This window comes from Gossypium hirsutum, chromosome D09, assembly GCF_007990345.1.
Source record: "Gossypium hirsutum isolate 1008001.06 chromosome D09, Gossypium_hirsutum_v2.1, whole genome shotgun sequence".
NCBI classification, from domain to species: Eukaryota; Viridiplantae; Streptophyta; class Magnoliopsida; order Malvales; family Malvaceae; genus Gossypium; species Gossypium hirsutum.
Window position 1 is genome coordinate 37,299,245 of NC_053445.1, and position 72,089 is coordinate 37,371,333.

Consider the following 72,089-nt stretch of genomic DNA (forward strand, 5'->3'; position numbering starts at 1 on the left):
TGAAACTCCTTGGTCAGAGAATAAGATTTAATGCATTATTTAATAGGACTTGTGTGTCGTGGAAGCCATCTCAACCATTTTAGCTGATGGATATGGAGAATGAATGTTACATGGTCAATATCTCATAATGCAACCATGGATACCATCATTCAATATTGTTGCACCATATTTGCGTATTGTGAATGAATGGACATTATTACTTGGTTGCCCTAGAACGCTATATAAGAAGAGCTCGCTAAGGGTGATTCGAGATACCATTGAGAATGTGGTATGTATAGACTATCAAACAGATAACGGTAATAAGGGGGAATTTACTCGTATGGCAGTCACCAATGATCTAAGAATGCCTCTAATCTCTATGATTAGATTGAATTTCAAAACCAATGAATGGAGTATGAAGCCATATTGGACATCAGTTTTTAGTGTAAACAATACAATCATGTTAGAGAGGCTTGTTTTGAGATTGGTACAAATATTATGTAAGAGAAATGAATGTTATAATTATAGCATGGGAATGTGAAAAGTGCGATGGAGCAAGCATAAATAGGAACCATGGTATGTGGATGGTGGTGAATGTAAGATTTTAACCTACATTATATACCCAATTAAGTCTAAAATCAAGTGATCCAATTTAAAGTGACTAAGTTATTTACTTTATAGAAGTTAAACCATATTTATTAATGTAGTTAATTGATGGATGTATCGGATAAAATGTTAATCATCATAAATTGATCATTCTTGTAACACCCTTCACCCGTCCTAGCATACAGTAAAAATGGGAGATGCTACTGGAGTATGTACAAAACAAAAACTTCAAAGATCTTTGGATATTTCAAACCTTAAACCATTTCTCATAAAATCATAAAAAATAGATTGAAACCATTTGAGGACTTTAGAAACATCTTAAAACCATTTAGAATCACGTTGTAGGAGTTTGGAAGTGCCTGAGGTAAAATACGAGCTCTAACGGGCTCAAAACTCACAAAACAAAGCAAGAGTGTTGCCTAGGGACCTAAGTATTGATACATAACCCTAGGTTTTGACACCTTGAGCTATGTATTGGTACCTAGCCCAATTACCATAACATATTAGCTTTTAACTTGCTCTGGCCCAATATGTATAATAAGGGTACTGGAATATGAGCCCTTGAAGCTCAAAAGTAGTCCAAAACACTTTAAAACATGTCCAAACACATACATGCCATTTCCATAAGTTACAAGACATTATAAAACAAATTTAAGTCCCTTTTCAATCTCAAAATGCATATCACAACATATTTAAAACAAATAACAAATCAAAGTTCGATTTATAACACAAAAAGGTAGGGGTGAGTGTTCGATCAAATCAAGTGAAAATATTTTGAGTTAATCGAGTTGACGAGTCATATTTTATCGTCCTAACTCGATTTGAAAATTTTTACGAATCGAGTCGAGTGAAATGATATTCAAGTTGAATCGAGTGAAATTGTTTGAGTTAAATTAAAAAATTAAACATATCAAATTAAAATCTTGTTATAGTATAACTAATTCCATGTTACAACACATAAATTTGAAACCATATATATTTGAAAACTTTTTCAAAGCAAAATAATAAACAATTATTTTGGAATTTTTATATATATTTTAAACTTTAAAATTTATTTTGAATTTTTGTTTGTATTTTTTTGTTGAGAGAAGGACCAATTTGCTCATCTTCAAAATTGACAGAGACCAAAGGGGTATTTACACCGATCTATTATTCGAATTATAAAATTTAACTCGACTCAAACTCGAAACTCAAATTGCTTGTTTGAGTTTATTTGAATAACTCAATTCGGTTAACTCGAAATTTGATTTTTTCAAATTAAATTGAGTTTTGCTCACCCGTACATAAAGGAATTCAAAATACAAATAAATTTAAAATTTTCAAATACATATTCAAATCTTAATGTACATGCCATAATTCTAGTACCAAAGTCAATCAAATAACTGAATTACAACTTTAAAACGTCAAACAGTGATGCGATGCTCTCAAGTCAAAGTCCAAGCTACTTAGCAAGTCTTTAACCTAGCGTTTTAAACCACTAACTGTTGAAAAAATTTTGATTTAAAAATGGCTTTCTTGCATACCAGAAAATAAAAATTTTTGAAAATCGACTCGGTTTGTAATATTTATAGCAATAAAACTAAGCCAAAATCATATTTGTGTTTTCGGATAGACGGATCCTTGTCGTTCCTGGTTTCAACCAAACAATCTTCTCTACTATTCTTATACCACGAATTGCCTCAAGTGTAGGCTTGATCAAATTGAATCAAACACAAAAACTAGAAAGAATTTCTTTTTGGGTGAAAAAGAAAATTCTCTTATCAAATGGAAACCGACAGAATCGTTATTTTGGAAAATATATTTAATTCTCAGAGAATAAAAGTCTCTCTATTTTTTGGCAGAATAATGATATCTGAAAGTTGTGTAAATAGCCTTACCGGTGCCATCTATTTATAGAGAGAAAAGGTAGAACCCTTGTTGAACAAGAGAAGTTTATTTCAAATAGAAAAACACTTCCTACTTAGAGTAGGATTAGGGTGGGCGGCACACCCTTAGTATTCCTACTAAGGTTGTCGCCCCTTCATATTCCATGAGGGGATTTTGGGTCTTTCTCACATCGGGTCTAATTATGAATACTTCCCGAACTTTTCAATCCAATACTTTGTAATTTGATCTAAACTAATTTTGTTTTTCTATTTCCCAAGATAAACTTCAATATTTATATTAAATAATTTTCTCATCCCAAATTTACCCTTAATAAAATTATGACGATTTTACTCTTGATAAAATTTCTATATACTTAATATTTTACCAGTCAACTTGTTCACTATGACCGCATGGTTTATTTTCATTTTCGAGCTTTAAAATGGCTCAAAAACATAAACTCAATCTTTCGATCATTTTTTAGAAATCTTTGTTCATTTGTAAATGAATTCATTTCTCGTTTTCATTTCCATTTCCATTTTCATTTTCATTTCCATTTCCATTTTCATTTTCATTTTCATTTTCATTTCTATTTTCGTTTTCATTCAACACGTAATTCATTCTAGTTTCAAGGAGTTAGCGAAGGGACCGATTGGACACATACAACTGAGGGTCAAATGATTTATAATTAAATTCCAACTTTTCGCCTATTAATTATAAAGTCATTTAGTCACGAAGCCATTCCACTATAGTATCGTGACTGAGCTCTCCCCAACGACATACCATTACGAAAGCAACTCGATTAGTACTTGTCAATGATCTTGCCACAGTGTGTTGCCCTCATAGGATATCCTTAATCTATTTGGGATAATATCCATTCTCCCAATATGATCCTATTTTATCTCATGGTAACCATTACATATTCCTTTATGAAAAGTCAATTACTATTAAATAGTAATTAAGTCATTCATCACAAATATGAATGACCCATGTCCATGTTTACTTTTCATCAACCATGTAACGCCAATGAAAGGATATAATTTACCTATGCCTCAGGATATGAATTTTACTGTTGTTAATGATACTACATATTGTAGAAGTTGTACACCTAATGCACCAATTTTTGGTTCCTTATTTATTCGAACTCAGGCTTTTACTTACATCAAAGTGTACGAGTCACACATATATAGTCCATCATCCACTCAGGATTTAGGTATGCCACACTATGAATGTCACAAGTGAGTAAATCCATAAGCGGATTCATGATCTATTCTTCTTGGGTCTTGTCCGATGTATTGTCAGTCCAATTAGTCACATCTATGTCTTTATCTTTTGGGAATCATCGGTTTCGATGCCCAAGACAAAGCATCTCCATAATTGGACTTGATAGGCGACGTATTAGCCTTTCAATTGGTTTGCTCGTTTCTGATTAAACTAAGAGTATGTTTAGGTTCATCCACTAATATAAGTTGCCTTTTCGTATTACGATTCAACCACGTAATACCTCTTAGTATTAGTTTAAATGTTAGACAACCAATGAGCAATATTTGCTTCCATTTTTCTTTGCGTGCAAAAACCATATGAGGACAATCATACAAAGTATATTAATGTAATCCATGAATTGGTTTTATTATTCAATCTGTTCGAAAAAAAAATACAAGTTTACAAACGAATATACTACACTCAGGGCACCAGATCTAACACTAATACATAATCTCAATAAGTACACAATGATAATCGTACTAGTCCTATCCAGTTATTAATGTTGATCCTCCATAAGTGTTTTTTATTCTTGAACTAACTTTGCCATATCAAGTGTTTCTATTAAGTCCATTTCTCTTATTTAAATTATGAGATTGAACTTACCATTAATAGTTATTAATCAGTCGAATTATGGAGTTCATAATTGGACTCTTATCGAGTACTCAAGTACTTAATTGACCATATATCCCTTTAGCCATAATTATGTTGTAGATTCACTTATAAGTTCCATTTATGGTCATTTGGTTCATAAATGTCAAACATTCCATTTTCATTTCCTTTATTAGGGCATAAGATTATAAATGATCTTGTTATACCAAATAACATCCAATTATAAACCAAATAGTCAAAAAAACATAGTATTATAACATATTATTTATTCACTTATTCATTTATTCAAGTTTCCTTTCAATTTATCTTGCTTATAACTTTTAATACATACTACTTTAGTACACACATACCATTTTTACTCGAAAACAATCCCCATTATACATTTTAATTCATTCCACCCTTAGTAAAATCTAGTAACATGACTCGGATACCCAAGACTTCATCCAAAATACACCAAGAAACACCTAAGTGCTTAACCATGAAGCACCATACCACATCCCTCCAAACACACCCAAAAAGCACAGAAGTGCTAAGTCCAAAGGCATTAGAGTATGCATGTGACTGCATAGCTCAAAAGCAACAAAGAGTGCATGTAATATATGCAAAGGCGAAGGTAACTGAACTCCATATATAATCCTTATTAACATGTCAATGTATCCTAACTCTTTTACTAAGTTTATTAGGGCATATAATAATCGTGGTTATCATACTTCAATTAAAACTAGAGACATATTTCTGAGTTTCAGAGTATATTAGACAACCATTTGTCTAATTTTACATAAAGGCAATATAAGTGCTTCTACGTATTGAATAAAATTCATATTTGAAAGCTTTATAACATGTTCATTTATTTATTTAACATCACACTCTTAGTAAATGCAATAGTGGTCATTAAGACCTCAAATGCATACATAAAGCCAAATCTTCATTTATGACCACGTGAACATGCTACCATACACCAATTTTTCTTATTAGACAAAATATCCTATTAATCAAAAATTTACCATGGTGATATATTAACATATTACCACATTACATACACATTTCGCACATGCTCATAAATACCAAACCATGCTTATTAATCATCTCATGGCAAGCAAATTTCCAAACACCATATTAGTCTATAAAGCACTTTATAACAAGGTTTACAAAGCCCCAACCTTTCAAGCCACTTAATTTACTTAATCACAACACTTTAAATAATGGAAACTTATAAGCATTTGCTTGTATTTTTTTTTCATATTTAATTACACATATTCTTAAACTCTCTAAACATGTTATCGCAAGAAAAGTATGAATATCCAATTATTGGATGCATAAATACTTAAAATCAAGCTTCCAAGTAATTGGATCTATCCTCTCCCTAACTTGAGAATCCAAAATCCCACCATTCCTCATGTTCTCACAAACAAAGATACAAGGACCTAAGCTTTCCAAGCTTTTACTTAACAACCAATATTAAATAATAAGTTATGAGAGATGGAAATCACCATATCTTACCTCATTGAAGCTTTCTCTTAGTAGCTTCAACTTTCTCTCTAAGACTCAACCATACCCTTGGTGAAAATAGAGAGATTGAAGGTGGAAATGAGTTTTGGAGATGAGTTTCCAAGTGATTTTGACAAAAATTCAAGGTTTGGGTGTTAGGTTTTGGAGAAATCTTAAGAAAAAGCATGAAAAATGTAAAAAGAATGAGAGAACCTCCATAAGAGAAGGTTGGTTGGTTGGAGCAAGAAGAAGAGCTAATGAGGGGTTTTCTCTTCCTTTTTCCAATTTAAAATTTACCCAAGTGGGCCAAAATCCCATAGCCCAAGTTCATAGTTTTTAAGATAGTGATCCACTTTTAACATACATGATCCAAGAGTCCCAGAACTTATTTCCAAATAATATTTTCATTATGAAATTCTTTGGAAATGACCAAAATGCCTTTTCATGGCAAAAAATATCATTTTACCTTTTTATTGAGTTTTTGTATTATTTTTTCACTACAATAAGCACTTATTAAATTCAAATCTCATAATTTACATTTATCTCACAATATAGATTCACAAATAGAAAAAAATATATCTTCTCCCTTTTTCAATAAAAATGGAAAATTTACAAATTATTCCATGTACTTTCTAATCTTTCTAATTTGATCCCAAAGTGATTTTTGTCATACCATTACATATTCCAACTTGTTTTTATGCCAATTAATCAATACTAACTCACTTTTCACATTTTGGTCAAATCTGCACTTTATTCCTCAATTTTTAAAAAAAATTTAATTTAGTATTGTTTGCCACCTTATCATCTCTAAACTTCTTTGCATTGATTTTCATCTCCAAAAAAACTTTTCTATCATAAGAGTTATTTATCAGACTCATTTTCAAATTTTCTTACAAATTCACCGTATTTGATCTCGGAGTAGTGCATATGTCTCATCATAAATTTTGGGGTGTTACACTCCTTCTATTTCTTAGGGTAACACGCACAAAAAAAATATAACCTCTATCACTAGGGGCTGTGCAACAAAATGGAACAAGGTTAAGGGGGAGAAATCAATTAATCTTGGTGTTTTTCTTTGTCAAATTCCGACTTCAATTTCACATTAAGTAATTTTATATACTAGTAAAAACTATATCATTCCGGAGATTCTAGAATTATTGTTTATGAAACGTTAGATTTTGATTCGCATAGTCGCATGATCTTGAATGTTTTATATATGGTATCATGGATATGATTAGAAGATATATGATTTTCTAGATGAGTGAATATATAAGTGTTTCTAAGATTGAAACTAAACTTATGATTTTTACTAGATCTATGAAAGTTCACTTAAAGCATGATCTATTGTTCGTTCAAAATTAGCGTACTATCTTTTGATTTTATGATCAATGAATTTGATAATAATGAAAAAGTCTTATGACTTTTGGAGGATTTGATTTTAGGCTTTTAGCACATATTTATTTTGCTTTTGTGGTTATTTTTTTAGATTTGGTGGATTCTTTTTAAGTCATCACTATATTATACAAATTATTAACTTTATGTATTATATTTATTTTTGTTTAAAAAACTAGGTATATATTATATTATGTATCTTTTAAATATTTCACATAAATGGACATTAAAAGTTGTTGTTATGTAAAAACATTTAATTTGATGTCTATGTAATATATAATTTATCCGTCATTAAAGTGATGAAATTATAAAATTTTCATAAATATAAATTAAACCATGCATGCATGTATAAAATAGTGATCCATATAATTTATGAAATGTTTATAATGAATTTTTTTTGGATAAATTAAATTTACTACTCATTAGAACTTCAAATTTCATAATTTGTTTGAAGGTGAATTATTTATTCTTTAAGTAGTAAAATATTGGGAAAAACCAATATTTTTGTTGGATGTATATTTGGATGTTTAAAGATAATGCATATATTTGATGGAAATTATTTCTTTGTCCATCAATGTTATTAGAATTTATTTTTATGATGGTATATCGTGGCATCTACCCAAAGGAGAACCATGATATACTTGGATTGTTTGCTTATCTTAATTCACAAAGTAAATAAATGTTTTGAGCATTTATGTATTGTTTTCATTTATGTTATATCTTGTAGCTGCATCGCTTTATTTGCGTGTCTCATCTATTGCCTTGTCTAATGTGTTAAATTTCTTTAAATAGAGTAAACAAGTTAAGTTCCATTTAGGTATTTTAGATCTTGATTCAACATTATTAGAAGATAAACTTACTTATACTACTAACTTTAGTAGCGAGGAAGAGAACTTATATTATAAGCAACAAGAACAATCAAACTTGAGCATTAAGTTTTTGTGAATGACCATTGACAACAACAATAAGACCACAATTTCACAAACTAAAAGTGTAACAGAATATTTTACATTTGTGGAAGAACATTTTCATTCTATGAACAAGTCACTCGTTGGTACTTTAATGACACAACTCACGATCATGAAATTTCATAGGTCAAGGGGAATGTAATAGCATTCTTTGAGATGATTAGTATTGCAACAATGCTAAAGACCTTGGGGATGATGATAGATGACTCTTTCTTAGTGCGGTTTATTTTGAACTTACTACCTCTAATTTATGAGTAATTTTAAAGTAACTATAACACTATTAAAGATAAGCGGGATATTGTTGAACTGGCTAATAAGCTCATTTACGAGAAAACAATATTATAGAGTCAAGGATGTCATCTCATCAACTTTGTAGGTCAAAGAGTTAACAAAAGAACATAAGGTGAAAACCAAAGAAGAAAAAAAATACATTAATCAATGTCTCTAACGAAGAGAAAAAGGAACGAACGGTGGATAAGTGTCAATTTAAAATTATAACTTATATTAGTAAATTAGTTAGCGACGTGAGTTACTTAATTAGTTGCCGTCATCCGCACACGTTCCTGTGGGTTCAAGCATTGAAATACTTCTTAACATATTTATTTCATCGTAATTATTACTTAATATCAGCACTATGTAGTTGCATTTATCAGGTGAGTAGTGGACAACTTTTTGAGATTAAATTGAATATTTGTTTTTGTACTAATTTTTATATACTATTTACTACCAATCACCTTGTAGGTCAAGGAGCTGACAAAGGATTTAAAGTGGAAACCAAACATATTTAAGAAGAATAAGATTACACCTATTAACGTTTTTAATGGCAAGAGAAGGGAACGAATGGTAGGTAAGTGTCACTTATGTAATAAAGTAAGAAACTATCGGAAAAATTGTAAAAACTGCAAAGCTTAGTTAAAAAAGAAATGTAATTTTTAGGCTTATGTTTGGAATCAATTTAACTGAAGTTTTTAATATTGGTGATTTGATTATGGTGTTAAACTCATGTATCCAGCATCACGATTCATGGTTTCCTTTTGATCTAAACCACAAATCCAATTTAGGATTTCCTATATGATGAGAGGAAGCGGATGAAGGCTCCAATTGAAGGCATAAAGATTTATCATTTAGTCTTTGATACTAACTATCACTTAAACTTATTCCAGGCCTTTTATGAATATTATTTCTATTTAAAAAATTGATGTTTTTGGGTTTAATGTTAAGTTTAGACATTACTGTTTCAATTTATTTAAGAACAAAACTATTATAGGACCTAAAAACCTCATTGATAGTATATATAAATTGAAACTAGAAAATATTTTTAAGAAATCATTACTTGTTGGTTATAATAATGTTAAAATTAAAGGTGGTATAATAAATGAAAATTCTACTTACTTGTGACATAAATATTTGGATTATGTATCCAAAGAAAGACTAAAAGATTAGTGAAGAATGAGATTCTATCATATCTAGATTTGACTAATCTTAGTGTACGTGTGAATTGTGTCAAGGAAAAGTAAGACAAACATAGAAAGAAAAGTACCAAAAAAAAATCACTCAACTTCTTAAAATGACACATATTGATATACGTGGACCCTTTGTTGTTAAAACTTTTAAAGAAGATAGTAAAATCATATAGAGATGGTAAATATTATGTACGACAATAAATTTATTAATTAGTGACAAATATTCTATATTATGCTTAAAATATTTATATTATACATTAATGCATCATTATCTTGTTTAAAATTAATATTATACAACTTGTTTTTGTAATTTGTTACAATCTAGTCCAACAATTTCAAGCTTAATTAGCATGTTTCAAATTAACAATCCAAAACAATTGAAAACAAATTAAATATTTCAGGTGTTTAATTTAACCAAAATATAAAATTTATATATGCAATTAAATCATATCCAAATCTTATACCATATTTATATTATATCAAAATACCTTCATAATTTCGAAATTGGTTTAATGACAAATTTGATCACTAACGGTTACATATTTTATCAAAATGGTCCTAATTGTATTTTTTTAGCCTTTTTCAGCCATCAACTTTTTTGCTTTTTTTTCAAACTATTTTTTCTAACAGATTTGATGAAAGTACCATTAAAAAAATTAAAGTGGATGATGTGGAATATTTTTAATGAGATGTAATTTATTACTTAGGTAATCCAATAAAATAATTACATGTGAAAAATAATGAAATAAATAAATCATACATAAAATTAAAAAAATAACTCTTAATTTAAAGAAAATATACGTAATTATCTAAAAAAATGTTTCAAAATTAAGAATGCATACATTTTTTTACTAAGAGGTTTTAAAAAGATAATTAATAAATCAAACCAAAAATACTGAATGTGTTATTATCTAAAAAAAATAACTATTAAATTAAAGAAAATAAAGATGAAATGAAGAATACATACATTTGTTTACTAAGAGGTTTCAAAGAATGCATACATTTTCTTTAAATTAAGAGCTTTTTTAAAAAAAAAATTCATGAAATATTTATTTTATTACTTTCAATATGTAATTATTTATTGGGTTATCGAAGTAATAAATTGCATCTCATTAAAAATATTCCACGTATGAAATTCAACATCATTCCATTAAAAAATCATCAAACCTGTTAAAAAAAATTGAAAAAAAAAACAAGAATTGATGGCCAAAAAAGGCTCAAAAATATAATTAGAACTATTTTGACAAAACATATAAACGTTAGTCACCAAATTTGTCATTAAACCTTTTGAAATCTATCCTTTTCTACTATCAGAATGATTTTTCCATTTTCAATTTTTTCCCAATGATGGTGTTTGGGCCTAAGCCCAACTACAACCCGAAGACATAATTTCGACGCCAACACGCAAGATTGACGGAGAAGAAAGATGAGTGCCGAAAAAGAATCCTCTATCTCTCAACATCGCTTGTCATGTACTAAATGCTTTGATGCTCTTTGGTTTTGCTATTGTATACCTCCCTCTCTCTAATTTCCCTTTTCTTTTTACCAATTTCAATTTTTTTATATGAATTGTTTCAGTAATTCGTTGGGCAGCTCCGGTTTTGATACGAACTAGAAATCTAAGAGAAGAGAAGAAGATAACCGGAAAAGAAAGGAAGGAGAAAATAGAGAGAAAAGAGAGTGCTGAATTTGCTTCCTTTTCATTCGATAACCGCTACCTCATGCATTACATGCAATTTAAGGGAAACTAACAAGAAAATGACATGGTAAAATTCTATTGTCACTAAAACGCATCGTGTAACTAATCTCTCCAAGACTCCCCATTTCAATTAAATTTATAATTCCCCCAAAAACTCCCTGTTTTCTTAAAACTCAATGAATTTCTTTCCTGCTAGTTTTTCAGCTTACAACAATACTCCCTGTCAGAAAAACATCCTTAGCCTCAAGGATGAAAATAAGGAAATTTGGATTGAACCGCAGCAAGGGATTCCCATGTCGCATCTTCAGGGAAAGAATCAATCCATTCAATTAATACTTCAGTCAAAGTTTGATTCCCTTTCTTGACTATTCTCCTATCCAGAATGCGAATTGGTTCTTTTGGTAAAACACCCTGAGCATCCACCAAGGGTAAATGAGCTTGAGTAGGAGCAGATCCAGCGTGCTTCTTCAATTGGGAAACATGAAATGTGGGATGAATCCGGGAATGTTGTGGTAGTTGAAGTGTGTAAGCCACTAGACCTACTTTCTGGATCATCGGAAAAGGCCCATAGTACTTTGGAGACAATTTCTTATTGGAAATTTTCTGAATCGATTGCTGTCTGTAAGCTTCTCTCTGAATGGTGCTTGTCTTCCATCTGCTTCATACGACTCTGTGCTTTCTTAAGGCAGAATTGTAATAACTTCCTGGAAGCCTCTCTAGCTTGTAAGCTCCGATCCACCACTGCTACAGAAGAAGCACCAGCTAAATAGGGCATATGAGTGGGTGGGGGCTCCCGTACAAGGCCTCGTATGGAGTGAGCTGAATGGAGGAATGAAATGAAGAATTATACCACCATTCAGCAAGTGATAACCATTTAAACCAGTGTACAAGTGTCTCCCCTGTCATACACCGCAAATAACTTTTAAGACATTGATTCAGGACCTCAGTTTGGCCATCCGTTTGAGGGTGGTAGGCTGTGGATAAAAGAAGCCTAGTACCTGATTTTCGGAATAACTCCTACCAAAAACCACTAACAAAGATTTTATCGCGGTCTGATATAATGGAGTCAGACATACCATGAAGTTTGTAAGCATGAGTCAAGTACTCCTGAGCCACATCTTTAGCTGTGTATGGATGAGACAGGGCTAAAAAGTGACCATATTTAGTGAGATGGTCTACCACCACTAAAATCAAATTCTTCTTGTCTGAAACCGGCAGCCCTTCTATGAAGTCCATGCTGATTACGGACCACGTTCGATCAGGTATCGGCAAGGGCTGTAGCAGACCAGGAGAAGCAACATTCTCTCCCTTGTGTTTCTGGTAAACTATATATCTCTGACCCATGTCTTCACATCAGTTGTAAGTCCCTTCCAATACAATAGACTCGAAAGTTGTTTCCTGGTGGCATGTATTCCTAAATGACCACCAGTTGCATTAGCATGAAAATGGAGGAACAATTCGTGACGCAGCTGTGAAATCTTCCCCACTACGATCTTCCCTTTTCGAAACAAAAATCGACCATCCCGTGAATACTTTTGATCATGAGTTCGAGACTACAAAATATCTTGAATAACCTTCTGTAATTGATCATCCAAAGTATAGGATTTTTACACTCGTTTCAAGAGACCTGAGATAATTGAGCTAGCTGACAGCTGATAGTACTGACACTGTTCTAACTGTGGTTGGCGAGAAAGAGCATCAGCAACCTTGTTATTAATCCCTCTCTTGTAAGATACTTCAAAATCATAGCCTAACATTTTAGCTACCCAACGCTGCTGAAATGGAGTAATAGCCACTTGATCCGATAAAAACAACAAACTCTGATGATCTATATGAATTTTGAAATGTCGACCAACCAAGTAGGTGTGCCACTTTCGAACCGTCAGTAAAACCGCTAGCATCTCCTTCTCATAGATCAATAAGGCTTGATGGCACACTCTAAGAGCTTTGCTAAAGAAGGCCATTGGTCTACCTTGTTGCTGCAAAACTGCCCCAATGCCAAACCCGCTGGCATCTATGTCCACCCTAAATTCCAGCTGAAAATTAGGAAGCACCAATACAGGAGCTGTACTCACGGCTTGTTTCAGTGCCTGAAAAGCCTCAGTAGCCTGGTCAGACCATTCCTACCTATTCTTTTTCAGCAAATTAGTCAAAGGTCGAGCAATCACACCATAATTCTGTATAAACCTCCTGTAGTAGCCCGTGAGGCCAAGGAAGCTGCGCAACTCCTTCACTGATTGAGGAAGCGACCAAGATAATACACAATCAATCTTAGTTGTGTCCATAAAAACTGTCCCTTCATGCAGTACATGTCCCAAATATTGAATTTGAGATGAACCAAAACAACATTTTGACTTTTTCGCAAATAACTGTTGTTCTCTTAAGATAAGAAAAACGGACCTCCAATGGTGCATATGCTCCTCCCACGAGGTTGAATACACAAGTATGTCGTCGAAGAAAACTAACACAAATTTACGCAGCAGTGGCTTGAAAATTGAGTTCATGAGAGCCTGAAAACTGGATGGAGCATTAGTGAGGCCAAAGGGCATCACGAGAAACTCATAATGCCTCTCGTGAGTCCAAAATGCAGTTTTGTATACGTCCAGTTCCCACATACGAATTTGGTGATATACAGACCTTAGATCTAATTTAGAAAATACTCTAGCTTCCCCAAGCTCATTCAATAACTCCTCAATTACTAGTATAGGAAATTTATCCTTAACTATAAGCTGGTTTAACTGCCTGTAGTCCACACATAATCTCCAACTCCCATCCTTCTTCTTAACCATGATAATAAGGGAAGCAAACAAATTTGTACTGTCACGTATGATTCCAGCCTGAAGCATTTCCTGAATGAGCTTTTCTATTTCATTCTTTTGAAACGCCGGATATTGGTAGGGCTGAATTTTGATCACTGCCCCTTCATCCCTTAGGGGAATTCTGTGATCATGCATCCTACGAGATGGTAATCCTTTTGGAACCTGGAAAATGTCCTCAAATTCCACCAACAATTCTTGGAGTTGGTCCCCAAGGTCCTTGTCTTTCTTGGTTGACAGCGTCACTGGCTCCATTGAGCTCAAAACTGCTGTAAAAGGTCTCATCGACTGCCCCATTGCTGCAAAACATTTCGGATTTAGCTCTCCACTTTCAGCTGCTAATGAACCAGGAGTAATACCTTGAATAACACATGACTTCCCTGCTAAGTTGAACTGCATGGTCAGCGAACTAAAATTCCAAATGATGTCCCCCAGTGCTAATAACCACTGTACTCCCAACACCATATCACAGCCCTTCAACGACAAGACCATGAAATCAGTCTCAAATTTACGATCCTATACCTCTTAGGTAACCCCTTTGCATAGTCCCCTAGTAAACAAACAACTGCCATTTGCTACTGAGACTCGTAGTTGCTCCTGATGCCACACTGGTAAAGACAACCGATTGACCAGCCTTGATTAAAATTACGTGTACTCTCTAAGTCGACTAGGATAATAGCCCACAATGCCCCCACTTGAGCAGCCACTCTCATAGTGTTATGCCCCTATAAGCCAGTAAGAGCATGTAACAAAATTATCGGTGACTTAAGGCCCCATTCATCAGTACCCGCTTCTTCTAATTTTTCCAAACACTCTTGAAATTCCTCAGTCTCACTATCAGAAAGAGGTTCGAGTAAAAATTGATATAACTGGGACTTCATGCACTTCTGCCCCGCATGGTATTTAGCCCCACACCAGAAACAGAGGCCTTTTTGTTTCCTTTCAGCCATCAATGTTGGGGATATGGTTCTAGACTCTGATTTGTTCAAAGATGCATTGTTAACAGATTGAGAACTCATTACAGTCTTTGTAGGAGAAGATGAATACCTTGAAATGACCGATGTGTTGGTTAAAGGTCGAGGTGAGCTAACCCCCTAAGTCGTACGCCCCTTCCCTGAATAAAAAATAAGTACTTCGATCTTTCTAGCTAACTAGAAAGCTTCCACCAGTGTCGATGGTTCAAACAGGTCCAAGTAGTGACCTATTTTAGCCTTCAAGTTACTGAGAAAAATACTGAGAACATAAGACTCCGGTAAATGCAATTGATTCAGTAACCCCACAAACAAATCCTGATACTGTTCAACAGTACCTTGTTGTTTCAAGTTGACCAATTCCCTCATCGGATTTCCAAACTGCCCACAATCGAAACGATCTTGAAGACTTTTAATGTACTCTGGCCAGGACAGCATTTGCAAGCCTCCACTCCTTTGAGAATAAAAATGGTGCCATCCCAGCGCTCGGCCCTCTAGGTTCAACATTACAAGGCGGACCTTACTAGCCTCTAGTGTACCTTCTGCTTCAAAATATTGCTCCAGTTTGGTCCACCACCCCCTAAAATCGGTACCATCAAACTTGGGACAGTCCAACCTGCTAAGTTTAACAGAAGCTCCCGTCACATAGGAGTGATCCCTCAAATGTGCACTACCCTTATCCGTAACAAATGGTTCCGTCTGAACATGCGGTAAGTCGGTATCCTTAGATAAGAAACCGGGAGGAGCTCCCAAAACCCCTTTGCCTTTATCTGCCGTAACATTTGCAGATGAACCGTTGGTGGTGGTCCAAAATACTGACCCAACAATGCTTGTAAATCTCCCCGAAACTCAGTCTTAAACTCCTGCAATCGAGTCTCCATTTTAGTCTCTAAACGGGTTATTTCTTCTTAGAATTTGGAAATGTCATGTTGCAAACTCCCGACCTCCTTTTGCAAACGTGTCGACACACCATCTCCAGCTATGTAGGGATCGTTGTAAGCTCTGATACCTTTAATACGAACCAAAAATTTGAGAAAAGAGAAGAAAGGAATGAGAAAAGAGAGTGCTGAATTTGCTTCCTTTTCATTCGATAACCGCTACCTCATGCATTACATGCAATTTAAGGGAAACTAACAAGAAAATGACGTGGTAAAATTCTGTTGTGACTAAAACGCACCGTGCAACTAATCTCTCCAAAACTCCCCGTTTCAATTAAACTTATAATTCCCTCACCCCCCAAAACTCCCTATTTTCTTAAAACTCAATGAATTTCTTTCCTACTAGTTTTCCCCTCACAACAGGTTCATCAATTGCAACAGTATTACAGAGAAGGAGTTTTGGATAATTGCTATGGAAAATGGAGTGCTCCTTGGGATTGTTTGTATTTGAAAACCAAGCCATCTTCTCAACTCCAGGTTCATTTTCCTCTTTCTTTTAATTTCTTTTCCGATTTAAAAATATTGCAAAAAGATTTAAGGAAAAACTATTATTTCAATTTATATTTAATTTTTTAGCTTTTAATTTGTTAATAAGCTACTTAGTTGTTGCCTTATGCTTAAATTGTGGTTCATAAGCTAAAAGTTGATTGGAGGAATTTATCGAAGATGAACTATCAACAAACAAATGTAATGTCTCTTTCAATTTGAGCAGCCATTGATCACAAATCTCAATTTTAGTTGCGAGTGCCATCCAAATAAGATATCAAGTTCTACTGAGAATCCTAATTGCTTGGGATTAGCTTGTTTTCAATTGTAATGTTAAACTAGGTCTTTCTGTAGTATCCTAAATCTTTCATATTTTTGGGAATTGTAAATGGTGCCCTAAATCTCTGAACCATAATGAAAAAAAGATAGCACTTTCACTTTTAGGGTTTACATATCAATAACCGACTAGTCGTAATTTTATTGTTATGTTTCGCATGCTGTGAATTCATCTCTTCAATAATGAATTAATGAGAAGTTCCAAAATGTTTAGCTAAGTTCAAACCTGTGTTATACGGATATGTGTCCTATATGAGTATACTTATTCTTTTTAGAGTTATTTCTTATATTTGGAAGAGCATACCCTTTACTCATGGTTGAATATGTGTTGAACAAGGCTTTAGGGAAATGAAGGGGCTGAGTAATATAGATTCAAAAGATTTTAACCTTTATCTCAAAGTATATTACTATGATAACTAAGACTAGGTACAGTGGAAGACAAAAAGATGACTACCAGTTGGGATATAACCAAAAATGGTTAAGTGGGTAAGCTGGATATATTGCAAAGGAACTTATGGGGGGAAAAGACTCACCATTTCATCTTAGCTAAAGAGTGATTACCTTTTTCATATGTGCTTAAATGGTTTGAATAATTTAGGTACACAGAATAAAGGAGTGTGGAAAAGCTCATGCATGTTTGTTTGTGAGGAACTTGAAAAGACAATAATTGCTAGAAATATAAATAAGTAAAAAGCTCATGCATGTTTGTTTGTGAGGAACTTGAAAAGACAATAATTGCTAGAAATATAAATAAGTAAATACAGTTATTTCTTAGGTGAAGAGGTAAGACACTGACATCCGCACTGTTTAGTTAAAAAAAAGGAAGTCTTTGATGCATTTTGATGGTGACAATTGAAGAGAGAGTTATTGATATGGCAAAAGTTGAAGAAGTGCCTTAAGGCCGAAGCTTGGGTGTTATAAATTTGTTTATGGGGGTTGGGTTAAGAAAACATAGCATGTCATTTTATGAATGCTAATGATGATAACATTCATGTAAACGGAACGATGACTAGGAACTGTAGAGAGGTTTATTGAACTATTTGGTCTTTCCATGTAGAAAATACTTAAATTGCAGTTGCATTTTACCTGTGCTATCTGTTCCCCATAATGAACTGGTCCTGCTGAAAACAGGAGATTCTAGAGGCTCGTGAGAAAGCCGAGTCTCATATTTGGACATTTCGGACACCCGAAGAAGCACAAGCTTATTGGAAGCAAGAATTTGGACATTTAAATGGTCGAGAATCGAAATAGACTTTAATTAAGCTGCTTGTTGCAGACTTACAGCTGAGTTTTCTTGTTTTTTTCCCCTTTAAGTTCCGGTTGTTACCTTTTAGCTATTACAATAAATCAATTTAAATCAAATATTTGATTCTTTCTGCAATTTCACTGAATTCATTCAACATGTGATGGCATAACAGGCTCTCCGTCCTTTACTTTTAACGAGGTATCGACTACATATAAGGCCAGCCATTGATAAACTTGGTTGGATTATATCATACATTAGCAAATAATCTATAAGTTTTGGCATCAAGAACTATTTGTCTGACTGCTGCAATGGCTGCTATAATTGCCAGTGCAGAGAAAACCACTGCAATGGAAACATTCAACCAAAAAACAAGACTCCGCTTCGACGGCTTAAATGTCAAGTTGAAGAAAATGACAGGTAAGATGAAGTCAAGGGGCATGAAACCGAAAGCTCCAATGACGGCATTGATGTCTCCGAAAAATGGAAGCATAGCTGCAACTGTCGTGGCTATAACAACAGATAGTGATCTCGAGACTACCCTCGGGATAACATTACGGGCAGACAACTCTTTGCTCTTTGGATCTGCAAATGTTCTTTCCAGCACTTCATTTGTTGGCTGCAAGTAGACCTGTGACAAAAACCAGATTTTTATTATTGAATACATGAACCTATGTTGACCCGACACACATGCACCTGAAGAAAAATGAAGAGTCGGAAAGAAGAGGGGGGAGGGAAAGATATGCGCTCACCACGCCAACTGCTGATAGTTGGAGAATAGTAAAGAGGTTGGTCATCAAGATGAACCATTTTGGCACCAAAGGATTCCCATCATCCAAGAAATTACTGAGTAAAAGGCCTTCAGAATGGTTGCCAAATGCCCAATAACCGGTGATGGCAACAGTGAAGAAAGTAATGATAAGTACTGTGTAACAAACACATAACCCTTTGAACATCTTCCCCTTCACCGGTGGTGCAATTGTTGCCTGAATTTCTGGAATGATACCATTGCCATAAGTTGTGGCAATAATGGCGATAGCATTGAATATTCCGAAAATTCGGCTTTCGGTGTCACCTTTCAGGCCATAATCCTTTTTTGGTCCCTTTGAAGAATTCCCTGGAATAACAAACAAACAAACAAACAAGAAAGCCATGTTTAATTAATCATTGAATCAAACAGATGATGGAAACAAGTTCTTATTGTATCTCCAGAATTACCTATATGTATGGAAGCAGCAGCGGCACAGGCACTATAGGCAAGGCATAGAAACAAGGATATCAAATTAATATGCCTTAGTGAGTGAAAAGATGGGATTTGATCTAAAACCAGCATCAAGAACCCAAATATAATAACGAATTCGTAAAGCTTCATACTCCCATTTGGTTGTGAGAGCACGTAAATTGCCTGCAAAAATTGGAAACCATTTTCAATCATCTTAAGCATAACTAATTAATAAATAGGAATTTTTTGAAACTAGAGAAAACAAAGGAGTTACCTTCATACATTGTCCTCCCAGAAGAGTCAAAGCAATTACAGAACCATAGCAGACCATGAATTGAGTTGGCCCAACATAGTACCAACCCCATCTTGGCCCTGCACAATACAATGTGTTACAAGAGCTGAATTTATGCTAGCAAAATTTTTATTTTTTATTTTTTTATATTTTTCAAGTTCCAAAAATATGGTGCTCAGAAATACATGAAAATTTATTTGATTCAGAGTTAAACAACTTCACAGATAGGAATAAATAATTGCATATGACTTTAGTTTAGATCATAATAAAAACAAACACACATCGTTCATTTAACTCTATTTGTAGAGTTCACACACAATGAACAAAATACTAACTTTATATATAAAAAATAAATAGATAAAATATTAATTTTTGTAGTTTAAATCTAGTTTGGTAACCCCAAAAAAGGAAGAAAAAAACTTTATTATTCTCACTTAGATTTTTTTACCACAATACTAAATTAACTCTAGATACATAGATATATTTATTTTTTAAATAAATTTAAAAATAAAAAGTATCCTTAATTAATATTTCATGATGCTATGAAAATCAAGGCTTTAAATAATTAGTAATAAAGTTTTACGAGCTACATTAAAAATAAAATAAAAATAAAAATAAGATGTATACATCATTAATATATAAAAGAATAATTCTAAATAAAAAATAAACAAATATTATATTCATATTGTAGGTCATCAATCTCACCAACCAGATAAAATTATTAGAAAAGAACAGTCCATCCGCAATAAAATATGCCTATATTAAAATAAAGGACATCAATTGGTTTTACACCATGCCATTGTCCTTGAAATTGTTGGATACCAAACTTTCCACTTTTTCCTCTTTCAATCAAAATCTTTTTCCTTCCCCTATATAATAGCTATAAAGAAATATTTGAACAAAGATTTCAGCCAAAAAAAAAATTATATAAATGTTTAGTTAATAATGATCGGAGGACGTAAGTTCGGGTGCGTTAAAATATATTATCCTCTTATTTAAGAGTTGAGAGGGATTATAAGTAATTTTAAATCTTGTATAAAAAAAGAACATATATAATAACTTATAATAAAACTAATGTTAAAAAATAATTATTTTAAAAGTAATTATACGAATAGTAAATAATCTGGAGCCATTCAGCAATTCACAAGTGTAAAGCTGACATTTACTGGATTGGCATACGAAGTATGGGCAAGCTTGGTCATAGCATAGGCATCTAAATTTCTTCATTTATTTATTTGGTAAAAAGGACAAGTTTTTGTGAATCAATAATGCAGGGTCAAATTTTATAAAAAAGTTGATGTATTGAGTAAGTTTATTTATTTATGTTAATTTTTTTATTTTTCAATATACATACATTTTCACAAATTTAGAAAAAAGACAAAAAAAAAAGTTGGGTAAATTACCAATAAAAGCCCCTTTTTTTTAAATTACCGAAATGGGCCTATTTCCCACAAAACGCGTCCACGTTAGCGCGTTATCAGGTGACAAAGCAGGAAAACGCTTCTTCAAGGAAGCGCTTTGTTCACATGGACAGAAAACGCGTCTTTGAGGGCGCGCTTTGTGTCCACGTGGAATAGGTGCTTATTGGAGGAAGCGTTTTTCCCGTGTCTGCTACAGTACCAACGGTCAAAAAAATAGTCGTTGGTACCCCCAACGGTAAAAAAAAAAACTATAAAAACCCCCACTTTCATTTTTTTCACACTTAAATCCTTTCTATCTTCAATCTTTCAATATTCTCTCAAATTTCTCTCAATTTCCTCTCAAAGCTCTCTTTATTTTTTTCAAAAAAGCTCTAATTTTTTTTTTGAATTTATTTTTTTAAATCATAAAAATTTGATCGTGTTAGCAATGGCCGAAAAATTAATTCGTCTCAATGATAAACACATATCCGTCGAACAAATGAAAATGGTAAGTGTTAAATTTAATTTTTAAATATTATTTAAGATTTTTTCATTTATGCAATTTTAAATAATTTTTATTTTATTATTTCTTATAAAAGTCTGTAGATCGGATATTGCAATGCTATATCTGTAGTATGCATGGTCCTCCATCACCGTTGATAGAGAATTACCTGCGGGAAGCGGGTTTTTGGCACATGGCGACAATAGGCCGGGGATGCAAGTTGGACCCGAAACTCATTAGTGCGTTGATAGAGAGGTGGAGACCCAAGAGAGGTGGAGACCCAAGAGAGGTGGAGACCCGAGACACACACATTCCATCTTCCATGTGGAGAGTGTACTATCACTTTGAAATACATGAATTTGCAATTGGGATTGCCAGTGGACGGGTACGCAGTCACCGGGTCCGTTCAATCTGGTGATTGAAGAGCGGTATGCTACGGGCTTTTGGGTGCTATTCCAGATAATATTAACAGAGGTCGGATCGAGATGGGCTGGTTATGAGACACATTTCTGGAGCCGAATGATGATTCTATTGAACTAGAAAGAATACGATATGCTCGGGCATATATTCTTGAAATAATTGGAGGTTATCTGATGTCGGACTTATCACGGAACCTTATACATCTGAGATGACTGCTGAAACTCGTTGATTTTAGAGCAGCTGGTGAATTTAGTTAGGGGTCTACCGTGTTGGCAACATTGTACCGAGAGATGTACGGGGCGACGCGACTGAATAAAGCGAAAATCGGAGGTTGTCTATCACTACTGTAATCATGGGCACGGTTTCGCTTTCCATTTTTACATCATCGAGTGGACCACTCATATACATTCCCACTCATAACGATGTAAATTTTATATTAGATTTTACAATTATTACATAGATTTAAAATATAATAGTATGCTAAAAATTTATTTAATTAGGTGGAACCATTCGGCAAATTATTCTAGATTACCTACCTCTCTTGAAGTTATACGACTTCTATTAGACTAACGGTCGGAAGTACAAGTAAGTATTAAATAAATTATATATACATAATGAGATAATCGATTCGTATTTAGTATTTAGTATATAACTAATATTTCCATCGTGTTCATATAGTTTCAATGGACACCATACGAGGATCCAGCAATTCGGGCAGTAATTCCAGATGAATACTTCCAAAATCCAAACGCTTGGCATGTGAAAGTCCCATTGATCAACTTTACGATCGTGGAGATGCACCAGTCAGATAGAGTATTACGGTAATTTAGATTCCGACAACTGATTCCCGTGGCACCTAAGGTGTTGGATGATCATCACAAAATTAACTTAAGGCAATTGCATACGAATTGTTCGAGATTCTGGTCATACTATATCGAAATGTGGAAAGATCGGTATGATTATATACCTACTCGGGAACCGATCATCATTCCAGAGTTAGCGTGCGTGCCATAATACATGTAATGGTTTAGGATCAAAGGCAAGCCATATTTATTGTCGGAAGAGGAGAGGCGGCGGTAATTGCGTGTCCAAAGGGAACGACGTAGCCCTTTAAATCCAAGAAGAAGGGACGACAATGCAGGCCCATCAACAACGCCCACACAATCATTTGGCCCATCAACAGCGCTTATACGATCACCAGGCCCAACAACAGCACCCACAGCATAGCCTTTTTAGATGATGCCAAGTGCGTATCCTAGCCATTTTTATGTATCCTAACCCTTATATGTTTTCTTTTTCTAGTCCTATGGCAGGTTGGAATCCATGGCCCGGTTCACCGCCGATCTATAAGCCACCGTCGCACGAGGGATCGCACGAGAGGCCGTCGAGGAGCTCTTCTTTTTAGGGGTGTTCATTCGGTTAACCGACCCGAAATAACATTAACCAAATTAACCGACCTTTCAAAATTTTTAACCGTTAACCGAACCGAAATTTTTTCAAAAAAATTAACCAAACCAAAATTTTTTCGGTTAATTCGATCGGTTAACCAAATTAATCGAAAATTATATGTTTTTTTATTTTTGGTTAAAAATTAACCTAATTAACCTAATTACCCGAATTAACCGAATTACCTGAATTAACCGAATTACCCAAATTAACTGAATTACCCGAATTAATCGAATTGAATCACTACATAATTAAATTATTTCTAGACTTTTAAACTTTAGTTTTAGTTTTAGTTTTAGAATTTTATTTTTATTTATTAAATTATTTGTAATTTTTATGATTGGGTTGGGTTGAATACTTGGGTTTGGATTGGGTTTAGATGAATAGTGAGCCTATTTATATATTATAATTTTATTTATTAATTTTTTTGGTTAAACCAAAAAATTCAGTTAACCGACCGGTTTCGAACTGAATTAATCGTTAACCGAAAAATCAAAAACTAATTAATTGACCCCTGACCGAAAAATTTGGTTAACTGACCGTTTAACCGAATTTGGTTGGTTAACAGAATCTTTTCGGTTTTACCCAAATTTTGCACACCCCTACTTCGTTTTACCAATCCCCATCACCTTATGGGTTTCAAACACCTTCGCCATCGGTGATGCAAACACCTCCACAGTCACTATTCTATCACGGTGGGTCATCCTCCCAACACCGACAACCAGATCCTCTACCGGAGGAACCAGAATTCCAGCCGGAGCAACTACAACCCCCACCGGAAGCTGGACAAAGAAGGAATCCAACGCGTAACTGTCGACGACCTCCATGTGGCACTGAATCTGGTGGGCACGGAGATTGATTTTATTTTAATATATTTGTACAAACATTTTGAATATTTTTATATTATTTCATGTAATGAAATAGAAGGTTGTTTTGAATAAAGTAATTGTAATTGTAATTTACTTTTATATTTTTAATAAAATAGAAATTCTTTTAAATAATGCAATATTTTGAATATTTCTATATTATTTCATGTAATAAAATAAAAGGTTGTTTTGAATAAAGTAATTGTAATTTACATTTATATTTTTAATAAAATAGAAATTCTTTTAAATAAGGCAATATTTTGAATATTTCTATATTATTTGATGTAATAAAATATAAATAATACAACATAGGTTTTTACTACAACTATCAACTATTGCGATTTGGACATGATCTACTTGTATGGTCTGGGTTCCTACACCATCCGTACAACTTCTGTTGATTGGTTGTTTCTCGGATATCCATATTGTTACGTGTTCTAGTCGAACAAGGCCGACCCTTTAGTTTGCGACGCAATTCTCTATCCGGTAATAGCTTAAAAGAAGCGATCGATACAGACGACCACTTACGTTCATCTGAGACTGGTGGGAATACGTGTCTCCAGACGTTGTACATGTATTCTAATTTGAACACTTCATCGACATAGCTCATGGGATCCAGACGGAGATTCTGACAAGCTGCAATTACATGAGCGCATGGATAACGAAGTGTGTCAAACATCCCACAGTCGCAAGTCCTATTTCTCAAGTGTACACGATATTGCCCGCCAATAACACCTTGGTGCGGTCTGTCAAACTTCATCACACGAAACCATAAGTTGTCTCGCTCGTGACACACTGTGTGCATGGTGTTCGCCCGCGCCTTCGCCTTGTTAATTTCTTACAATACCTTCCTGCACCATACGTGGCCTCCCTGTATTTGGCCTACATAACTCGCTGCTTTGGAAATAGGGCCGCTAAACGAAAATATGTCTCTCGTAACACCATGTTATCGGTAAATGGCGCGTTCTTTTTAGAATTGAATTTATGCATTCAGCCAGGTTTGAGGTCATATGACCATATCGTAGGCCGCCGTCGTATGCTTTGTCCACTGTTCGAAAGGTATGTTACAGAGGTAGTCCGTGCCTTCGTCGTTAACTGAACGCAAAACTGCCAACATATCATGAAAACGGTCTTTACTTATTTCATACCCTGCCAATATAAGTTTATAACGAATATTACATACCACTCTTTCATTTAGAATAAATTCAAAATGACAAACGAAATTATATTAATAGAGACTAAATACACATGCCTCCTTAACTTAGATAGAGAGAAATCCCAGTCATCAGCTGACTTTCTCGGTGTTATTGCAAACGCAATTGGAAGAATTCTTCCACTGCATCCTGTGCCACTACTAGCAATAGTTGATGGGTATATCTACCAAGCATAAAGGTACTGTCAATTTGTACCAATGACTTGCAGTATAGAAATGCGTCTCGACATTGCTTAAAGGTTCAGAACAGACATTTGAACACTTGGCATCCACGGAGCAATTGATCGTTGTAGTACGTATGTTCCGTTTCAAGGTCTATTATGCAACCTGGGACGTATCTCTCTAGCACTTGACACCACTGCTATATTTCATTATATGAAGCGTCCCACCCACTATGCATCTTCTCAAACGCCTTCTGCTTAGCTATCCAAGCCTTGCGATAAGAGGACATGTACCCCATTTGGCTACGAATATTGGCAATTAAGACTGACACTGAAGTCCTAAGATCTGCCTTCATCGTGGTAGTACTAAGCTAACTAATATAGCTAAGTCCATCTTGGGATGATCTTGTGAAATATCTGTCAACGAAGTACGTTAAATAATGCAACATTACATAATAACAGTATTATTCAAAAACCCTAAATACTGTACCTGCAACACATATATGTGGACCTTTATACTTTTTTATCTTTCACAACCCTATCTTTTTCATCAACGAGGCGTAGATTTTTCATGAACATGTACCGTCTTGCACTGCACACTTCATCTCAAACTTATCAGATTTGGATTTAACCACATGGTAGTTAATGCTGTTATTGATGCTATGTTATTTCAATGCACCAATAAAACTATCCTTATTGGAAAACTTCTTACCAACTTCAAATTCACCTGAATCTAATAACGAACTTGTACGATCACACATTCTGTGTGGTAGATCTGGAAACTCCAGCGTATCATCTGCAGATAGATTGACATTATGCATGTGGGCTGGAGGCGAGTATGCCCTGAATCGTGGATCTTCTTCTTCATCTAAACCCCCTTCAACATCTTCAGGTTCGGTTGGAATAGGCCCCGGTTCAAAAAATATTGCAACTTCTGCACCATCGGGCCTGGGCTCTTTAGGTGGATCTACATCGAAGTCATCTTCTAACCCACCATCATCTGCAACGTACGAGGTCCCTTCACCGGTGGACGTCGTAGGGAATATATCATCCATTCTTCTGGGCATTTCATAACGTCCCAAATTGGATGTAGATTGCTAACCACTAGAAGTTGATGTTGTTTCTCAGTACGTATTTCCAGCATCAAACATCGACCCATCGAGGTGCATGTCCCATCCACTGACAGAGTGTCGTGCAGGGGTTGTGTATTCCATACCGCTACCAAACACAGGTGGTTCCGTCTGTTGTAACCCACTAACGGAGTGTCGGGCAGGGGTCGTGTATACCTCTTGAACGACAGTCGTAAGTGTATCATTTGGCGATGTAAATTGTACATATAACTTAATATAGGGTGTTCCACTAGCGAGATGAGTCTGCACCATTGCCTCCAAGCTATGAGCACCTTTGATGTCAGACGATTCATATGTCACCGGATCAACAGAAGCACAAAATCGATACCTAATAGACAAAAATTTCGTTGGCGTCGTTCTGAATATTTTACGCCTAATTCTTTTACGAAGTTTTTTCAAATATATGTTCTGGTTAAAAACTAGTCGCACTGTATTTTCTGATAAAAAATAACACCGTTCTTGGTGTGACGAACCTCACCATCATAGTAAATAACAGCACTAATATGTTCACTCATCTTCAATTTCTATCATTCTTAGCCTCTCTAATTTTTTTTGGCTGTAACTTATGCAACCTGAGAAAAAAATTTGGCTCATTTATAGCCTTAGGCCAAATAGGAACTACTGTAGCAAAAGAGCGTCCACGTGGGAGCTTCTTTTAGTACTTTTGCTGACAAAGCATCTTGCTTAAAGCGTTTTTGACACTATTTGCTTAGAAACGTCTTCTCAAAATTATTCTTTCAGGAACTACAGTAGCAAAAAAGCGTTCACGTGGGAGCTTCTTTCAATAATTTTGCTGACAAAGCGTCTTGCTTAAAGCGTTTTTGACACTATTTACTCAGAAACGTCTTTTCAAAATTATTTTTCACGAACTACTGTAGCAAAAGAGCGTCCACGTGGGAGCTTTTTTAAATTAAACAATAATTTAATTAAGTAACCCTAAACCCCAAACCCTGATTTATTTAATTTTTCTCTTAAAAACCCTAAACCCTAAACCCTAATCTAATTTTTTTAAAATTTATAATTAATGTACTGAAGTAACCCTAAACCCTAAGCCCTAATTTATTTGATTTTTTCCTTAAAAATCCTAAACACTAAACCCTAATCTAATTTTTTAAAAATTTATAATTAATTTACTCAAGCAACCTTAAGCTCTAATTTATTTAATTTTTTCCTTAAAAACCATAAAAACGAAACCCTAATCTAATTTTAAAAAAATTATAATTAATTTAATTAAGAAACCCTAAACCCTAAACTCATATTTATTTATTTTTTTCTTTAAAACCCTAAACCCAAAAACCCCAAAACCCTAACCAAACAGACACGGGGAAAACGCTTCCTCAAGAAAGCGTTTTCCTGCTTTGTCACCTGACAACGCGCTGACGTGAACGCGTTTTGAGGGAAATAGGTCCATTCTGGTAATTAATTTAAGATCTGACCCATTTCGGTAATTTAGAAAAGGGGGCTTTTATTGGTAATTTACCCAAAAGAAAGTGTGAAGTAGTTTGGAAATATTTGTAAGAGGGGAGAGTGGTTACCCAAGATGTCATTGGCCATGTCTCTGAAGCGAAGATGTCGGCGACCCAATTGAGCATGGTGTTCAAGGACAAGAGACAGCAAATTGTAAGAGTAGAAAGTGACCAAAGCTCCGACCACCAAACTTATAATTCCGACAGCCCATCCGAGGAATGTGAATGCAAATGGGAGGCTGAGAAGCGTTGGTGCAACAATTGATGTGGTCAAGTGGTAACCACAGTGCAGCCATGATCCTATACATTCAATTAAAACATGTTAATTAAACAATTCAGACTTCACTTGGCTACGTAAGCTTGAGTTCCTATTTTCTTTTTTACCATCTTTCAACACATTTCTAAATTTTACCAGTTGATAAATAAGACAATAATAGAAATAAATTAAATTAAAGGTCAATGATATAATACGCTGAATTTTTGGTTTTAAATTATAAGTCTTCAATCTCATAAAATCTTTATGATAAAAAAAGAGTAATATTCCAAAAAAACCAAGAGTTCATGCATGTTCATCGGTGCATTTATTATGAACTATATCATATAAGGAAAGGATTTATATTAACTTAAAAGTTATAAAATGGTAATGTTACTATTTGAATGTTTTCATTTAAGTCAATGAATTATTTGAAAATTTTTATTTAAGTCATTGAGCTGTTAATTTTTTTTAAATATTGCAACTAGCGAGTTCCAATCAATGATTTGATGATCAGTACGGTAAATCAGTACTTATCTGATAGTTAATGTCAGGGATCGAAAAAGAAAATTGTTTGGATTTTGATTCGTAAATTCGTGACTTTCAAAGTTGATTTATGAAAAAGACTGAACTGTAAAAAAGAAAAGGAAATAGAGCTTTCATTTAGTGCAGGTGGTGCGAATAGAAAATGTCATTCAATGGCGATTTTAATAGTTCAATGATTTAAATGAAAACTTTCAAATAATTTAATGACTATTTTATAACTTTTTATAATTAAAAGACTAAAACGTAAATTAACTAATAGTATAATAACTTTGGATATAATTTACCTTTTCCTATATATTAATATATAACATAATGACATATTAGGAAGAAATTTTAAAATTTATTTGATGTGATAACATTAAATTTATCGATGGTATATGATTGAATATTAACTCCATAAAGAATAAGAAATAAGAAGTGTTGGAGTTTGTGTCTATGATATAAGAAGACAAAAAGTGGTGAAAGAGAGAAAAAGGGAGAGCCAGAAAAAAAACAAAGAAAGAAAGTCGAAGACTTTTCTTGAAAAGCAAATCAAATCAAAGCAATGATCATAAATTATAAGACATGGTTGGAAATTAAAGAGAAAATAGTAGAATAGAATAGTGAATACACCTTTGGATTTAAGAACAAAGAGAGCACCAGCATCGAGCTGTTGATGAGTAGGAGAAAGGTGCTTGTGGTGATCATAATCATCTTCTCCAGCTTCATGTACCGCTTTGGAGTTTGCACTGTTTCCCAAACTACCCATCTCTCCCTCTTTCTCTCTGGGATTTCGATACCAAAAACAATGAAGAAGAATGAAAGATGGGTTTGGAATTTAGGTCTCCAAGATGAGGAATTATAAACTAATATACTTATATAAATAAATAAAATATTACCTCTTTGGGTATGGTGTCAAGTCAACCATGTTACAGCAGCCATTCACACCAATCCGTTGGTCATACAATAATGACAAACTCTGTATTTTATTTTCTCAAAAATACGAGTCGATTGATGGAAATATCCTTAACCATGTACATTATGATATTTTATTTTCATCATTAAATTTTAAATATTAAAATATTATATATATAAAATTACATTTTATGTTCATGTTAAATCATGTTAGTGGCATGATTGAAGATAAACTATAAACAATTACATATGTAATATGGCAGCCATTAATTACAAATCTCAATTTTAATTACGAATGTATTCAAATAAGATATTAAGCTTATTGCACCACCTTTATAAGCTCCTACACGTGTCTTTAGTAGTTAAACTTATACCATACATTTGTTCTAGGCTAACCTCACACCAAGCAGACTTTAGACATCAAGTAACACCATGGCCAACTCTCACTAAGCCATATCTATTAAGAGTACATAAAACTTTAGGACCATTGATTGCTTGACCATCCTAAAATGTCGTATCACCGCCATTAGAAGGAGACAAGATGTAACCTCATCGCTAGCAAGCTTAAGACGCATGACATCTTTTATCTCTTGTGTGTAAGCCCATTTACAACAACAAAGAAATCATTGTACACATAGAACCAAACACGTAGAGTCTTCTGCTTCCATCATTCCTTCCATCCCTCTCGCTCACTCATTCTCGACTTCCCTTAACTAAACCAAGCACAGCGACTCTTTGCCCCAGCAAAGGGTAAACCGCCTTCATTACCACCTCCTACTTCTCCTTATTGATTCCACTTGTTAAAAATTTGCTGCGATGAGTGTGAACTGTAATGGCAAATCTAGACCCTAGTGTTCACTCAACCAATGAGCATAACCTTTGTGGTGATCAACAGAATCCCCAAAGAGATACAACTTGTAACACTCGAATTCCTAATAACCCAAAAATTTGAGATAATAGGGGAACTAAATTACAAGAGGCCGCAAGTTTCGGCCTCTATTGAAAGAAATGAGAAAATTAAAAACTAATTTGGACAAAGTTGAGGACCAATTCTTGTTCGATTAGGATGGAAGCTGTTAGTTCCTTAGTAGGAAACATAATAATTAGCTATAGACAGTTTTCATGAGGTTGGTAATAACACAGGAAGGGTTATAAATAGCTGGGACATGCTCCCAGGGATGATTTTCTTCTTGATTCTGTTTCTTTTTCTCTTTTCTTCATCATCTTCTTCGGTTGCTCTGAAGAAGGAAAAACTAGGAAAGGCTCTGCATGGAGCAGACTTCATGAGGATGGAGATGGAAAGTAGGGAAACCAATAATTTTGTAAGATTTTTAGCCCTTCTGTGTGTGTAGAATGAAGTTATGGCGTTTCTAGAAAAGTAGGGAAAAGTAGGCTCTGTATGTTTCTAGAAAAGTGGGTTAAGCTGAGAATATTTAGTATAACCCATGATTTTTGGTTAAAATACTTAGCTGCTAGGAGAATAGAAGCTCTGGCGTTTGAGAAAGATAAGTTATAGAGACGATGAAGCTTCAGGTGAGTTTCAAACTCCAAATTTACTATTATGGTCTACGTCATTTAAGTATGCCATGTTTGTATAAACTTGAAATGTGATGATATGTGTATGCATTGCATGACTGTGGGAAAAATCGTTAAGGATATAAATGAAGATTAGGATGAGAAATGGGGAGTGAACCTATTAGATATCGTCTCGGGCTAAGCTCCGGGCCTTACAGAGGGAACATTGCGTTGTTCGAGCATCAATGTTAGGTGGTGTAAAGAAGGTAATGAGAAGAGGATTCGAGAAATAAAAATCATGGAATGATATTTACCACGAAAGCAGTATCGATTAGTCTTTTGGTGCGACACCGTAACGATGGTATATGGCGTAAAACTATAAATGAAAGATGTTATAGCTATCTAGTATGTGGTACGTAGTGTAGGGCCATAGATGAAAGATGTCATGGTAGCATGGTACAAGGTATACTGTGTAAAACCTTAGATGAAAGATGCTATGGCAGCCAGGTATGACGAGTAAGACCATGGGTGAAAGACTCCATGACATCATGAGGTAGTCCACTGGGACAGTAAGCATTGAACAGAGATAGTCCACTGGGATAGTAAGCACAGACATAGATAAGTCCGCTAGGACAGCAAACACAAGATAACGTCCGCTGGGACAATAAACATAAGAACTGTTCGCCAAGACAAGGGAAAATAGATGAGAAAGGCAAAAGACCCTAGTTTGACTACGACAACCCTTGAGTCCGCCATAGAACAAATGTGGAAAGTACGTTAGGACCTCAAGTAAGGGGTATTTGGCCAGTGCACCAAGTATTAGAAATCATGTAGGTGGAAGAAAAGTTAAGAGAAAATGATAAGGATAAATGTAAAAGCTGAAAAAGCATGGACAAAGACCTAACAAGAATTAGAGGAAGATAGGTAGTGTGAAAGCTGGCCTAATTATAGAAGTGTAAAAAGGAAAATTATCCAAAGATAAAAAATAAGGCTCCGCAATAAAGAGCCAACCGGGAGAGTTCAATGAAATTGTACGCGAGAAGCAATCTCGTGAGAAGGACGAGAATTTCACTCATAGGATAATGATTCTCTCTAAGGGACAGAATGTCTGTTAAGACTATTTCTTTTTGAGGAAAGTCTAGTGCGGTTATGCCACCATAATCTTAGCTTCGTAATGAGGAAACGAGCAAGTAAGATGGGAGACTAGTATAGTCTTATGAGTGATGGCCTGCTAAGACAATAAGTCAGCTGTTTAACACATGAGATAGGTGAGGTCCCAGTTTAGTTCTATGTATAAGGCGGGTTACTGAAAGTAATCCTAGCACTTGTATCAGTAGGATGGAACGAGAATAGGTTCACTAGAAAGGTAAGGTCTGCTGTAAGACAACAAAATATGGAAATGTTAATGAGTCCTTCGGGACTATAGCATAGAGAGATGGAGTCCACCAGGGATTGGTTCGACCAAAGCAGTTCGCCAAGGAAGGTAGATAGGTTCTAAGAACCCTTGGACGGAAATGCGAGAAAACTAATACGGAGAAATAATTTGGGAAAATAGGCGTGTAACTAAGCAAGTTAGAGGCTAACAAACACCTTGTATGCGAGGTGAATGAAGGGAGGAAAACGAGAAGTAGGGATAAGACTCGCTGATATGGTAAGGTATTAGGTATACAGTTAAGTGGAGAGTCCGACCAGAAGAAAGTTGTAACCTCTCAAACTTGGCCTAGACATTATTACTGAATCCTAAAAGTTATATTAGCCACCGAAATGGTTAAGTAAAAAGCCTAGTTGTAAAATCGCTATTTTGTTAAATTTTCAGAAAACTTAGCGTGATTACATAAAGCTTGTTAAAAATATCAGTTTGTTAGGTCATCTATTGTTAAGTTCAATTTATGAAAAGGTTGTGTCGTTTGAAATAAGACTAATTTCTTCAGAAAACCCCTTTTAAAACCTTTGTTTAACCATTACGCGGCGGGAAAAGTATTGCATTTGATTTTTGTAGAAAAGTTCATATTTTTATGTCACATTAGGTCGATTTTTAAATTTTTTTCATTTTTTGTCAAAAAATCATGCATGCAAAATCCCAGTTAAACATATCCCATACCATAGTCCATACTTAAATAAAAATTATAGTCCTAAAATAAAAATAATAAAATAAATAGAGTAATTAAGTAAAATTTATTACTAGAAAGTCCGAGATAAGGCCTTTGTATGTTGAGTCTGAGCCTAATCATGAGGGTTATCTGTAAAGAATAAACTAAGGGGTGAGCTTTAAAAGCCTAGTGTTAGTCTAAGCAATAAAAGCATTCAATTAGTCAAATAGGCACACAATTAATATAACAGTCCAATCAATTTATCATGGCATAACATCATATGAATATGGCATACTCAATGTTACAGTGAAATAATTCTACCCATCTATCTGCTACACACACGAGTTTTCCAGAACTCATCATCGGAACTCCAAACAGTAAGGACCTAAGCTTGATATGGTTAAAACCACCAATAACAATCTGCAGATAAAATTACGAGTAAAATACAGAGAAGTTGTCAGTAAAATGCAATAAATCACCCAATCTCTTCGGTATTCTGGTGCAGTGCATTGACAACAATATTACGGACTTTAAATGCTGCCACTTCTTTACGAAATTCCTCCGTCAACCACAAATACCCACCCCATCCAAATGCAATATATCATACAATTAGTAAGCACATAATGCTTTTAGTAAACATTTTGGTACAATGGCATGTTTAACATGCATGTCAATATTCAGTATCAATATATACTTTGCATACTTTTCATTTAATTGTAACAATGGCATGCTATACAAGCATTCAATACACAATTTCATCATAGACTAAAAAATCAAAGATATGGCATATCAATCATACAATCAACCAATGCGTAGCACAAGTCATACACAATTTTATTGGACCTAAATAGGGCCTTTAACAATTGAGCTTTCTAATTGATTACGTACCTTGCTTGACATTTTACTTAATTGCACTTAGGCTATTCGTCCAAGCCAAAACCAACAAATAAATTTATCATTTAAATACATATTATATGATTTCCAAACTAATTAGACATAGAGGAAAGACCCACACCTATTAAGTGTAAATACGAAGCACTAACTTAAATTTGTAACTCATAGGGCTCAGATCTGACTAGAACTCGATTATATATGTCCACAACAGAGATAATTTATAAAAACTCAACCCCTATTACCCATATAGGGTTCATCTAAAGCAATTATATCACCCAAAATTTTAGATCTGAATTAGAAAGTTAACACTCACCTTATCAGGTTTACGATAGAGTTACGAACAATTTACCAAAGTTACGACTGATCCAAATGGTTTGGATCTAAACCTTGAACCAACTAAACACAAAGGGAATGAAATATGTGAGATTTTACCATGCCATGGACCATTCGGCCATAACAAAATATAAAAGAAGAGGAAACTACTTAGATTCGAATGAATTAACTGAAAAAATTTTGCACTTACACTACTTGTTCAGATCTGACGATAGAAAAAAATGAAAAATAAGGGAAACGAATCAGAAGGGTGGCAATGACAAAGATGGTGGCTCATTGGGACGGCAACAATAGAGGAGAAAAAGGCTGTATAGGTGTGGCAATGACAGTAAAAAAACAACAAGGTTCAACTTAAAAAAAAAGAATGATAAGCAGAAAAATAAAAACAAATGAAAGAAGAAGGTGAAAAATGAGTGACACAATGGTGTATAATAGTGGTGATGGCATAAGGAATGAGGAGAAAAAGAAAAAGAAAACAGAGAACAAAGGGGAGCACTAGAGGGGGATGATAAAAAGGGTAAAAAGGGAAACAAAGAAAAAAAATCTCAACACAAAATTAGTTTAATATTTAAAAAAATTAACAACTTTTAGATAATTGAGATGATTTTTTAATATTCAAGTTAATCAAATTTTCCAGTGTTTGAGTCAGATTGAAATCTGACAACTTACAAGGGGTGGGTGGCACAAGCTTAAAAGAAAAGAAATTTGCAAGCAATGGGAATCGAACTTGGGTCACAAAAACAAACTCATTATTTTTTAACCATTAGGCCAATTACTCATTCTTGCTATAATTTTTTAACCATTAGGACTAGGTGGAATCTGCCACCCTGATAAAGAACATCTACTTTGAGCGAGCAGGGAGTTAATTTAAGTTTACTTTATTTTGCATTTGTTACCCCCGTGCGATAGGGTTTATTTATGTGTGACCTAGTGAAGGAACTCATTAAATTCATGTGAAATTATAGTAGTGTGGCTGATGTTCTTAAGATTTACGAGGTTGATTGAGGACTTAGAAGAGGGACCAAGCTAGATGTTTCTAAGAACGGGGATCGCAGGAAGATAGAGTCATGCATTGGAGGATTCACCTCAAAATTATTAACAGCAAAGCTAAATAGCACACTGAGAATCTGGATTTTTAGGACAATCAGTTTTCAGAAAAATTTTAAGAATTTCTTTGTGCACAAATAGATGGATTTAGAACAAATATTTGAGAGACCCAACACTTAACGACTTAAAGACTTAGTTGTAAAAAAGTATTATGTTAAATTTCATTATTTGATAGGTTTTATTATTAGACTGTTTTATAGCAGTTAAGTTAGTAAAAATTAAGTATAGATTCAATTGTGATACTCCATACCCAGATAAGGTGGATAGGCTGGGTGTGGGGTGTTACATAGCTAGCCATGGCCAAACAAGCATGACCTAAACTGCAAAGGAACGCTTGCATGCATAGTATAACCCCAACTAACAATATTACCAATACTTCCACCATGGTACTATAGTTACTACCTTCATGGTCATACCAATGCCTTTCACCCAATCAAAGTTCTCAAAATCCGTAGTCAAGATCCTAATAATTTATCGAAATGCAAGAGAACATGAAGGCACTTGAGCAACAATTGTCCTCTCAACAAAGGATATATGAGGAATAATAGAAGTTTATCTAAGAAAAGTTAGAAAGAAAGAGACAAATTGATATAATGAATGAAAAAATGAAAAGATTATCAAAAAGCTAGGGGCGGTCGGAAAACCCTAGAGGCAAAACCCCTAAGAATAGGAGGATAAGACATTTCACTCTACCTACAAGCAACAACGTGGTACCGGAGAGTAACTGGTCCTGAGGATAATAGTAAAATTCAAAGCTGGCAATTTAATGAATATATATTTGAGGAGAAGATACAACGTTTAAGGAAGGAAATGCAAGACTATAAAAATTTAGAATCATCTGGCTTACCCAAAAAATATACCAATGAACCATTGACTGTTGAGATACTTCGCCACCATGTTCCCCAAGATGCTTTATAATTGACGTGGGGATCCTTAGGTCATTTAGCATATTATACCAACCATATGAATAGCTTGGGCGATTCAAGTGAAGTAAAATACAAGGCGTTCTCGATGACCTTAAAAGACTTAACACAAGCTTGGTATTTGGCACTTCTACAACACTTTATCTTTAATTTTAAACAACTAGTGGACTTGTTTATGAATAGGTTTTAGCCAACAAAAGTCTTCAACATTCACTAGTGTACTTGGTGTCAATCAAACATTAAGAAGATAGTTCTTGAGAGATTTTGTAAAGAGATTCAACACAACAACAATGATCACCAAAGATGTACCAAAATATTTTGCAATTCAGGTCATCATGTTAGGTATTAATCATAAATTTTTGAAGTATAATTTAGTCAGCAAACCACCTATGAAGCTATTATTCTTTTATGAGATGGCTCATAGGTTCACTGAAAGTGATGAAATATAGAGAGTAAACACTCATGTTCAACGAGAACTTCAATGAACCTTAAGAAACTTTGGCAATCTAGACAATGTACACCACCACTTAGAGATAGCTTAGAAGAGACTTCTCGAATCAACCATACTCAGGAGGGCAACAAACTTATAGCCCAAACAACTCCTCTAGGCATCAGAAAACTATTAGGGATGACGATTCATGGTTTCTTTTTGATCTAAACCACAAATCCAATTTAGGATTTCCCATATGAGAGGAAGCAGATGAAGGCTCCAATTGAAGGCATAAAGATTTACCATTTAGTCTTTAATACTAACTATCACTTAAACTTATTCCAGGCCTTTTATGAATATTATTTCTATTTCGAAACTTGATGTTTTTGGGTTTAATGTTAAGTTTAGACATTACTGTTTCAATTTATTTAAGAACAAAACTATTATAGGACCTGAAACCTCATTGATAGTATATATAAATTGAAACTAGATAATACTGTTATGAAATCATTGCTTGTTGGTTATAATAATGTTAAAATTAAACGTGGTATAGTAAATGAAAATTCTGCTTACTTGTGACATAAATATTTGGATTATGTATCCAAAGAAAGACTAAAAGATTAGTGAAGAATGAGATTCTATCATATCTAGATTTGACTGATCTTAGTGTACGTGTGAATTGTGTTAAGGAAAAGTAAGACAAACATAGAAAGAAAGTGCCAAAAAAAATTACTCAACTTCTTAAAATGACACATATTGATATACGTAGACCCTTTGTTGTTAAAACTTTTAAAGAAGATAGTAAAATCGTATAGAGATGGTAAATATTATGTACGACAATAAATTTATTAATTAGTGACAGATATTCTATATTATGCTTAAAATATTTATATTATACATTAATGCATCATTATCTTGTTTAAAATTAATATTATACAACTTGTTTTTGTAATTTGTTACAATCTAGTCCAACAATTTCAAGCTTAATTAGCATGATTCAAATTAATAATCCAAAACAATTGAAAACAAATTAAATATTTCAGGTGTTTAATTTAACCAAAATATAAAATTTATATATGCAATTAAATCATATCCAAATCTTATACCATATTTATATTATATCAAAATACCTTCATAATTTTGAAATTGGCTTAATGACAAATTTGATCACTAACAGTTACATATTTTATAAAAATGGTCCTAATTGTATTTTTTAGCCTTTTTTAGCCATCAACCTTTTTGCTTTTTTTCAAACTATTTTTTCTAATAGATTTGATGAAAGTACTATTAAAAAAAATTAAAGTGGATGATGTGGAATATTTTTAATGAGATGTAATGTATTACTTAGGTAATCCAATAAAATAATTACATGTGAAAAATAATGAAATAAATAAATCATACATGAAATTAAAAAATAATTCTTAATTTAAAGAAAATAAACTTAATTATCTAAAAAAATATTTCAAAATGAAGAATGCATATATTTGTTTACTAAGAGGTTTTAAAAAGATAATTAATAAATCAAACTAAAAATACTGAAGGTGTTATTATCTAAAAAAAATAACTATTAATTTAAAAAAAATAAACGTGAAATGAAGAATACATACATTTGTTTATTAATTGGTTTCAAAGAATGCATACATTTTCTTTAAATTAAGAGCTTTTTTTTTTAAACTTCATGAAATATTTATTTTATTACTTTCCATATGTAATTATTTATTGGGTTATCGAAGTAATAAATTACAGCTCATTAAAAATATTCCACGTATGAAATTTAACATCATTCCATTAACAAATCATCAAACCTGTTCAAAAAAACAAATTGAAAAAAAGAACAAGAATTGATGGCCAATAAAGACTGAAAAATATAATTAGAACTATTTTGACAAAACATATAAATGGTAGTCACCAAATTTGTGATTAAACCTTTTGAAATCCATCCCTTTCTACTATCAGAATGATTTTTCCATTTTCAATTTTTTTTTCCCAATAATGGTGTTTGGGCCTAAGCCCAACTACAACCCAAAGACATAATTTCGACGCCAGCGCGCAAGATTGAAGGAGAAGAAAGATGAGTGCCGAAAAGGAATCCTCTGTCTCTCAACGTCGCTTGTCCTGCACTAAATGCTTCGACGCTCTCTGGTTTTGCTATTGTATACCTCCCTCTCTCTAATTTCCCTTTTCTTTTTACCAATTTCAATTTTTTTTTGTATGAATTGATTCGATAATTCGTTGGGCAGCTCCGGTTCATCAATTGCAACAGTATTACAGAGAAGGAGTTTTGGATAATTGCTATGGAAAATGGAGTGCTCTTTGGGATTGTTTGTATTTGAAAACCAAGCCCTCTTCTCAACTCCAGGTTCATTTTCCTCTTTCTTTTAATTTCTTTTCCGATTTAAAAATATTGCAAAAAGATTTAAGGAAAAACTATTATTTCAATTTATATTTAATTTTTTAGCTTTTAATTTGTTAATAAGCTACTTAGTGGTTGCCTTATGCTTAAATCGTGGTTCATAAGCTAAACGCTGATTGGAGGAATTTATCGAAGATGAACTATCAACAAATAAATGTAATGTCTCTTTCAATTTGAGCAGCCACTGATCACAAATCTCAATTTTAGTTGCGAGTGTCATCCAAATAAGATATCAAATTCTACTGTGAATCCTAATGGCTTGGGATTAGCTTGTTTTCAATTGTAATGTTAAACTAGGTCTTTCTGTAGTATCCTAAATCTTCCATATTTTTGGGAATTGTAAATGGTGCCCTAAATCTCTGAACCATAATGAAAAAAAGATAGCATTTTCACTTTTAGGGTTTACATATCAAAAACCGACTAGTCGTAATTTTATTGTTATGTTTCGCATGCTGTGAATTCATCTCTTCAATAATGAATTAATGAGAAGTTCCAAAATGTTTAGCTAAGTTCAAACCTGTGTTATACGGATATGTGTCCTATATGAGTATACTTATTCTTTTTAGAGTTATTTCTTATAATTGGAAGAGCATACTCTTTACTCATGGTTGAATATGTGTTGAACAAGGCTTTAGGGAAATGAAGGGGCTGAGTAATATAGATTCAAAAGATTTTAACCTTTATCTCAAAGTATATTACTATGATAACTAAGACTAGGTACAGTGGAAGACAAAAAGATGACTACCAGTTGGGATATAACCAAAAAATGGTTAAGTGGGTAAGCTGGATATTGCAAAGGAACTTATGGGGGGAAAAGACTCACCATTTCATCTTAGCTAAAGAGTGATTACCTTTTTCATATGTGCTTAAATGGTTTGAATAATTTAGGTACACAGAATAAAGGAGTGTGGAAAAGCTCATGCATGTTTGTTTGTGAGGAACTTGAAAAGACAATAATTGCTAGAAATATAAATAAGTAAATACAATTATTTCTTAGGTGAAGAGGCAAGACACTGACATCCGCACTGTTTAGTTAAAAAAAAGGAAGTCCTTGATGCATTTTGATGGTGACAATTGAAGAGAGTTATTGATATGGCAAAAGTTAAAGAAGTGCCTTAAGGCCTAAGCTTGGGTGTTATACATTTGTTTATGGGGGTGGGGGGGGGGGGTAAGAAAACTTAGCATGTCATTTTCTGAATGCTAATGATGATAACATTCATGTAAACGGAACGATGACTAGGAACTGTAGAGAGGTTTATTGACAGCCCAACCATTGGTTTTTTCCATGTAGACAAAACTTAAATTGCAGTTGCATTTTACCTGTGCTATCTGTTCCCCAATAATGAACTGGTCCTGCTGAAAACAGGAAATTCTGGAGGCTCGTGAGAAAGCCGAGTCTCATATTTGGACATTTCGGACACCCGAAGAAGCACAAGCTTATTGGAAGCAAGAATTTGGACATTTAAATGGTCGAGAATCGAAATAGACTTTAATTAAGCTGCTTGTTGCAGACTTACAGCTGAGTTTTCTTGTTTTTTTCCCCTTTAAGTTCCAGTTGTTACCTTTTAGCTATTACAATAAATCAATTTAAATCAAATATTTGATTCTTTCTGCAATTTCACTGAATTCAATCAACATGTGATGGCATAACAGGCTCTCCCTCCTTTACTTTTAACGAGGGATCGACTAAATATAAGGCCAGCCATTGATAAACTTGGTTGGATTATATTATACATTAGCAAATAATCGATAAGTTTTGGCATCAAGAACTATTTGTCTGACTGCTGCAATGGCTGCTATAATTGCCAGTGCAGAGAAAACCACTGCAATGGAAACATTCAACCAAAAAACAAGACTCCGCTTCGACGGCTTAAATGTCAAGTTGAAGAAAATGACAGGTAAGATGAAGTCAAGGGGCATGAAACCGAAAGCTCCAATGACGGCATTGATGTCTCCAAAAAATGGAAGCATAGCTGCAACTGTCGTGGCTATAACAACAGATAGTGATCTCGAGACTACCCTCGGGATAACATTACGGGCAGACAACTCTTTGCTCTTTGGATCTGCAAATGTTCTTTCCAGCACTTCATTTGTTGGCTGCAAGTAGACCTGTGACAAAAACCAGAATTTTATTATTGAATACATGAACCTATGTTGACCTGACACACATGTACCTGAAGAAAAATGAAGAGTCGGAAAGAAGAGGGGGAGGGAAAGATATGCGCTCACCACGCCAACTGCTGATAGTTGGAGAATAGTAAAGAGGTTGGTCATCAAGATGAACCATTTTGGCACCAAAGGATTCCCATCATCCAAGAAATTACTGAGTAAAAGGCCTTCAGAATGGTTGCCAAATGCCCAATAACCAGTGATGGCAACAGTGAAGAAAGTAATGATAAGTACCGTGTAACAAACACATAACCCTTTGAACATCTTCCCCTTCACCGGTGGTGCAATTGTTGCCTGAATTTCTGGAATGATACCATTGCCATAAGTTGTGGCAATAATGGCGATAGCATTGAATATTCCGAAAATTTGGCTTTCGGCGTCACCTTTCAGGCCATAATCCTTTGTTGGTCCCTTTGAAGAATTCCCTGGAATAACAAACAAACAAACAAAAAAGCCATGTTTAATTAATCATTAAATCAAACAGATGATGGAAACAAGTTCTTATTGTATCTCCAGAATTACCTATATATATGGAAGCAGCAGCGGCACAGGCACTATAGGCAAGGCATAGAAACAAGGATATCAAATTAATATGCCTTAGTGAGTGAAAAGATGGGATTTGAGCTAAAACCAGCATCAAGAACCCAAATATAATAACGAATTCGTAAAGCTTCATACTCCCATTTGGTTGTGATAGCAAGTAAATTGCCTGCAAAAATCGGAAACCATGTTCAATCATCTTAAGCATAACTAATTAATAAATAGGAATTTTTTGAAACTAGAGAAAACAAAGGAGTTACCTTCATACATTGTCCTCCCAGAAGAGTGCAAGCAATTACAGCACCATAGCAGACCATGAATTGAATTGGCCCAACATAGTACCGACCCCATTTTGGCCCTGCACAATACAATGTGTTACAAGAGCTGAATTTAAGCTAGCAATTTTTTTTTTATAATTTTCAAGTTCCAAAAATATGGTGCTCAGAAATACATGAAAATTTATTTGATTCAGAGTTAAACAACTTCACAAATAGGAATAAATAATTGCATATGACTTTAGATCATAATAGAAACAAACACACATCATTCATTTAACTCTATTTGTAGAGTTCACTCACAATGAACAAAATACTAACTTCATATATAAAAAAATAAATAGATAAAATATTAATTTTTGTAGTTTAAATTTAGTTTGGTAGCCCCAAAAAAGGGAAAAAAAACTTTATTATTCTCACTTAGCTTTTTTTTTACAACAATACTAAATTAACTCTAGATACATATATATATTTATTTTAAAAAAATTTAAAAATAAAAAATAACTATTTAGTATATTAAGGGTGAAAGTTTATAATTTCAAGTATCCTTAATTAATATTTCATGGTGCTATGAAAATCAATGCTTTAAATCATTAGTAATAAAGTTTTACGAGCTACATTAAAAATAAAATAAAAATAAAAATGAGATGTATACATCAATAATATAAAAAATAGTAATTCTAAATAATATATATATATATTATATTCATATGCGCTATGTACATATTGCAGATCGTGAGATAAAATTATTAGAAAAGAACAGTCCATCCGCAAGAAAATATGCCTATATTAAAATAAAGGACATCAATTGGTTTTACACCATGCTATTGTCCTTGAAATTGTTGGATACCAAACTTTCCACTTTTTCCTCTTTCAATCAAAATATTTTTTTCCCTATATAATAGCTATAAAGAAATATTTGAACAAAACTTTCAGCCAAAAAAAAACTATATAAATATTTAGTTAATAATGATAACAGGACGTATGTTCCAGTGCGTTGAAATATATTTTTCTCTTATTTAAAAGTTGAGAAGGGCTATAAATAGTTCTAAATCTTATATATATATAAAAAGAACATATATAATAATAACCTATAATAAAATTAATATTAAAAAATAATTATTTTAAAAATAATTGTACGAATATTAAATAATTTGGAGCCATTCAGCGATTCACAAGTGTAAGGCTGACATTTACTGGGTTGGCATATGAAGTATGGGCAAGCTTGGTCATAGCATTGGCATTTAAATTTCTTCATTTATTTATTTGGTAAAAAGGACAGGTTTTTGTGAATCAATAATGCAGGGTCAAATATGTATTGAGTAAGTTCATTTATTTATATTAATCTTTTTTATTTTTCAATATACATACATTTTTTTACACATTTAGAAAAAAAGACAAAAAAGAGAAAGAAAGGGTGAAGTAATTTGGAAATATTTGTAGGAGGGGAGAGTGGTTACCCAAGATTTCATTGGCCATGTCTCTGAAGCGAAGATGTCGGCGACCCAATTGAGCATGGTGTTCAAGGACAAGAGACAGCAAGTTGTAAGAGTAGAAAGTGACCAAAGCTCCGACCACCAAACTTATAATTCCGGCAGCCCATCCGAGGCAGGTGAATGCAAATGGGAGGCTGAGAAGCGGTGGTGCAACAATTGATGTGGTCAAGTGGTAACCACAGTGCAGCCATGATCCTATATGTTCAACTAAAACATGTTAATTAAACAATTCAGACTTCACTTGGCTACGTAAGCTTGAGTTCCTGTTTTCTTTTTGACCATCTTTCAACACACATTTCTAAATTTTACCAGTTGATAAATAAGAAAATAATAGAAATAAAATAAATTAAAGGTCAATGATATAATACGCTGAATTTTTGGTTTTAAACTATAAGTCTTCAATCTCGATAAAATCTTTATGATAAAAAAAGAGTAATATTCCAAAAAAACCAAGAGTTCATGCATGTTCATTGGTGCATTTATTATGAACTATATTATGAATCTTTTTATTTGAAAATTTTTATTTTAAGTTATTCAGCCGTTATTTTTTTAAATAGTGCGACTAGCGAGTTCTAAGTAATGATTTGACGATCGGTATGGTGGATCAGTACTTATCTGATGGTTAATGTCAGAGATCGAAAAAGAAAACTGCTTGGATTTTGGTTTGTAAACTCGTGACTTTCAAAGTTGATTTATGAAAAAGATTGAACTGTTAAAGAGAAAAGGAAATAGATATTTCATTTAGTGCAGGTGGTGCGAATAGAGAATGCCATACAAGCGATTTTAATAGTTTAATAGTTCAATGATTTAAATAAAAATTTTTAAATAATTTAATGACCATTTTATAATTTTTTAAAGTTAAAAAACTAAAACGTAAATTAACTAATAGTGTAATAACTTTGGATATAATTTACCTTTTTCTATATATTAATATATAAAATAATGACATATTAGGAAGAAATTTTAAAATTTATTTGATGTGATAACATTAAATTTATCGATGGTATATGACTGAATATTAACTCCATAAAGAATAAGAAATAAGAAGTGTTGGAGTTTGTGTCTATGATATAAGAAGGCAAAAATTGGTGAAAGAGAGAAAAAGGGAGAGCCAGAGAAAAACAAAGAAAGAAAGTCGAAGATTTTTCTTGAAAAGCAAATCAAATCAAAGCAATGATCATAAATTATAAGACATGGTTGGAAATTAAAGAGAAAATAGTAGAATAGAATAGTGAATACACCTTTGGATTTAAGAACAAAGAGAGCACCAGCATCGAGCTGTTGATGAGTAGGAGAAAGGTGCTTGTGGTGATCATAATCATCTTCTCCAGCTTCATGTACCGCTTTGGAGTTTGCACTGTTTCCCAAACTACCCATCTCTCCCTCTTTCTCTCTGGGATTTCGATACCAAAAACAATGAAGAAGAATGAAAGATGGGTTTGGAATTTAGGTCCCCAAGATGGAGGAATTATAAACTAATATATTTATATAAATAAATAAAATATTACCTCTTTGGGTATGGTGTCAAGTCAACCATGTTACAGCAGCCATTCACACCCATCCGTTGGTCATACAATAATGACAAACTCTGTATTGTATTTTCTCAATATATATAAAATACGAGTAGATTGATGGAAATATCCTTAACCATGTACATTATGATATTTTATTTTCATCATTAAATTTTAAATATTAAAATATTTTATATATAAAACTACATTTTATGTTGATGTTAAATCATGTTAGTGGCTATCAACAATTATATATGTAATATCGCAGCCATTAATCACAAATTTCCATTTTAATTACGAATGTATCCAAATAAGGTATTAAGCTTTTTGCACCATCTTCATAAAGCTCCTACACGTGTCTTTAGCAGTTAAACTTGATACCATACATGTGTTCTAGGCCAACCTCAGACTTTAGACATCAAGTAACACCATGGCCAACTTTCATAAGTCATCTCTGTTAAGAGCACATAAAATTTTAGGACTATTGATTGCTTGACCATCTTAAAATGTCGTATCACCGTCACTAGAAAGAGACAAGATGTGACCCCACTACTAGCAAGCTTAAGACGCGTGACATCTTTTATCTCCAGTATGTAAGCCCATTTACAACAACAGAGAAACCATTGTACACATAGAACCAAACACGTAGAGTCTTCTGCTTCCATCATTCCTTCCCTCCCTCTCTCTCACTCACTCTTGACTTCCCTTAACTAAACCAAACACAGCGACTCTTCGCCCCAGCAAAGAGTAAACTGCCGTCATCACCACCTCCTACTCCTCCCTAATATTGATTCCACTTGTTAACAATTTGTTGCGATGAGCTTGAACCGCAACGGCAAATCTAGACCCTAGTGTTCACTCAACCAATGAGCATAACCTTTGTAGTGATCAACAAAATCCCCAAAGAGGTACAACTTGTAACACAAGTAAAGTAAGTAAATTTTTGAAAATAAAAATATATAAAATTAATTTTAAAATTGATAAAGAATCACATTTAACCCAAAATAAATATATGCAAAAAGGCCATCAATTGGTTTTAGACCCTTTAGAATTGGAGTCCAAAGTGGTCACTTCTATCATTGTCAATTTTATACGTTAAAATCTTACTCCATATAATATATATTTCACAATTAAAAAAGAAGATAGTCGCTACCCATGAAGCATTTCTCAATCCACTAACTTTACTTTATGAGTTTAAAGCTCCTTTTAACAATATTATTTCAACATAGACACTAAATATACTGAAAAGTTACGTCATAGAAACTTCTTATGATGCTAAGAGAAAAAAGGTCATTCGTTAATCATCCTCGATTTTTATTGTATTGTATTAGATTATTAGTTTCTTTCTCGTAAAATATATTATTTCTAATTTAATTCTAATTTTTTTAAAGAAATGACGATACATAAAAAAATTAAAAAAAATAACATAGAATAAGAAAGGTTAAAATGAAGAAACTGAAATACTATTATTTAAAATAACTTTATACAATTTTAACCAAACATAACAATTTTATAAATAAATTTATATTAAATTTAAATTTAATAATTCATATTTTCACAATAATTTTTAAATTATATCAAGTGCTTAAAATAAAATTGAAATTAATTCATAATGATAAATATAATTTTTTTAAGAAAAATGATGAGACATTTATATTTTATGATCAATACTATTTATTTTTTTATAAAATTATATATCTTTAATATGATAAATATTAAATGAAAATTTAATATTAAGATAATTTATCTTTATGCTATTTCCATACTATAATCTATTTTTTAATTTTGAATATTAAACTATATTTTTAAGGAAAAATAAAATATTTTTTAAAAAATTTCTACGAAAAATTTAACTAAAATTTCTACAATTTTTTTTCAACAATTATCTCTTAAATAATTAAAAAAAGTTAACGATTAGAAACGTTAGTGAGAGAGTTCATTTATTATATTTAATTTATTATAAGGAAATATAAATGAAATATAATAAATATTTTATAAATGAAATATAATAAATATTCAAAAAGATTCAAAAAATTAAAAAATAAAAAAACCAAAATATATAAACATTTTTAAAATTTTGGAAAGAAAAATAAAATTCAAACATTATTAAAAATGTGAATATATATATATATATATAAAAGGATTATATCAAATTTGGATATGTAAAAAAAATTGTTATATTTATATAAAATTTAAAAACAAATTAAAAATTTTTAAATATAAAAACTAGTTGTTTACCTGACGATGTACAAGTTTTAAAAATAGAATGTACCATGTGACACTTCAATTAGATGCCATGTGGTACTTTCAAATTGGATTGAAGTGCCACGTGGCACATCCTAATTCGGCCACATTTAGTGTACTGAACTGATTAATAGAATGTGACATTAGGTACTAATTTGAACAAAAAAAAATCAAAGTAAGAAAAACGATGTACGGCAAATGATCTTTAAGCCTTTATATTTTAGGAAACAATTATAAATTTTTTATTTTTAAATTTTTTATAAAAAATATAAAATTGTAAGAATTAATTAAGATTTATAAAAATATATGGAAAAATAATATATAAATTTTGAAAATAAAATTACAAAACAAAATGATTTTTTAATTTTTTATATGTTTTTATTCTCTTAGATAAAATTTTCAAATTTTAGTTAGGGTGAATTTAGATAAAATTTAAATTTATAACATGATAAAGTTGAAATAAATTTTAGAAAGAAAATATTTATTCAGTAAAATCAAGAAGTTGAAATTGAATTATATTTAATTTTATTTATTTAAAATCTTTCAAAAAAAAAAACAATTAACATAAAAGCAATTTGTTGATGTGTGAATTAAGTTGTGTACATTAACTTTGGATCTTGAATCTTATAATATATATTTATATAATTTGTAGGAGCGGTCCTAGGGTGACACCAATGGAGGCAGGCACACTTCTTTAAGAGGTAGGCACAGTACATCCATGGTCCTAAATCTAGTATGCAGATATTCAATTTTCAAACTTTGCGGTTTCCTCCTGTTTTCTTTTTCACAAATCTTTCAACACCCAAGTTGAAAAGAAAAAATAGTATAAAATAACATAAAACACAAATTTTAATAATTTAGTAATTAGTTTCGAGTGTAATTTTTATAATTACATATATGCAATAAATTTTAGTAGCTATGATAATTACTGGATCCCACACCTGATTATAATCTTCGATTCCTAGGGGAGAGTGAAAAATAGAGTTATTATACAGATAATTACAAACAATTACATGCAAATTCAATTACTTATGACTTTTCAAATATATCCGTACATTAAAAAAATTATTTTTATATAATAATAGTGTTTTAATTTTAGGATATATATTTTTAAAAACATAATTATAGGGAATAAATTATATTAGGATCATCCTAAAAAAACATAGTTTTTAGACACCAATAAAATAATCCACGTCATTAAATTTTAAAGATATCAAAGTCTTATTATGCACTCGTCTATATCTAATATCTTCTCTAACTTAATTTAATTTTAATTCAATTACTTAAAATAATTAATTTTTTAAATTATAAACAAACATCTTTTCTTCTTTTACAAATTTTAATCATTTTGTTTTTTCATAAGTTAATATTTTTTATTTTTGTGCAACCAATTTTTTAAAAAATTAGTAATTTTTGTGCAATTTTTTCATGTCATTGACACATAATTTTGGTAATTATTTTACCCTGAACCTCGAACTTTGAACCTTAAACCTTGAACCTCAAACCTCGAGGTTCAAGGTTTGGGTTCAAGATTTAAGTTTCAGGGTTCGGAGTTTAAGGGTCAGGTTCAAGGTTCAAGGGTTTGGGATTTAAGGTTTGATGTTATGAGTTTGGGGTTCAAGGTTCAAGGGTTTGGGGTTATAGGTTTTTTTGGTTTAGGACTTGAGATTCTAGATTCAGGGTTCGGGGTTTTGGGTTTGGGATTCAATGTAAAAAAGTAACAATGTTATGTATTAGTTATATGAAAAAATTGTTGAAATGTTATTAAATAATTAGAAAGGGGCCATGAATAATGTGGTGGGAAGGGTCCATAAAATAAATTTTCTATGGATGATTGTATACTAATAATTTAATGTCTTTAAAATTTGATGATGTGGTAAAATTTTATTGGTGCCTAAAAATCTTAATTTTTAGGATCATCCAAATATAAGTTATTCCCATAATTATATATTATTTTACTAATTTTATTTAAAATTTATTTTTTTGATGGTATATTTTCCTGTAAACATTTTGACCTAATAATTAAAAAAATTATATAGTATTTATTATTAACTATTTATATTTGGTCAATGATCAATCAATGGTAACAACGGATATAAGTCTAATGTTAGAGAGAGAATAACTCATCAAATATGTAATGCTAAAGTAATTAGATAAAGTTTCTTATGATGTTTATTTTTCTTGTTCATTTTATTTGTAATCGACTAATCGTATTGTTGAATACTTTTATGGACTGATGTATTATATATGGTGGTTTGCTTTTAGATTTTGCTACTTGTCTTGAGAAATTTTTCTTGATAACTTTTATAATAATTAATATCTTTTTAGAATTTAAAATTATGTAGTTGTGTAATTATAATTTATAATATTACCAAACATGAATAAGAAATTACAATATACACTCTATTAATCAAACACATCAAGAAAATTCGAATTCCTTTTAATTATAAGAAAATATAAATACTACTTAAAAAATTACACTTTCACCTAATTACTCCGTGGTATTCAAACATACCCTTAATTTACTAATGGGACAATATTACTATTTAACTTACTTTACTGATGGTGTATAAACTATACACCTCAATCGTGGAGTTCTTCTATATAAATAAGAAGAGTTGGAGTTTCTCATAAGATAGTAAGCAAAGGAAGAACACAAGAAGTGGTTAAAGGGTGAAAGGGAGAAAAGGGACACTGAGATAAAGAAAGTTGAGGAATTTTCTTGAAAAGCAAAGCAATGATCATAATAAAAATTAGGTGAAAATTGAAAAGAAAAAAAGAAAAAAATGTATGTATGTATGTATGTATATATGTAACATGTTAGAATAGAATAGTATAATATTGTGAATATATTTGGATTTAAGAACAAAGAGAGCACTGACATGAATACTTGATTTATATGTTGTAGATGAGTATGAGAAATGTGCTCGTGGTGGCCATAATCATCTTCTCCAACTTCATGCACTGTTCTGGAGTTTGTACTTGTACCCAGAGTACCTATTTCTGTATCTCTAGGATTTTGGAAGCAAACAATGGAGAAGAAAGAAAATATGGGTTTGGAATTTAAGTACCCAAAATGGAGGAAATATAAACTAATATATATAAATATAATATTACCTTTATGGTTATGGTGCCTTGGTGTAGTGTAGTTATCGCTTAATCTAGCAACTTGGTGTAGTGTAGTTACCCGCGTATCTATATCTTATTATTTGAATTTATCAGGTTGTTTGTTTAAAAGAAAAAGGTATTTGATTGTGTATGTGGTGATTTGAAAAGAATGTGAATAGATATGATCAATTGTTTTACATGATTCACCTGTTCAATAGTTCTGATTGAATCATACTGATATGTATCGTATTGAATGGATTGAAATGTTATATGATTTGGTTTATGAAATGCTCACCTTGTTGATGTAAAATGTCTTGATAGAAAATTGATTTAAACTAGTATTTTGTTTACATAATTGTGCTTTAAGGTAAGACTATTTTTTAAATACATATGAACTTACTAAGCATGTTAATGCTTACCCTGTTTCATTTTTCCTGTCTTCTGTAGTTGACTTTTGGCGGAACTTGGCTATCGGATCATTTCCAGGGCTCACACTATCCAGCGTCTCTTTTGGTAGCCTTTTTAATTCATTTTGGCTTAATTATAAGTGGCACGTAATAGGTGTTAAGGTATATGTATATGTTTTGAAGTTGTAACTTAAGAACTTGCTCATGTTGTTATGTTATAAGTGTAATGAGTAAAACTGATGTTGTGATGTTATTTTGGTAGGTTTGGTTCATGCATATCCTTATATGCTTATGATAATGAGTAGACTAAATTGAAGTATTATTAGGCTTTGATATGGTATTGGTATGGTGATGCTTAAATAATGAATAGTGTGTATGGTAAGTAGGTATTAGATTGGTTTGGTTTTGGTTGAAATGTGGCATATTGGTTAGGCATTTTAAGTTGTATTTTTGACATGTTAATGTGTATGTTTTGAGTAGGTTTTGATGTTAAAGAAATAGTGCATTTTAGACCTTATTGAATGTTTCCACAAAACTAGGCATTTGGAGACATATTCTTGACAACATGGTTAGACACATGGCCGCGTGCCACACACAGGCTAGTGATAAGACCGTGAGCTTTTTTGGAATTGGAATGCATGTGTTCCACATGGTCACAATTAGTTACACAACTTAGCTGCACCGTCAAAGCCTTTCACACGGCCGTGTGACCCAAGTTTTCCAAAGTAATCACACTTTTTGTTATATGTTCAATTAAGTCCTTATGTGTTTCTAAATTGATTTAAAAGCCTTCGTAAGCTCATTTGAGATTCAAATTTGATTACAAATCATGGTATACTTAAAATATAAAATGTTTAATGTTTTGGTTGATTGTTAAATGTTAGTTTTAGATGTAATTATTCCGTTATATGTTGTAGCATCCTATAGCTCAGGCCCAGTGACTGGATTGGGTAAAGGGTGTTACAATAAAGTTCAATCGCTATAAGTTTTTAATTGGCCAAAGGTTTAGGGACTTAAATAGTAAATAACCAAAGGTTTAAAATGGTAATTAAACCATTTTACAATAGGAATTAGTGGATGGTAATGGTTGATTCCACTAAATTTGATTAAAGATGGATTAAGTTAAATAAAACATGATTAAATTAATTTATTAAAGTTAATTAAGTTAAATCATGGTATATAAGGCTTATTTTAGTAGAAATTTAATCATCTTCTTTGTTCTCTAACTATACAACATAGAAAAACCTAAGGGAGAAGTCGTTTTTGAAGCTTTTACATTCAACCCTCAATTGTAAGTATATTCAAGTCCTTTTCTTGTAATTACTATAGATTTGAGGTTATGAGAGCTTAATTTAACTAACCCATGTGCCAATTTGTGAAACTATTAAAGTTTTAGGAAGTTACTATTGTTGATTTCTTGAAGAATTCGGCTTATAATTGATAGATTTTAAGCTTAGAATGTAAAAAAGAACTAGATTGTAAAGTTAATTTAGCTTGTTTGTTAGCTTTGTTATATTAGGGACCAAATTGAATAAATGTAAAAATTGTCATGAAATTATGTTAAAAATAGAAATTATAAGGTCCCTAATGAGAATATATGAAATCAAATTTTAATCCGAAGCTAAGAATCAAAAGTTATGTTATTTCTAAGTTTTGGGACTAAATTGAATAAAATTTAAAACATGAGGGGAGTAAAAACTAGAATTATATGAAACCATACATATCATGTTATAGTATGAAAATGTTTGATATTGATTGGTGTTGTAAAATAATTGTATAAATCAAGATTTGGATTAGGGTGGGGTTAATCGAGGAAAAGCTCAAATGGTTTATTAGTCCCTAAAAAATCAACCTGTTTTGACATCTCAAATAGGTAAGTTCATATGAAACTTACTATCTCATTTTATATTAGGTTTAATTTGTGTTTGATTATATATATTTAGACATAACTTGATAACTAGTGATATTGGAATGAAATGGACTGAATTGTAATGCTATATGATTATTGGTTATTACATAATAGTACAGGGTATAAATGTGGAAGTTGATTGATTACAGGGCAAGTAAATGAAATATGTGATAATGTACAAGGTACGATTTGAATTGTGGATAATTATAGAGATTGATAATGATATGTGTATGGAAATAATGCCTGTGTGAACTCAGTAAAATGTTAGGATACGTTTGGCATGCCAATAGGGTTATACGCACATTTGATCAAATGTTTTACATGTTATGATGAGGTTTAGCATTTGTTGCAAATTCTTGAGTTATATGTATCACAGGTTTAGCCCGGATGGGTAACCTTGATATAATGTCAACTTGAGTGAGCAACCCTGTTATAATGTCAACTTGTATAAGCAAACATGATATAATGTCATCTTGTGTATGCAATTTAATCACCCGTGTATCCGAGTCCATTTTATTATAGTTCCATCGGGTGATATTCAATTGAAGGGAAACAAAAACTTGAATGTGATCTGGAAATGAGATAGTATATGTATGATATTTGATATGTTATAGATATGTGATTTCCTTAATGTAGTGATATTACTCATGATATGAAAACATGACTAACATACTTGATAGGTAATGTTGATATGTGTCTAGTTATGTCATTATGTGCCAATGATAGAAATGTTGAATGCTAAAATGATTAGTAGATGTTATGCTTATAATGATCAAGGTAAGTATGGTAATTCCATTTGAACTTGCTAAGAATTTGTATGCTTACTTTAGTTATTTTTCTTCCCTTGTAGATTGGCACATTGTGGAATTTGCTGAGCCGGATCAGTAAAGGAGCACACACTATCAAAAGATGGTAGATATATGTTCACTTTGAGTCTAGAATTTGTGGCATATGCATAAGAACCTTTGTTGTGCTAATGGTCAATTTTGGTTGAACTTGTGTAATAGGCTTGGTATGTGATCAAATTAATGCATGCTTTGGTTTTTTGTGATGCTTGTATGGACAATGATCTCAAATGGTAAGTTTGACATATCAAAGATTGCAACAATGGTAGTTGAAATGGCTAAGTTGCTAAATGACTTGAGAAATGGAATAATTGAATTATAAGTATGAGATATAATTGAATGTATGTTTTGTGTGCGATATGTTGGAACTATTTAAGTACTAAACTTCCAAGTTGCATTAATATGACATGTTTGAATTAGCAAATGATTGGCTTTAGATAGGGATAGTTGACGTGAAATTGATTATGTCTTAAGGTTGAAAGATTGAATTGTATAATGTTGAGTGGTTGGTTTAGGTAATTATATGCTTGAATTGTGTTTGTTTGACATGGTTGAAAAGCATTATATTTGTAATAGGTTGATAGCTTGTCATATCCCAAAAATCAGATTAGTAGAATCGGGTTTGTGAACCGAGACTGGTCACACTCCAGTTTTTAAGATTATCTTTGTGCATTTGATAAATAAATGAGTTACTGGTTTAATGGTTAAGTGTTAATGAAATTGTTTTTGAAACCCAAATTCGATTCTCTTCCCTTGCATCATTTTTATTATTTTGCCAGTTTTGCTTCAAACTCTAATAAGTGTCATGCCTTATCTTAAAAATAAATGTTGCAAGAGTTTAAATAAAAATGAGTTTTGGTCTAGAGGTTAAAAAGTAGTGTAGTTATCCTTAAGGCCCGAGTTCAATTCTCCTTTTTTACATAATTTTTGTTTACTGTATTTTTTCCTAAAACCCTAGTGTGCTGCCCCTTGTATAGAAAACCCTAGTGTATAACATATTTTGTTGTTGTTTTCAGCCTCTTTTGATAATTTTTGTACCTCCTATTGCCGCCTCTCTCATTTTTGCTCTTTTCTTCTTCCCATCCTCTCTATGCAGCCCCTAAAACTCCAAAATCTGCTATTGTGCCACCCCAATGATCATCAACTCCCTTTTTTTCCTATTTTATTTTTTATCCATATCATCTTCTACCCATATAGTCAAATTTTTGCTGTTGGTTTTTCTATTATTGTTTTCGGCCCCTTTGGTTCTCTTCTTCTACTATATGTTTTTTCTATCGTCACTAATCTAATCAAGTAGCGTAAGTGTAAGATTTTTATTTTATTTTCTTTCAAATCAATATCATTCTCTTCTTATTTAGTTATAGAATGGCCGAATAGAACTTCTATCGTGGCTGATTCTCATAAGTTTTATTTTTGTATTATGATTGATTCAAGATCCAGATCCAAACCATTTGGATCAATAATAACTTTGGTAAATTGTTCGCAACTCCTTCGTAAGTCAAATAGAATAAGTGTTAATTTTCAACTTCAGATATGAGATTTTGGTTAATATCACTGGTTTGGTTGAACCTATATGGGTGTTAAAGGGGCTAATTTTTAATGATTGATCTCTTTTGGGTATAGATCTGGGTTGGATCTAGTTAGATCTAAAGCATAGGAATTGGGAAGAAGCTAGAGGTGCTCATAGGCCGGGCTGGGCCCAGAAAAAAATTTCAGCCCGATTGCTAGGCCCGAGCCCGACCCGAAATATGGGCCTGAGATTTTGCCCAAGCCCGGCCCGTGGAGAAAATATGAGGCTCGGGCCCGGCCCGGCCTGACCCGTTTTTTTTTTTTACTTTTACTTACTTAAAACTAATTGTTATTAAAATTATATCAAATATCAAATTATATTTCATACTCAATTTAATAAGACAAAAGTAGTTAAAAATTACTTATTTTGAGTACCAAATAAAATTAATTACCAAATCTGTTTGTACCAAATTATATTTCATACTCACAATTTTATACTAAATCTGTTTGTTCTTGGCTATATTTTGTCTTAATTATTTCATTATTTTTTAATTAAAGCTGGTTTAATACAGTGATATGTAGTAAGGTCTTTCATTGCTTTTCATCAAAGGATAGATAAACAAATAAAGTCTGCCATTGCTTCATGTTAACATTATAATATAATGATTTAGCCATATGTTTGTTGTTAACCATAATAATCACAACAAAATCAAGCATTGAAAATCCCAATCTGTAATTTTGCTTCAGTGAAAATCCCAATATCTAATTTTGCTTCAAACTATCTTTGAGATAAGAAAACATAAGTTAAACCCCACAAGTACATATACCTCCAAAATGACTTTGGAAAATTAAGCAACAAACCATAATATTCATACATTAATCCATCAACATATTTAAGTTCATAACAAAATATAAATTGTAAGCTAAATTAAATTTTAAACATTTAGAAAGAAAGTATCTTAAAAAGCTACCGAAGAAACATCATCATCGTCATCGTCGTCATCGTCCTTTTTGCAACCAATTTCTAACATGAAATAAGAATAAATAATTAGATAATCAAATTGATGAAAAAATAAGAAAAAATTCAAACAATAATACGAGAATAATAATTACTTGTTGAAAATCCCTTAGCTCGCGTCCAATCATCCAAGCAAACAACGGCTTGAACCATTTTTGGCTTAAGTGAACTCCTTAAAGGTGTGATAACTTTCTTACCCATGCTAAAAGCCGATTCGGAAGCTACAGTCGATATTGGAATTGCCAAAAGATCACGAGCCAATAATGAAAGCTCATTGTATCGAACTGAACTTTTGCTCCAATAATCTAAAACATCTATTTGACTATTCAACTCAAGCTCCGATTCTTCCAAATAAATGTCTAACTGTGACTTCTCACTCCTAATGCTAGATTCATTTAAATACCGTTTATAACCATCTCTCATCAAAATATCCCACAAAATCAGCACTATTATCATTGTGTTCATCCAAACCAGAATCAACAGGATTTTTATCCGAAACATTAGAATTCCCAGCCAAAGAGGAAGACGTGGATTTGGATTTCTTAACATACTCATCAAACAAGAGTCTAAGATTGCAAAGAATGGTCTCAACAAAATCTGAAGCATGAATACCATAGATTGTATTAAAGCAATACTGCACATAATTCAACTTGTAACGAGGATCTAAAATTGCAGTACATGACAATATCAATGAATACTCAGCCCAATACTTATTAAATTTCTCTTGCATTTGCTTAACCATTGGAGTTAAAAACGAATACGGACCTTTAACTGTATCAAGCAAGACCTTGTGAACCTTCCAAACTCCTCTAAAATAAATATTGGCCGTTGGATAATTAGAACCAGAAAAAATACAAGTCACATCATAAAAGACTTGCAAAAATTTGCAAAGAATAGCAACATTTCTCCACTCCTTGTTAGAAAGTGCAAACATTTGATAATCTTTATCCCGTTGGCCCCAATAATCTAGCACATCTTTATAGTAAAGAGAAGATTCAATCATCAAATAAGTATAATTCCATCTCACACACACATCTTGACACAACTTTTTGGTCACATTCAAATGAAAACTTTTGTCGGTCACATCATAAAATCTTTTCCTACGAATTCCCGACTTTTTTATGTACTTAATTCCATTTCAAATCTGACCAACAACATCATCAGCAAGTTCCAAACCAGCTTTAACTATAAGATTCAATATATGTGCACAACATCTAACTTGAAAAAAAGCACCATCACACAAAATAGCTCGGTTTGCACGAAAACGATTTTTAAGACAAGAAACCATAACATCATTATAAGAAGCATTATCCAAAGTGATGTTAAAAATTTTCTTATCTATACCCCATTGAGATAAACATAAAACAAGTTCATCCGCTATGTTCAAACCATCATACGGAGGAAATAAAGCTCTAAATCTTATGATTCTCTTTTGTAGCTTCCAATCTTTGTCAACCCAATGAGCAGTAATGCAAATATATTCATCATTAGTATGCTCCGAGTTCCAATTATCGGAAGTTAGACAAATTAAACCAGGTGCTTTAGCCAACTCTTCTTTAACACGATCTCTCTCTTTTGCATAATATATTAGGACATCCCTGGCAGCTATATGTCTACTTATATTCTTAAAATTAGGACTAGCAATTCTCATCATATATCTAAAGCCCGGTTCTTCAACTGTCCTAAATGAATGCTTGCCACACACAATAAAAGTAGAAATAGCTCTACAACATTCATCAGCATCAAACTTGTAGTTTTTTATGGATGGAACACCTTCGGGTGATGGCTGAGTGGCTATAGTGTATTGAGTGATGTCCTTAATAACTTTTTTCAAACAGCTATTCAGATGACGCCTTAAATGAGAGGTTCCACTAGAAGATTTAGTAGAGAAGATAGTCTTACAGTGATTACATTGTGCCTTCAATTCATTTTTGTTCTCGCATTCAAGCTTTGTCATTTCATCCCACACCTTTGAAGTGGTAGACTTTTGACGTTTGAGAGAACTTTCATACTCATTAAACCCATTGTCCACAGGTATAGGAGTGTCTGAACTAGCCATAGTCATAAAAACTCAAGTCCTGCAATCCAAAAATAATCTTATTTATAACTCGATTATTGAATATATAATTATATATATCTACATGTATTAAAATTAAATAATCTTAAATTTAATCAATGCCATGCACCTTCAAAACGACACTACATTTGTGGGTAAATTACGATTTACGACATCTAATCATAAAAATATTGGATTTTAAATTTCATTTTGGGCAATTAAAGACATAGTTTTCTAGTATTTTATTAAAAACGGTAAGTAATTATTTTAGATTTAAATACATTAGGACATCAACATTTAATGTAACTTAATGTGTTACAAATTAAATGTATATTTATAACAGTATATTAAAAGTTAAAACATTATATTAAAACAGTATATTTATAACAATATATTAAAACAATTTATTAAAAAAGTATATTTATAATAGTATATTAAAACAATATATTTATAATAATATATTAAAAAAAATATATTAAAAAAGTATATTTATAATAGTATATTAAAACAATATATTTATAACAATATATTAAAAAAGTATATTTATAATAGTATATTAAATGTTAAAATAGTATATTACAAATTTTATAACAGTAATCAATATATTAAAATAGTATATTACATTAAAAATTATTGTTTTTAATCAAAAAATTAACAATATTAATTATTTAGTTAATAACATTATAAAAAATAAACACCAATTTATGTTAAAAAATAAAGTATAGAAACTAAAATTTAATCATTTTGGTAAAAGGTTATAAAGATTAAAGTTTAGTTGTAACTTGTAAGCATAATAGAGAGATAAAATGATATTCGACCATTTTCATATAAAAATAAATACATATTACATAATAGTATAATACCGAACTCATATATTGCACGAGATAATAAACTAGTTATTTAACTACGCTAGCCTTGTGATAGCAACCTGACTGGGCTTGCTATTTTTTTGCCTCAATAGCTTGTTTCTGCAATAAAACAAAGCAAAAACAAAAAAGATGAGATTAAAATTATGAATAACATGTACAAAATACAATGGGAAATGTTACTACTGCAAGAAGTGAAGTAATAATGGAATGAGCAAAGAGTTGTCATCATCTACGCCCCTAGAAGATATAAACTGGAGTTTGATTTCTAGATAAGTGATAGGTGAATACAATACTCGACTAAGCATGGCACATAAAAAAACACACTGCTTTCTTCCTGTTATTGATCAACCAAAATAGAGAAACATGCTAACCTCATATACTTATATAATGACATATCTTAATAAAAGAAATTATACATGTAAACAAGTATATTTGCATGCTTATTCGAAATTAATTAAACAAGTATAATATACATATTATAAATCCAATCCAAAGGTTTATACATGTATATACCTATGCATTTATTCGAACCTTATGTACACATATATATACATACCTTTGATTAAACCAATAATTTATACATGTATATACATGTGTGAATTCGAACCTTGTATATATATATATAACCTTTATACTTCAACTAAATTCAATAACATTTTAAGCATTTTAAGCTTTCAATGAATCAGTGTGCTACATTATGGTAAACATTTTTCAAGGAAAAATTCCAAAATGTCATATCATTAAATTGATCACTTTTAGAGAAATAATAACCATGGATTGATAGTTTTGGACTAAAATGAACAAGTGGCTTGATTGAAGAAGTGTGACCAGAAAAAAGTAGTATATTTTGTATTGAAGAAAATTGGTTACTATTTTTATTCCAGACTCTTTGTTCTTTAATATTCACTTTCTCTGTTTTACCCTTACTGAAAAAATCTTATTCGAGTATGAGCAGAGTTACTAATAATAATGGTAAGAACATATTTTTGTTTGTTATTTTTGGTGCCTCAAACTGGTTTCTCATTCATGTTATAAATAATAAAGTGAAACAAAAAAAATGATGTTATGTTTTTTTAATCTTATGGATATAGATACAGTTAAAACATTTAGTAGTTAAAATATTCATTTGCAGCTGAAGATGTTGAAGCTAGAACCTGTAAGATGAAATTTCAGACAGAACCCACTTTGCCAAAATATCTTAAGGTAAACAACCAATGAGTGATGTTTTGTTCTTTGGTTCATCATCATCATCATCATTTAGTTATATATGCAAACAACAATCTTCAGGTCTTGAAAAGCAAAATAAATAAATAAAGTGTGTGCTTGTTAATGGTGCATGGATTAATTTTGGGTACCATATGTATTTGGACAGGCAAGAGATGGAGAATTGTGTAAAGATCAACGAACATGGCTAACATTGTCAGGTTCTGTCTTGTACGGAGTTTAGTCTCATCTTAGCATGGACAAGACTCTCCCCAAGATTTTGTTTCATGTTGCATAAGATGTAAAGTGTAAACACAAACAAACAAAATGTATATGATATGCTGAATCAAGGTTTTGTTTCATGTCTTGTAAGTGCAGTCCACAGATGTAAAGTGTAAACACAAACAAAATCCCCCAAGATTTAGTGTCTCAAAATCAAAATCAGAGCACCGTTAACAGCAAATATCAAAATCACAACCAACATCAAAAAGCAAAAAAGGGAGAAGACGTTAAAAAATTAGGAAACCGTTAACAGCAAACTCACCTTTGAAATTCAAAGGTAGAAGATGTTGAAGGCTAGATTCGCTGGAAGCACCGTTAGAGCGGAGGTGGATTCGTGTAAGGCCGGTCACTGGAGGTGGAATGGTGGATCAGGCGAGGTGGGTTTCCGATTTGGGGGAAAAAAAAGGGAAGGGAAGGCGTTAGGTTAGGGATTTATCAAAGACGGGAAATGGGGAGGGGAATTGGGAACGGGAAATGTTAAATTGTTATTTGTTAATATAATAATAATATTAAAAAATAAAAAAAATATATTAATTAGATCCGGGCTGGGCCCGGGCCAAAAAATTTTTACCCGAGGCCCGGCCCGTTTTTTGAATGGGCCTATTTTTTTGCCCAAGCCCATATTTCGGGCCTATATTTTTACCCGAACCCTCCCATATTTCGGGCGGGCCGTCGAGCCAGGCTGGGCCGCCCGGCCCATGAGCACCTCTAGAAGAAGCGATAGTGTTTGGGTTAGTGTAATCAGGTGTGGGTCTTACGTTTGAGTGTTGTATAATTATTGTAAATTGTATAATACGCATGTTGTTAATTTTACATGTTGATTTGTGCTTGGCCGAATGAATTTGAGTTGGATTAGGGATTGCAGATTATGGTAAGTGCTAAAAGTTGATGGCTGAATGTGTAAGGGCATTTATTTGTGATTAATTGAATTTGTAAGTGCGAGTTGTAATTACTGAGTTTCTACTATGACTGAGTATGTATAGACTGCTAATGTATGATATGGTATTGTTATCACATGTTTGTCGAATGCATGAGAACATGCCTACTGTTTTGTATTTACTGATTGCATGTAAAACATGTCACTGCTACTGAATTATTGATAACATGCTAATACATGCCACTATTTTGTACTATACCTAATTTTGTCATGCATGTTATGCCATTCTATTTTATGGGGTTGGGAAGATTGGTGACAGAGGACTTCTGGCGGTATAGCCGCAACACTGGAGTATTGTTCAGAGTTCTGGAGGTTAGTCTGTAAACTTTTTACTGGCGACTTATCGCAATTTACTAGCAGCTTGTTTGCAACTTACTAACAGCTTGTCTACAAACTATTAGCAGTTTTACTGCATACTATTACTAGCGGTTATTCGTAACTTACTGATAGCTTGTCTGCAACCCATTGACAGTTTTACGGCATGCTGTTACTAGTGGTTTATCCGCAACGAGCTTCGACTCTTACTGTTTTGGTGTTCAGATGACAGGTTTTAGGGAACTCGTGGTGTGTAGTGGATGGATGGGTAGGACCTTTGCACTATTTGACATTTGACATGTACATGTGTATGCACTATTTATTGAACTGACATGATTTATTATGGATATTGATATTGTTGGCTATGTGCTCTACTCTGATTGTTTGATTGTTTGCAAATTTACTGTTTGTTCTGTTAGGACTCGCATTGAACTTTTCAAGCTCACCCCCTTAGTTTACTTTTTCATAGATAACTGCTGAGGTTAGGATTCTTATTCAGCAATCAGAGGTCCATCTCAAATATTTTCAATAAAAATTATTTTAAATTAATTTATGGTTTTTGATTCAGGGTTGTAGTAATTTTTATACAGATTGTGGCATAGGTTTGATATTCTGGGTTGTTTTGTTATTTTGCATGCATTATCATTAAAATTGGATAAGTTAAACAATTGGTCGGACCTACACATTAGTGTTTGTAAGCATGTAATTTTTTTAAATGATAACCTAAGGTCATCGTATTTTTCGTTGCAAATCTGCATTTGAATTTTTGGAAAGTAAATTAAAAATAAAAAATTTGTTTTCAAAAGTAATAAGGACTTTTATAACTAGATCTTAATTAGAATTGGCATAAGTTAATGATTTTGCAAAAAAAAAGACCATTACAATTTCTTTTTGAAAAATAAGCAAATGTTTTAGAAAGAAAGTTTCTGAGAATCTGATCATTTTTCTTTTACTGGGCCATTTTGGTGGCTAATGTAGCCTTCAGAATTCGGCCATAATGTCTAAGCTAGGTTTGAGAGTTTACATATTTAGTCATTTGGATGTTGGTTTGGAAGCAAATGAATAGGTACCAAAGTGTTAAGTTGCTAAGACAGGGGTAACATTGCGACCTTAGGATTTTGACTTCGTAACTTGGGTTGACTGTGAGTGATATTACGGCGTCGACTAGCTTGAAGTCATGACGTGGAGGTTATGAAATCATGACGTCGATCTAGAACTCTGAAACTTTACAAATTGGTCCTAAATCACCTTTGAGTATATAAAAGAGCTTTCATAAGCTTGTGTGGGGCTCGAAAATGATTAAATAGAGTAATGTGAATGTGATTTATATTTAATCATACGTATGAATGATTGTATAATGTTTATATGATGTTAGTTTCACCGGTAATGATTGTGATATTCCATAGCTCGGACTCGACGATTGGGTCAGGTGTGGGGTGTTACACTAATAGGGTGGCATGTACATAGGATTAGAACCATATGAAATTTTGTTGTAAAGTAACTAAGTGGTTCCATAGCTATGTCATGCATGCTTAATGTCATTTTGTACTTTGGGGTAATTTTTAATGGATGGGTATATTCATGTGTTATATGAAGTTTTTGAATGATAATCCAACATATTTTAAGTCTCTAAATTGTTTAGATGTGTTATTTGAAAGGTTAATGATAGTTTAACTTGGTTTTAGATGATTCAAATATGTTTCAGGTACTTTATCTCCGGTGTTGTGACAGCCAACCTTCAGTGTCACGAAATCCAAGTCAGTGTCATGACATTCGAATTTAGTGTTATGATATTGAGCATACTGCTCTCGATGTCGCAACATTGACCTTGTTTACCTTGCTTTGTTCTGATTAAGTCCCAAACAACTCCAGTTTGTAACCAAACTTTATAGTAAGCTTAGAAATGACTTAAATAACTTCAAATGAGTACATTTATGTTAAATTGAAGTCTTGAAATTAAGGCTTGAATTAAGTTGGTTTTAGTGTCCAAATGTGGCATCTTTGCTCAGAATGTATCGATTCATTCCGAGAAAGGTGTGTTACATTAAGGTAGTGTTTGGAAACTCACCTAATAACTGGATTTGAGTGTAATTGCTTATAATTACACTCAAGTGACATGTTTGGATAATCATTGTAATTGGTGGATCCCACTAAATTGGGTATAATTGAAGCACCCCAATTGCACTTTTCTATTCTTAAGAGGAGGGTGAGAATTGGAATAATTATGCAGGTAATTACACCAAAATTCAATTTTTAAATAATTTAATACAAGTTTAAGTTATAAAATTTCATATTATAAGCTTGAACACGTACAAGTGTTTGAGATGACTATGATCAAAGATTTATTATATTATATTATAAATCTTAAAAAAATATTATAAAAATATTTTATGTGTATTTATAACTAAAAATTATATTATTTAAATTTTTTTTTAAAAGTTATGGTCAAAAAGTTTATTATAAAAAATAATTTACATATTATAAAAGTGTTACAATATATTTATTTATAAAAAGTGTAATACCCAATTTTAGCCCGGGCTCACAAAAAAAAAACCCAAAGTAATATCATTTGGCCCGATCGGAATTAATTGCCAATTACTTGAAAAGGTTTAAGGTCCATCTACAAGCTTATGGAAACATAATCTTCAAGGATATGAAATCTTAGATATGATATGCAATCTTAGATATAATATATAATCTTAGATATGGTATGCAATCTTAGAAGATATGATTTTGTAATCTTAGAGATTTAATTTATAGATACCCTTTAATCTCAGTCGTTGATGTAATTGATCTGTACCGTTGGATTTGAGGAGGCTCAACTATAAATAGAGGCCTCTCCCTTCATTGTAAAAAGAGAGAGAGAGAGAAAGAAGGAGGAATAAAAAAAGAGAACGATTGGCAGTTTTTTAAAGGTGACTTTCTATTTTTTTTCTTTCGATTATTTTTTACTTATTTACGATTTTAAAAAAGGGAGAATGTGATACCACTGCGAATTTTATTTAGCCCCTCCGCCTTTTAATGTTTTTGTAATTAAGGCTTTTTTATTTTTAAATTTACCCCTTTATTTATTTTCGATTTTAATTCGATCTTGATTGGACGACACCGTTTAGGGAAATGGGGAAAATTTCCCTTCCGGTCCCTCCATGTAATATGCGCGTTCAATTTGGTCCTTCAGTTTCCATTTATGTATAGATTTGCCTCAGAGTTTTTATTTACAGTTCAAATTAGTCTTTTTTTCATTTTCTTTATTTTTTATCAATTAGTTTTTTTATTCTTTTTTATATATTTAATTATTTTTAAAAAAATATATGTATATATATTTTTCATATACGCATATTTATTTTTTGTAGTATAATATAATTATTTTTTATATGTAATTATTTTTTTATCTATATGTATATATTTATTTTAGTATACATATGTATGTACACATATTAATATTTTTAACTAATTTTTATATATATGAACATATTTATTTTTTAAAAATGCAAATATATATTTTTATATACTTTATAATTTTTTTTCCTTTATTTTCATAAATGCATCATGTATGTATAAGTTTCATAGCCCAAGATTTCATATGTAAATTATGTGAATGACTTTTAATTTCAATGCATATATACTATGTGCCTTTTATTCTTTATATTTTGTTTATTTTCTTCATTCGATTATTAATTCATGTTTTCGTTTATATGTTAAAATTCACTTTTTTATTTTGATCATTCATTTGATATTTTGTATGTGATTATTTTTTATTATGTATATTGATTCTATTTATTCATTTATTTATATTATTTTTACGATGCTATAATATTTATTATTGCATGGTATATTTAATGTAGCATCACATCATTTTTTTTACTCGATTTCAAACTTTTCAAAATTGAGATAGTGCTTGTATTTAGGATTTTCAAGGAAATTGAGCCCTAACGTATTGGATTCCGATTTTCTTCGTTAAATCTAACAATCGAGCATTTCTCTTTAATAAAAAAATAAGAACTCATTATTGGGAATTCAACACGTTGTGTCCTAACGTATTGGATGTGACGCATTAATTTCTCGAAATGAATATTTTTAAAAAAATAATAAAGGAAATATTCCAAGTTTGGGATTCTAAAGGAATTGTGCCCTAACGTATTGGGCCGCGATTTCTTAAATCTTGAATAAATGGATATTCTTTTAAATTTTTATTGCACTAGTATTTTGCCCTAATTCATTTTTGGGGAAAATTAGAATATCGTGCCCTAACGTATTGGGTGTGGTATTTTCTTTCTCTAAAATGATAAGGGTCTTGATACGTAACGTTTTAAGTTTTTTGCTAAGGATTACATTTTTCAAATTTTCGACATTAAGACATTAATTATTTAACTAGGTACCAATTTTTGGGCGTAATGAGGGTGCTAATCCTTCCTCATACGTAACCGACTCCCGGACCCGTTTTTCTAAAATTTGTAGACCAAAGTCATTTTTAGGTGACCCAATCACACCTTAATAAAAGATTGGTGGCGACTCCCAATTTTCATTTTTTGAAGTCGACAACCTAAAAATTTTGTTTTTCAAAAGATGGTTTCGACAAAAAATATGGCCAAAAAGTATGAACATAACTTATTTATGTGTCCGCACTACATATTATAAAAATGATATGCTTATTCGTAAAAAAAAGTTATAAATTTTTTTATCATAACTTATTTGTAAAAATAAATTCCAAAGTTATAGCTAAAAATTATATCATTTATAAGAAGTGTTATGAAAGTTCTTGGATACTTTATAAAAACATTTTCTATAAAAGTTATATCTTATAAATTTTATATTATTTTTTACTAAATTTACATATTATAAAAAATTGTTACAACCTAATATAATTATTTTTCCAAATTAAGTTTATATAATTTTTTATGATTAAAATTACAAACTATTTATATCATGAACCCAAATATTATATGTTACATGATAATTATCTAAATACAAAAGGGTTTGTTCTTTTTTAACTAATTTCCTTTAAAAACTTCCAAGAAGTTTTCACTCCTATCTTCTTCTTGCACTACCGAATCTCTTACATAATCCTCCAAGTCTGACATAATTGGCAGCATTGCCCATCCCCTTCATCGACCTTCAAAGGCCCTGCCAAGCCACCATTACCCCCAGCCCATATAGCTCTTTCTGTCGTACCCAATCCCTTTCCAATAGCTTTGTTGCACCCCTTTAATAATTCCCACAATCTTACACTATCGCCACTTACAAGCAACAAGGTTTCCTTGTTGCCACTTTCACGTAAGCTCCCACCACCCCCTCCTTACTCCTTAACTGCACCTTGTCTCATTCCCTAACCAGTAAGCTCTTTGCTTGACTATTAGTAGCCACCATTATGGCATTAAACTAGCACTACTACTAGCCTCTGCTCTCTAATTTAGGTTTTTAGCCGATTGAGAATTAATTTTTCACGGGAGAAAATTAAAAAGTTTTCATAATGTGATCAGTTTGTGAAACTAGAGTGTACTCTTTAAGCAAATTAAGGGTTTGGGAATAGCAGAAAAAATTTTATTGGTTGAAAGCCAAGAAATGACCAAAACTGTTAAGTCGAAAACACAAATAATAATTTGATGAAGTTTATTTCTATAAATAACACAAATGTTTGGTTTAATTTTTTTAAATTTTTGTTGTGAAAACAAACATGTTTTCTAAAATGATTTTTTTCAATATAATCGCATCTCCCATGAAAGACCTACCTCCACCCTAAGTAACTACTAACTATGTGTAAGTAACTCATATACTTTGATTTATTAAAAACCTGAGTTTAATTGGTAATAAAGTAAAAAACTGGTATGTTGGGTATACAACTTATGTATGACATAGCTTTACTTAAAACAATGAAATTCATAGCCTAGTAAAGTGTAAATGATATCCTCTCGTTGGCATTGCATGGTTGAGGGAAAAGAAACATGATCACGAATCATTTGTCTAGGATGAAAGATTTTATCACTATATGTTAGTAATAGATTTTTTTTATAAAAGGAAGATGCAATGGTTATCATGAGATAATCCTATGATGATAACATACTAATGACAAGGTTGTTTTCGTAATGGTATACAATAAAGGAGAGTTCAATTATGGTACTTTTAGTGGATTGACTCCATGACTAAATAATGTTGTAATTAATAAACGAAGAGTTGAAACTTAATTACAAATTATTTGATATCTAATTATATATGTTCAATCGGTCCCTCTTTTAGCTCAATATAACCCTTTATGGATTACATTTGAACTAATATGTTGAATGAATGAAAACGACGAAGAGGGAAATAGATTTTATGTATCACTATCCGCAATAAATGTATTTTTTTCACATAAGATAATAGATGACTTAGTGATTGATTTAATTTCTTTGAATTATTAATTAATTCATTGTAATTAAATAATTGAAGTTCGAAGTGAAAATTAAATTAAGCAGTCATTGCGATTTTACAGAATAAGACAATTAAATTTATTTACTCATAAATTTTATTACGGTAAAGTCATCATGACTTTAAGTGAATTAGAATTGAGTTGAGAAAATAATTTAATTGGGAGAATTAATTAAATTTATTTAAATAAATAATATTTTAGAAATAGAAAACTAATTATTGAGTTGGATAAATTATATAAGTTGATTTAAAGACCAAATAACACATAAAATTGTACTTAATAAATGAAAAACCCAAAATTGAGCTATCATATAGTGATGTTCAACACCTAGGGTTCCTAGAGAAGCCAGTGCTGCCTACCATGTAGTCCTAGTAGGACTATGTGTGTTTTCTATTAAAATATTAGTATTTTGTCTTATCTTGTTTAAGTAGAACTCTTGTGTTTTTCCCTATAGATAGAGACTATGGGCTAGGCCAAAATACACCACATAGAAAAGTTTATAGTTTCCAAAGAAATTTTATTTTTATTAGAACTAAGGTTAAGGTTTTAACCCATAGAAAAAATTAATGTTCTAGTGGAGAAAATTAAAAGGTTTCATTATATGATCAGTTCGTGAAAATAGAGTCATGACAAAGACTATTAAATAAAAAAATCGTATTTATTTCTATAAATAACACAAATATTCATTTTTAAATTTCTATTAAGAAAATAAACATGTTTTCTAAAATGATTTTTCCAATATAACCACATATCCCATGAAAGTCACCAGGGCACCCCCTCCTCCTTCCCAATTCAACGCCCAACAACCAGCACCACCAACCGGCCCTCCACTCTCTAATGTATGTTACAAAAATTTAAAGATGAGGTTCAATTTGTTTTAAGTACAAAGAAAAATATTGCGCAACCTACCAATTCGCCAACCAAGCTCCATGCCGTTTGCTTTATTTGGAAGAATAAAGTTATCCATTTTAAATTCGATTATTGTTTTTCATTACTAAGGGTGGGTTTAGATGTGCGGTGCGTTTACCTGCGGTTAGTGTAAAAACAGTGGTGGCGGTGAGATTAGATACTGTAGCGAAATTGTAGCCTGAAACAAAAAGTAAGCTAAACGCACCGCACCGCACCCAATCGCCCATCCAAACCCACCCTAAATCTTTGAAAACGTTGTTTGTATCAAAATTATTAATAACAGTTTTTTTTCAAAAAAATATTAAAAACATTTTATAAACTAAAATTTTGTAAATGTAAATATTATTTTTAAAAAAAACTTTACAGTATTTTTAAAAAAAATTAAAATACATTAAAAAGTATTTTAAAATTAATTTGTTTTAAGAATAATTTAAAACAATTTGAACCCGGATTAAAATTTTACTTTTAAAAATAGTTTAACAGAATTTTTTAAAAATTAGTTTTTAAATTACATTAAAAATTATTTTATTTAATTGTATAAACTTAAATTGCATTTCAGGAAACATTTTAATAAAAAATTTAAATCAACTTTTTAAAAATAAAGTTACCATAATTTAAAATGGTTTTTAATGTAACTTAAAAATGGTTTTAGAACATTTGAAGTAAAACTATTTTTTTTAGAAACAACTAGAAAGCGTTTTTTAAAATGGTTTTAAAAGCCAACTGAAATTTAAAAAAAATTAAAAGAAATACTTTTAAAAAGTTAATTTGATTTCAAGGATATATAACTATTTTTTTGAAGTTTCCAACAAAATCTTTAATTTTTTTACAACATTATCATAAAATAATTCAAATTTGTATTTGGATGATTTTTTAATTATATGGATTTATATTAAATTCTAATTTTAATTTTTTTTCACTTTTTTATATTTAACATTAATAAAAATATAAAAATATTTTAAAAAAGTAGGGGGAATTAAGCAAGATTAGAAACCTATATGTGACCTATTTACATCTATATATATATATATAGCGTCGTAATAGTTTCTCATAGTCTCATAAATTGTTTGGGTTAAATTTTATTAATAATGTTGTAGACCAAAACATTACTTGTCAATTTGAAATTACGGGGCGTTAAAATCAGAGTTACAATGGGTAAAAATGATGACATTATATTATTGTCATAATTATTATTTTTAATTAATTTAAATTAATGAAGAGATAAATAAAATTTATATTATCTTAAATTAAATTAATTAAGTGATAATATTATATGATTATTTTATCTCTAATTAACTAAATCAATAAGAGTTAGATAATAATAAAGGAGTTTAATTCTTGTAGAACACTTAAATGAAAAAGTTAAATTCTATAACAACTCTCTTGAATGACACTATAAAAGGGGTCACCTCCTAGCCATTCGACATATGTCGACAAGTTCAAGATGTCCAAAGCATTTTTGCAAAAATCTTTAAAGAAATTGAAGAAATTTTGAAGAATGTCACATTAGTTCTCAAAACAAGCCACCTCCCGATTCAGTTCAACTGAATGAGAGGAAGTCAAAATTCGTTTTCAAGATCAAGTCTCAATGACCCTTAAAGCAAATCGCATCCTTCAAAGATCAAGTAAGATGACCCTTAGACCAAAGCCAAACTAGAGAGAAGAATCAAATGATTTCTTCTTACTTAAGAAACTTCTAAGATTGTAACTTATTTCAATTTATCAATAAAATTTGACTCCAATTTTTCCAATCAATATTTGTCTCAACTTGTGTGTGCAAATTTGAACAGGCCTGGTGGGACCATCTCTACCTTTCATCTCATCTATTAAAAAGTCAAAGTACAAAGTTGCAATAGTCTCAAAGAAGATCATTATCAACAGACCATCAAAGAAGATCATTGGCAAACCAACTCACAAGCATGCTCAAGCTAATCTTGCGCCCGCTTGACTTCATCGCCAAACACCAATGTTTTTGCTCATCCTTATGCCACTAGGAATAAGACGAAAGCTCTTTTATAGTCATTCAATCTGTGACACCCCACACCCAACCCGGCCACTAGAATCGAATGTGTGACAGACACATTATGTTGTCGGAGCAATTCAGGCTAACTTAGTTCTATTACGAAATAATTTAAGCAATAAACTTTGGCTTCTTTTGGATTTCATATATTAAAAAACTGATGTAGCCTAAGGGCATATGCATCTCGATTTCAAGCATCATAACACGTATTCACTATGTTATTTCAATTTGGTCATTTTTATCCATTACTGATCACAAATACATTCTATAATAATTATTCAATTCCAAGGTAAAGTTATCAACTTATAGTAGATAAGTAGCCAATAGCAATTTCTATACTTATGGCTTTTATTATCTCGTTGCTTATTGTTCGTCTTTGTCTTTCTATTGTCCCACGACATTCTGACATCATTTTCAACCTCGCT

General features: G+C 32.0%; 4 protein-coding genes and 1 long non-coding RNA gene across 5 annotated transcripts; 3 read left to right on the forward strand and 2 right to left on the reverse strand.

Annotated features, from left to right (window-relative positions):
• Window positions 1–16,385: 16,385 nt before the first annotated feature.
• On the forward strand, window positions 16,386–18,258 carry LOC107892575 (uncharacterized; the record flags this gene model as incomplete). The annotated part of the gene is made up of 2 exons (XM_041100217.1): window positions 16,386–16,532; window positions 18,009–18,258. Coding segments are annotated over 2 exons (267 nt in total), but the record flags the coding sequence as incomplete, so codon positions are not given.
• On the reverse strand, window positions 18,242–29,861 carry LOC107891642 (GABA transporter 1). Its single transcript, XM_016816484.2, has 6 exons — window positions 29,650–29,861; window positions 28,308–28,538; window positions 19,617–19,714; window positions 19,339–19,525; window positions 18,873–19,237; window positions 18,242–18,751 (listed from the first exon to the last, which is right to left on the reverse strand). The coding sequence occupies exons 1-6, from the start codon at window positions 29,783–29,785 to the stop codon at window positions 18,371–18,373; spliced, it is 1,398 nt and encodes a 465-aa protein (XP_016671973.2). The 5' UTR covers window positions 29,786–29,861; the 3' UTR covers window positions 18,242–18,370.
• Window positions 29,862–39,216: 9,355 nt separating this feature from the next.
• On the forward strand, window positions 39,217–41,252 carry LOC107891643 (uncharacterized). The gene is made up of 3 exons (XM_016816486.1): window positions 39,217–39,376; window positions 39,464–39,582; window positions 41,003–41,252. Exons 1-3 carry the CDS (start codon window positions 39,295–39,297, stop codon window positions 41,120–41,122), a joined length of 321 nt encoding a protein of 106 aa, XP_016671975.1. The 5' UTR covers window positions 39,217–39,294; the 3' UTR covers window positions 41,123–41,252.
• LOC107891641 (GABA transporter 1) lies at window positions 41,223–45,593 on the reverse strand. The gene is made up of 6 exons (XM_016816483.2): window positions 45,358–45,593; window positions 44,081–44,311; window positions 42,606–42,703; window positions 42,328–42,514; window positions 41,866–42,230; window positions 41,223–41,745 (listed from the first exon to the last, which is right to left on the reverse strand). The coding sequence occupies exons 1-6, from the start codon at window positions 45,491–45,493 to the stop codon at window positions 41,365–41,367; spliced, it is 1,398 nt and encodes a 465-aa protein (XP_016671972.2). The 5' UTR covers window positions 45,494–45,593; the 3' UTR covers window positions 41,223–41,364.
• Window positions 45,594–71,087: 25,494 nt separating this feature from the next.
• Window positions 71,088–71,811, forward strand: LOC121220857 (uncharacterized). Its single transcript, XR_005918079.1, has 2 exons — window positions 71,088–71,269; window positions 71,435–71,811. It is a non-coding gene; the product is annotated as an uncharacterized lncRNA (long non-coding RNA).
• The last annotated feature ends 278 nt before the right edge of the window (window positions 71,812–72,089 follow it).

What these genes read in the sequence shown, in the direction of transcription:
- LOC107891642 (XM_016816484.2), bottom strand. Translation starts at nt 29,785, where the DNA reads ATGGGTAGTTTGGGAAACAGTGCAAACTCCAAAGCGGTACATGAAGCT. An exon ending in CATGGCCAATGACATCTTGG is followed by an intron (nt 19,715 to 28,307) that starts GTAACCACTCTC and finishes TGTATTGTGCAG; the next exon opens with GGCCAAGATGGGGTTGGTAC. An exon ending in AACTATCAGCAGTTGGCGTG is followed by an intron (nt 18,752 to 18,872) that starts GTGAGCGCATAT and finishes TTTTTGTCACAG; the next exon opens with GTCTACTTGCAGCCAACAAA.
- LOC107891643 (XM_016816486.1), top strand. Translation starts at nt 39,295, where the DNA reads ATGAGTGCCGAAAAGGAATCCTCTGTCTCTCAACGTCGCTTGTCCTGC. An exon ending in CGCTCTCTGGTTTTGCTATT is followed by an intron (nt 39,377 to 39,463) that starts GTATACCTCCCT and finishes TTCGTTGGGCAG; the next exon opens with CTCCGGTTCATCAATTGCAA. An exon ending in AGCCCTCTTCTCAACTCCAG is followed by an intron (nt 39,583 to 41,002) that starts GTTCATTTTCCT and finishes TGCTGAAAACAG; the next exon opens with GAAATTCTGGAGGCTCGTGA.
- LOC107891641 (XM_016816483.2), bottom strand. Translation starts at nt 45,493, where the DNA reads ATGGGTAGTTTGGGAAACAGTGCAAACTCCAAAGCGGTACATGAAGCT. An exon ending in CTTTGTTCTTAAATCCAAAG is followed by an intron (nt 44,312 to 45,357) that starts GTGTATTCACTA and finishes TTGAACATATAG; the next exon opens with GATCATGGCTGCACTGTGGT. An exon ending in TGGGAGGACAATGTATGAAG is followed by an intron (nt 42,515 to 42,605) that starts GTAACTCCTTTG and finishes CGATTTTTGCAG; the next exon opens with GCAATTTACTTGCTATCACA.